This window comes from Dipodomys spectabilis, unplaced genomic scaffold, assembly GCF_019054845.1.
Source record: "Dipodomys spectabilis isolate Male_0828 unplaced genomic scaffold, ASM1905484v1 ptg000070l, whole genome shotgun sequence".
Classification (NCBI taxonomy): Eukaryota; Metazoa; Chordata; class Mammalia; order Rodentia; family Heteromyidae; genus Dipodomys; species Dipodomys spectabilis.
The window spans coordinates 1,898,705-1,970,793 of NW_024870747.1; positions in this window are offsets into that span (position 1 = coordinate 1,898,705).

The window sequence follows — 72,089 nt, forward strand, 5'->3', positions numbered from 1 at the left end:
ATGGAAAGGCTTGGAAAAAATTATATTAAGTGAAGTAAGCCAAGCCCAAATAAACATAGGTCCCATGGTTTCCCTTATTTGCAATATCTCGTATATGTATGAGTCGAGCAGAAAAGGTCAGATAATGTGCTGTTAGGAAAATGAACCCTTAGATATGTATTTAAATGTTTTTTTTTCTTTCATGCATTTGTTTCTAACTCATTTATAAGATTATTTCTTTGTTGCTTTGTATGTCCCTCCCCCACAGTATAACCCCTGATTTCACTATATTTAATGTTGGTATAATTTGTGGAGGAGATGAGAAAAACAAGTCATTTAAGGATACAGGTGGGCCAGTTGCAACTATGAGAAGTACGAGTTGTCATGTCGAAAACGAACTTTACAACTTTGGTGTGGGGAAAGGGGAGATTGGGTGGGGGAGAGGAGGGAGGCTGGGAAGGGATGTGAAGGGTAAACAAAGGAGGAGGCTGCAATGCTTGATAAGAAATGTACTCATTATATTGCTTATGTAATTGTAACCCCTCTGTACAGTATGTTCACAAAAAAATTAAAATTAAAATTAAAAAAAGAAAAAAAACACTAAGTTTAAAGCATCCTTCTAGACAAGTTAAAGAAATAATGAGAACAAGTATTTTAAGAATAATTTCAGAGAGCTTGAACTCAGGGCCTGGGTTCTGTCTCTGAGATTTATTACTCAAGACTAGTGCTGCCACTTTGAGTCACAGTGCCACAGAAAAGTCTCACCAATTTTCCTCCCAGACTGGCTTTGAACTAGGATCTAGAGGTTTCAGCTCTCTGAGTAGCTAGGATTATAGGCATGAGCCCCTTGCACCTGGCTAGAATAATTGCTTACCTGAGACAAAGGCCAGTTATTATTAAATGTCTATCATGTTTAACTTTGTAAAATAAAGTTAACTGATATGTCTTCCACTAGAAATAAGGAATTAAATGTGCAGATGGGTTACAAAGTTCTTACCAAAAACTACATATTTTCCTTTTTTTTTCTTCCAAAATTGTTTGCTTTCCAGAATCATACCTTATCTTTCCTTGCTGGTTTCTTTAGTTGATTTCATACATGCCCACAGCTCCTTCAACTATCAATTCTTATGTGAAGAACTTGCTAATATCTATTTTCAGTCCAAACGACTTGTATGCACCTCTCATCCATATATTCAACTGACATAAAAACTTGTGAAACAGTAATCATTTCTTATCATTACTGGATATTAAAGTGTAGGTAAAATTTAAGAAAATAAAGAATTCCATAAATAAACATAACATGATTTTAATAGTAATGGTAAACATAAATACAACGTTGATTATTTTCTGGATCAATTTAATAAAAACCTCAAGGAAAAGAAATTAACTTTTTTGAGGGCTGATATTATGGTTTAAAATTAGGACCTAACCTTGTCACTTAGGCTTTTTCCCTTAATAGTGGTGCTCTGTATTTGAACAACAGCTCCCCTTCCAGTTTTATTTGGGGGATCATAGAGAGAAAAGAATCTCATGGAATACAAATTATTTGTGTCCCTATCTTGGGGTTCATTTCACATAACATCCTCTTATATGGTTATATGGTACCATGTACTAGTTACTCCAAGTAAGATTAACCATGAGACCTATGGTTATTTGAGCCTGGCTTATTTCACTTAATATAATTGTTTCTGTGTCTTTCCATTTCCTAGCAAATGGAGCGATGACATTCTCTCTGATGGAGGCATAGAATTCCAGTGTGTGTGTGTGTGTGTGTGTGTGTGTGTGTGTGTGTGTGTGTGTGTGTGTGTATCACATTTTCTTGATCCATTTATCTACTCAGGGGCATATGGGTTGGTTCCATATCTTAGCTATGGTAAATAATGCTGCAATATACATAGTTGTACCAGTAGCTTAGTATGGTCTTGTTTGTGATCATTTGGGTAAATACCCAAAAATGTGGACTGCTGGATCATAGGGGAGCTCTAAGTGAGGAATTAGAAAACATTATATCAAGTGAAGTAAGCCAAAACCAAAGAAACATTGGTCCTATGTTTTCCCTTATTTGTAATAACTATTACATGTCTGGGACAAGCATAAAAGTTCAAAAGCTATGTACATACGACCAGATAAGATGATGTTAAGTGAAATGAACCCCAAGATAGGATTTATAATCTACCATGTGTTTTTTTTCTTTTTATGTTCCTCCCCCATGGTTTAACCCTTGTTTTCACTATATTTAGTATTGGTGTCCTATATCTTGTATACACCCTTTTCTAGCTTAGGGAGGGGAAGGGAAAAGACAAAATAGATAAATAGTGATACAGGCTGACCCATTGTAACAATGAGATGCACAAGACACTATGTTAAAAAAAAAAGATCTTTACAATATAGGCGGGGAAGAAGGGAAGGGAGTACAGAGGAGTGTAGTTGTGGAGGTGGGAGGGGAGGGGAGGGGAAAAACAAAGGAGGAGGTAACAATGCTTGATAGAAAATGTACTCATTAACTTGCTCATGTAACTATAACCCCTCTATACAGCATTTTTTACAATTAAAACCTCTTTTAAAAAACAGAAGGTGTGCCGGACACCTGTGGCTGACCCCTGTAATCCTAGCTACTCAGGATGCTGAGATCTGAGGATCACGGTTCAAAGACAGCCCTAGAAAGAAAGTCTGTGAGACTCTTATCTCCAATAAAACCACTAGAAAACAGATACTGGTGCTGTGGCTCAAGCGGTAGAGCACTCCCCTTGAGCTGAAGAGTGCAGGAACATCGCCCAAGAACAGAGTTCAAGCCCCACGACTGACAAAAAAAAAAAAAAAAACAGGTGTCATGTACACCAAGTATAGTAGCTCCATCTGTAATCCCAGCTGATTGGGAAACAGAAATGACAAGAATCTTGGTCTGAGGCAGGCCAAAGAAATAACTGCCAAGACAGCCATCTCAACAAATGAGCTGGCCATAGTGGTTCACATCTGTAATCCTAGCTAATTATGTGGGAGGCATAGGTAGCAAAGTCTCAGTCAATCTAAGATCTGACCAGGGCAAAAGTTCAAGACTTCAAGTAAATAAAATGGACTAGAAGTATGGCAAAAGTAATTGAGATACTTGGTGCTATACAAAGTCCTGTCTAGCAAGCAGAGAACCCCTGAATAGAACCCTAGTAATATTTCTTTCTTCCACCAAAAGCCTAAATAACTTTGTCCTATTTGAAAATCTAATTTCAAGACCACTGACAGATCAGAGATGGTGAAATTATCTTAAAAATTAGGTTTGCAAAAGAGACAAAATTCTTTAGGTTTTGGAAAAACTGAAATGGTAGGAAAATGCGTGTGATTTTTGTTAGCTCCATAATTCTTGAAAACATAAAATGTACTCAAGTATTTAATATATATCCATATGTGTGCATATATCCATGTATGTGTATATATATATATATATATATATATGTGTGTGTGTGTGTGTGTGTGTATAATCATATATATATATATATATACATACATATATATGTATGGTTCATCTCTTTTCTGTGTAGCAAATGGTACAAATGAATCTGTACAAACACTACTCAAAGGCATGAATAGACAAAGAGAATGAGCAGAGAACTCATACTCAGGAATCTATGGTTAGCCCATAACCTGAAAATCTTTTACAGCAGTTTGCATGTGTCAGTTACTGCAGTACAGGGACAATACGATGGCAATGAGATACCAGGCAGATGAAATGAGAAATGAGAGATACAATTGGTACAATATTCTTTCTGATGAGTAAGAAGAATTTCCAGTGTGTGTGTGTGTGTGTGTGTGTGTGTGTGTGTGTGTGTGTGTGTGTGTGTGTGTGTGTGTGTGTGTGTGTTATATTTACTTGATTCATTTCTCTTTTGAGAAGTATCTGGGCTGATTCAGTAAGCATGGTTGTGCTGAAAACGTTACTATATCCTGGTTTGTATTCTTTCGGGTAAATGTCCAGGAGTAGAGTTGCTGGATCATATGGAAGTGGGTAGTCAAAAGAGGAGTGAAGTGGGAAAAGGCAGAAAATTGAATAGGAGAAAAGGGGGAAAATGCAGAGAGGAATCCAGTAAATATCCTATAAAATTAAGAAGAGTGAAGGAAGAGCTGTAGGGGAGGGATGGATGAGAATGTTGAAAGGGTTGACATTGATCAAGGTATATTGTATGCATAAACTGCTTTGTTTCATGATAACTGCTTTGCTACTTAAAATAATAATTAAAAAATCATGTCCCTAAAATGTTATGCAATTAGAAGCAAAGCATGAGAATCTGCTCAGATAATCTCTAGGGTCAATAAATCTTTTTTGGTTAGGATAAGTTTTAGAACAACACTAATGATACATATCATTTGAAGAAAATTTTATAATTTCCAGCTATTTAAAATAATCATTTGTGAAGACATGCCTCAAGTGGCAGAGTGCTACTTAGTGAACAAAGCTGTCAGATAATGAATTCAAGTCTCAATCTCGAACAAAATTAAAAACAATCAGTATAATTCAGGCACTTTCCAGGGCACTAGTAGCTCATGCATTAATCCTACTTTAAATCAGAAAGCAGAGATCTGGGGATCTCAGTTCAATGTCAGCTTAGATAGGAACGTCTGTGAGACTCTCATCTCCAATTCACTGTCAAAGAAAGCTGGAAGTGGACTCATGGCTCAAGTGGTAGAATGCTAGCCTATGGCAAATAGCTCAGGGGCAGAACCCAATCCTTGAGTTCAAGCCTTAGAATAGTGCACATACATCACAAACAAAGTAAGTCACTCAATTTCTCAACTTTCCATTTCCCTAATCCTAACTCTAATTTTGGACAGAACCCTAAGAGTAATCTTGATGATAATAGTAACCCAATCCTAAAATTAATGGAAAATACTCGTGTTTAGACACATTCTAACAGATACTCATTGCCTTTGAAATGATTTGCAGTTTGCTCCAAATCCTAGATTCCCTGACTTGGACTCTGAAATCATTCCCTATTATGATTCATTAACCTCAAATCTTCATATCATGAAAACTATCTCAGTTTCCATTGATCTTCACGTTCACTGAACTCCTATATCTCCAAAAAGAAGTTGCAGGTTTATTTAAAATCTACTTTAGTACCTAACCCTAACTATTTATAAACCTTTCTAGAAACCTAACTCTAAATTTAACCCTATTCAACCTTGAATAGGAAACTTAGGAAAACTCTGTAGTTTTTGTTAAATTTCAACCTTATTATATTTGAAAACGTTAGCAGAAAACTCAGTTTTACTGTAAAGCTTACCCTTCCCTAAGCCTAAGTCTAACCTGAACTAGAACAGTAACCCTAACCCTAGAACTAATAGCCTTTGGATTCTAAAAGCCATACAAATACATTAGTTTTTATTCATCCTAACTTTGATTCAACTCATCTTTCTAAAAATAGTTTGTAGTTTTACTCAGTATCTTGCCATTTTTGTAATCCGAACCCTAACTGGAATATTGAGACTAACCCTCACACTGATCATACCCTAATCTTAATATTATTAGCACTTTCTTATTTCACATTCATCCTAATTCTAACTAGACTTGTTATTTGAAGATTTACTTTCAGTTTGGCCCTAAACTTTCCATTTCCCTAAGGCTAACTCAAACTCCAGCTGGAACTGAAACCTAACTTTCACTCTAATGATAGTCCAATTCTAATGTTTAAGAAAAAAACTCTAGTTTTTAATCATTCTAATGGATACTCCAGTTTGCACTCTGGTAATGAATTTCAATTTGCCTTAATTCCCACAAATTTTCTGACTCAACCTCTGAAGTTATCTTGTTCCCTAACATGAAGTATTATATTATTTGTCCTCAAATTCACTTATCAGGAAAAATATAGTTTCCAATGATCCTACCTTTCCCTGAATCCCTGTACCCTAAAACAATTTCAAATTTACTTGCCATCTAATCCTTTACTTAACACTAACTCTCAAGCTAAACCTGGCTGGAAAACTCTCATTAATCATTACAAGAATGATCACTGAGAAATAAATATAATGATAATGCTCTAGTTACTATTCAATCTCACATTTTTGCTCCTACTTGTTAGTGAAAACTGAATTTTTTTTTTTGGTCAGTCATGGGGCTTGAACTCTGGGCTTGGGCGCTATAACTCAGCTCTTCAGCTCAAGGCGAGCCCTCTACTGCTTGAGCCAAGCTCCACTTCCAGGTTTTTGGGTGTTTAATTGGAGATAAAGAGTTCTCATGCACTTTGCTGCCAAGGGTGGCATCCAACTGCAGTCCTCACATCTCAGTCTCCTGAAAGGATAGGATTACAGGCATTGAAAAGTATGTTTTGCTGGGTGCCAGTAGCTCATGGCTGTCATCCCAGGTACTCAGGAGGTGAGATAAGAGGATCACGGTTCAAAGCCAGACTGGGCATGAAATACCCTGAGACTCTTATCTCCAACAAACCACCAGAAAACTGGAAGGGGTGCTGTGGCTCAAGTAGTAGAGTGCTTGCCTTGAGCTGAAGAGCTCAGGGACAGCACCCAGGCCCAGCATTCAAGCTCACAATCGGAAAAATGAAAGAAAGTAAAACATCTTCGCTGCAAAGATGTGGAGGTTTGTGTGGGAGGGTGCTGTGATTGAGAGACCAGGTGCTGGCCTCACTTTACAGACATTTCTAAGAACTCAGCAAGTTTGCACCAGTTTGAAGCCACAGTAGAATGGATGGTGTCTTACCAAGAACTCAAGTGGTAGAGGCCTATGGCAGGCAGGGAGTGGGCAAATGGGTGCAGGGGTGGGATTGTTGTGTCTGTATTCTCCCTAATGAAGGATGGATTTGGATGGTGGGTGTCAACGTCTGAAGTAAAGGGTTGCAAGAAAGTTTGTGGCCTGATGAAATAGGTTTTCTCTGGGTATATGAAGATGGATGATGTCTGGCACCTCTGGTGGCTCACAACTGTTATCCTAGGTACTCAGAAAGCTGAAATGTAAAGACCACGGTTCAAAGCAGCTTGGGCAAGAAAGTCTGTGGGTCTTGATATCCAATGAGCCACCAGAAAACAGGAAATGTCACTGTGGCTCAAATTATAGAATGCTCATCTTCTGCTGAAGAGCTGAAGGACAGCGCCCTGACCCAGAGTTCAAACCCCATGACCAACCATAAACAAAGGGGTTGGCTGAGTTTTCGACATTGCAGTGTGTATGGTAGGAAATTCCATGCTGGGTTCTGAGACATTCCAGATATGAGAGGCTCAATGATGGGTCTACAGTTAATCTGAGTATGATAGTGCCATCTTCTCAGGGGTTGGATGTGATCCTAATAGAGGGAGTTCATGGTTTTGTTCTCAGGAACTGCTAAGGGCTTGGAATATCTGTGTGCGTGTGTGTGTGTGTGTGTGTGTGTGTGTGTGTGTGTGTAATTTTCCCTCGTCTTTTTCTGTCCTTTCCTGGTGGCTGGTCTGCCTCTTCTGATCTCAGATGGTGTCCCTCCTTCACACCGACCTTGCTTTTGCCAACCATTAGGGTCTACAATGAGTCCTAAATTGCCACAGGCCTGTGTTCCAACTTTTCTCTGGTGCACAAGTCTGGCTGTCCCAATATTTGGTCACCTCCAGGGGATTCTGGGTCAGTGATGCCAGCTGGCATAGGGTCTCCTCTGTCTGAAAGGGAGGGCCTCAGTCATGTGATGTCCTATCCTTTTCCTCAACTGGGCCTCTGACTTCATATCCCTCTCATCAGGCTGGCAGTGGAGTGGGGAATGGGGGATTGCTGGTGGTTCTGGCCAACTCAAGCTTGACAGCTGACTGAAGACTGCCCAAGCAAGGAGGATCTAGTGCTACATGGGATGTGAGGCCAGGGTGGCTTGGAAGTATAGGTCAGTTTCTAGGAAATGTAAATGTACTTTATCACAGGACAGTCTATCTTCTGGCCCCAACTGGGCCTCTCAGGTCCTTCTAGACAATTCCAGATGCTCAGAATACAGAGGCACAGACTTTAGATTCCAGGGCCAGGGAACTGGGGGATGAGAGACTGGTATGGCCAATACCTCATTGTTTTGGGGTATTAGTTTTGACCTGGATATGCACCCCCTTGTGTACTTTCACTTCTTAACCCAGTGTTGGCCACACACCGGCCACTAGTGGCAGTACTGTGGAAGTGGCAGGAGTGGAAGTGGAGTCTAGGATGACCAAAATCAGGATTTATGGCCTTTGGGGGTGGCAAAGGATGTCTTTTAAAAAAATCTTAGAGCTGGAACTCAGGGCCTAAGCAATGTCCCTGAGCTTCCTTTGCTCAAAGCTAACATTCTACCACTTGAACCAGAGCTCAACTTTCATCTTTTTTTAGTAGATTAGTAGAGATAAGAATCTCATGGACTCTCCTGCCTGTTCTGGTTTCAAGCTGCCATCCTAAGATCTCAGTCTTTTGAGTAGCTAGGATTGCTTGTATAAGCCACGGGCACCTGTAAAGGATGTTGTTTGTGTGTGTGTGTGTGTGTGTGTGTGTGTGTGTGTGTGTGTGTGTGTGTGTGTGTGTGTGTGTGTTTACCGGGACTTGAACTCAGAGCCTAGGTGCTATCCTATAGCTTGTTTTCACAAGGTTGGTGCTGTACCACTTGAACTACAGTAGCTCTGCTTCCCACCTTTTGGTGATTTATTGGACATAAGAGTATGCCCAGGCTAGCTTTTAATTTTGATTGATGCTCAGGTCTCAGGCTTGAGTACCTAGGATGACAGGCATGAGCCACCAGCGCCCAGCTGATAATGGCCTTCACCACAGTGGACTGGGATCTCCTGAAAACTATTTTTTTTCTGTGCCAGTACTGGGCCTTGAACTCAGGGTCTGGGCTCTGATCTCTTAACTTTTTCCCTCAAGTCTCTTACGCTGCCACTTGAGCCACAGCTCCATTTCTGGATTTTGGTATTTCATTGACCAGAAGACTGTCACTAACTTTCCTCTGCTGAGCTGGCTTTGACCAAAAATCTCTGATCACAGACTTCTTAATAACTAGGATTTACAGGGTTTGAGCCACTGGAGGCATTGGGTAGAAGTTTTTCTTAAGCAAGAATTCTTCCCTGAATTTGATCTGACTCCTCCATGCAAAGGGGGCCTGAGAGTCAGGATCTGTGAAAAATAGGCTTCCAGGCACAAAATTGGCTGGGGTCTTTGGTAAAAAGTCAAGCTAATCTTACCCTGAGCCCCATTCTGGGACCCCACCGTCTGCCCTACCTGGGACTCAAGTACAAACCTTGACCCAGCCTTCAGTGTTCTGCCAGACTTGTCTGAGGCCACAGAACATTCATTCCACCCACAGAACCTTCTCGACACCACCTCTCAGGACCTTTGTGCATGCTCTATACCTTCTGCCCGAGGCACTCTGTCCTGTTCCACATCTTAGAACTCCTGTGGAATTTTGGCACTGGTCATATCACCTCCTGGAGCAAGCCTTTCTTTCCCTTCTCTCACTTTTTTTTTAATACTGAGTTGCTAGAGATCGAACTTGTGCAGGCTGACTGTCAAATGCTCTATCTTTGTGTGTGTGTGTGTGTGTGTGTGTGTGTATGCCAGTCCTGGGGTTTGAATTCATGGCCTGGATGTTATCCCTGATTTTTTATGCTCAAGGCTAGCATTCTACTACTTGTACCACAGCTCTGTTTTTTTTGGTGCTTAATTGGAGAAAAGAGTCTCATATAGACTTTCCTGCCTACACAGGCTTGCAGTTATAATCTTCAGATCTCAACTTCCTGAGTGCTATTATTACAGGAGTGAGCCACCAGCACCTGCCCTCTACCTCTTACCTATAACCTCGGCCCTCTTCTGAATCCCAGAAGAGTATGTCTCACCAAGCTCACATATTTTTTTGCCAGTGTTATGGCTTGACTCAGGGTCTAGGCATGTTCCTGAGCTGCTTTTGCTCAAGGCTACATTCTATCACTTAAGCCACAGTGACACTTTTGGAGTTTTCTGTTTATGTGGTGCAGAGGAATCCAACCCAGGGCTTCATGCTTGCTTGGTAAGCACTCTATCACTTAGCCACATTCACAGCCCAAGGATTATTTCTAACAGGAACTATGAGGGTGGAATTTACTGGAATACTCATTTCAGCAAAGAAATCGCTGGCCATTTCATATCTTTGCCAGGATTTGGTACCAGTGTAAGACTCGGCAATGAGGAATGATGAATGAGTGATAGCCACCAGGCCCCAGAGATCTAGGCTCACGTCCTATACAGGGATAGGGAATATTGAGCCAGAACCTTCCACAACTTGTACAGCCTAGGAACAGTGATCTCCGTGGAGGCAGAGGCTGGCTGCTAAATATCCCAATGGGACACCTCAGCCAGAACATAATGAACCCATTGCATACACCAGCCAAGGCAAGCCTTCTGGGCTTCAGTTATTAAATGGCAGAGAAGGATACTTTGTTCAAGCTACTGACTAAGACTTAGTACTTTCTGAGGGCTTGTCCCAGCTTGCCCAGGTTGGGGGTCTGGTCATGGGCAACCTGATGAATACCCATCATCCATACATCATCGATAAATACACAGAGACATGGAGTTACTGCCTTCTTTTTTTCTTTGGCAGGTCTCAGGTTGAAATATGAGCCTAGGCTCTATCCCTGATCACCTCTTTCTCAAGAGTAGCGCTCTGCCCTTGAGCCACAGACCCAACCCATGGGGATATTTTCCTGTGATCTCTTAGAAATAAGAGTGTTGCGGACTTTCCTGCCCTGGCTGAATTCAAATTGGCAATCTCTACATCTCAGCCCCCTGAGGAGCTAGGATTACATACAGGAGCCACTGACACCTGGCTTTGTTTTCTTCTTGTTGTTCTTTTTTTAATTGTGACAATCTGAAATCTTCAGTGTCATTCCAATGGTTTGCATTCAAAGTAAACTTCGCAGGCCTGGAGTTCAAATCCCAGGACTGCCACACACAAATGGAGGGAGATCCTGACAAACTCATTCCTATTTACGTGAATGCTAATGGAATGTTATAAAAGTAATTAAATTTGCAGTTAATTCATGATTCTATTTAAGAAAGCCAGACAACAATCATTGGATTTATATCTTCCATTCTAGCAACACGTTGTGATTTCCCTAATGGAAGGATATTGATTAATTTTAATTAATGATTTTATAAGTATTCAACCATGATACTTCATTAAATGCAGATATAACTTAATAACTAAATATTGGTAACTATATATATAAAATTTAATAATATCGTCACTTCTCTCTCTCTACTTATATATATATATATATATATACATATATATATATATATATATATACAGCAATCTACACACACACACACACACACACATATATATATATATACAGATAGATAGATAGATAGATAGATAGATAGATGGATAGATAGATAGATAGATAGATATAGATATAGATTGAGCACTAGTGTGGCTTGATAATAGCCACACTATAGATAGATAGATAGATAGATAGATAGATAGATAGATAGATAGATAGACAGATAGATAGATATAGATATAGATTGAGCACTAGTGTGGCTTGATAATAGGTCATCAGAATTTTCTGGCAGCTCAGTTTGCCAGAGGTTGGTGTGCTAAGGCTTTGACCCCATCTATGGATTGGACATTGTAGGCCATGAGTTGAAATCCCGGCATTGCCAAAAATTTATTCATGTAATAAGAAGCCACTTTTGACACATTTTTTTCCCTGACAAAATGTCCTGGGTCTCAGTATGATGTATAATTCATATGTAAATATATTCTGAATGATAGGATGTAATAAATGAAATTGAAAAAGGTAATAAACGTCATACTCACTAAACTCCTGTGTGTATTTTTCCAGTGCTGGGGCTTCAATTCAGGCCCTGGGAACTGGTCTGAATTTCTTGTCTTCAAGGATGGTGAGCTTCTCCTTCACCCACAGTGCCACAGAGATCCCCAGATGCTGAGTTCAAATCCCAGGTCTGCCAGAAAAATGGTGCAAATTCCAAGCCAGGGCCTTATTTTATTATTATATTTTTTGCCAAGCACGAGGCTTGAACTCAGGTCTTGGTATCTCTGCCACAGCTGGCCCTGGGATTCTAGGACCCAAGTTCAAATCTCGGGGTTGGCAAGAAATAAAATAAAAAGGAAAAGGATAAAATGGAGAAATTCAAGAAGGTGGTTTTACATTTTTTCCCTTTGCATTATGACCATCCTGCATGTAAATGACAAAGCCCAGAAAGTGTTCATGACATTGCATGCTGATGTTTGGCTGGCAATTAGGGAAGCCATAACCAAAACCAAAACTTATGACTGGAGGTCGAATCACAGGGCTGCCACTAAGTATTGGCGGGAGATTCTAAGAAACCCATTTTCATGTACATCCATACGAATGGAATTTTATAAAAGCAACAAATTAGTAGTTAGTGTATACACATCAATTTTATTGCATTGACAAATTTTCAATTAATACTTTATTACGTATTCAACCATGATACTTAAAAGTGGAAGGAATAATTTGAATGTCAATAATGGGTTGTAATATAATATATGTAATTTCATAATATACAGACACCTTTCTCTGGTTTTTTGCATATATATAGGTATATATATATGTATATACATATACATATATGCGAATATACACATTTATCTATTCATAAAATTGTCAATCCTGGGGCTCAGTGGTATAATGATGGCTAGTACATACAAAGCCCTGGATTCGATTCCTCACTACCACATGCACATAAAAATCTACAAGTTGTGCTCTCGCTCAAGCAGTTGAGCATTAGCTTTGAGCATAAAAGCTAAGGGACTGTGTCTAGACTCTTACTCAAGGTCCAGAATGGGCATGAAAAAAGATTGAATGTTGTGACTGCAACTCTATAAGGATAGGACTTCAAATACCTCATCACAGAGCAAGCCAGGAATCTGGTGCTGACAGCTGCCATCTAACCTGACTTAGTCAGAGGTATACAACTGCAACTCAGCCCCACAGAACCAGATGCTGCTGGCTTGCTCACCCCTGTCATCCAAGATACTCAGGGGCTGAGATCTGACACTGGTGGGTTTAAAATCCAGCCCTGGCAGGATGTTTGTGAAACATTTTCCTGCAATCGCTGTAGCTGACTCCCACACCCAAAAAAAATACCCCTCTGAATCATTAGATGTGAACTTTGTGCAGTTTGTAATGTGTTTCTGAAAGAATGGTGATACTGATGAAAGCACCCTAATACTAATGACAGCTTGTGGGGTACATCTACATGATGAGTCCTTCCTGGGGTGCTGGGGCCCTCATGGGGTGCTGTGTGCTGAGTCCTGCACAGGATGCTATGTGCTGAGTTCTTCACAGGTGCAGTAGGCTGAGTCCTGCATTTGATGCTGGGTGCTGAGTCTTTCACAAGAGGCTGTGTGCTGAGTCCTGTAAAGAGGGTTATTTGGAGCTGGGCACCAGTGGTTCACGCCTGTAATCCTAACTACTCTGGAGGCTGAGATTTGAGGATAGTGGCTCAAAGTCAGCCCAGGCAGGAAAGTCGCTGAAACTCTGATCTCCAATTAACCACCAGACAACTGGAAGTGTCACTGTAGCTCAAGTGGTAGAGCACTAGCCTTGAGCTGAAGAGCTGAAGGACAGAGTGCAGGCCCAGATTTCAAACCCCATGACCGACAAAAAAAAAAGTTTTATGTATTTTGTCCTTCAAAGGGTGCATTCTTTCATCTTGTCCTTGTAAGAACTCCACAACTGACATGAATATGCAGAAAAGAATATTGAGGCTTAGATCTGTCCCGATGGCAGGGACAAAATTATGTATTACTGAAGACTAGTGAGTTGTCTACAGGAGATAAATGATTTGTCTTGTTTTTCTAAGTCATGAACGTTGAACTGGGGGCCTAGGCACTGACCCATACCTCTTGGGCTCATGGCTAGCACTCCTCCACACGGAGCCAAAGACCCCCTTGCAGCAGAGTGCCACAGCTTAGGGTTCTATAACTGAGGTCTGTCATCCTATCTTCTCAAGTAGCTGAGATCTGGGTTCCAAATTCTCCCTGACACAAAAGGTACCATGAGACTATTATCTCCAAATCACCACTAAGAAACCTGAAGTGGAAGCTGGGTGCTTGTGGCTCATGCCAGTCACTCTAGCTACTCAGGAAGATGAGATCTGAGGATTATGGTTCAAAGCTAGCCTCGGCAGGGAAGTCCTTGAGACAGCTCCAATGAACCACCAGAAAACCGGAAGTTGCTCTATGGCTCAAGTGGTAGAACACAAGATTTGAGCTGAAGAGCTCAGGGACATCACCCAGGCCCAGATTTCCACTCCTACCCTGATAACAACAACAAAAAAGACAGAAACAAACTAACAAACTTGAAGTAGAGGACTGGGAATGTGCCTTAGAGGTAGAGTGCTTTGCATATATGAAACGCTGGGCTTGATTTCTCAGAAGCACATCACTAGGAAAAAGCCTGAAGGGGCTCTGTGATTCAAGTGAAAGAGGGCAAACCTTGTACAAGAGAAACTAGGTACAGTGCTCATGTCTTGAGTTCAAGCTCCAGGACTAGTGTATGCACACGCACATGAACATACACACATTCACACACAGAGGGCAAGCAGAAGTGAAGCTTTACAAAGTGGTAAAGCACTAGACTTTGGCTCTGAGCTCATAGTCAGCACCCAGGCCCTATGTTCGACCCCAAAACCTAGTCACCCAGAGCCCAACTAGGAGAGGTAAAAGGTTTCAAAATCTGATGAGCTTCACCAGTACTAGATGACAGGAAGCTTTGTGATGTTCAACATTTGCTTGGATTTCCCAAGCTCCTGGAAACCTAGGAGTGGCATTATAGGCCCATCATTGCCGGTACTGAAATGTTTCATTATGCTCAGTGCCCTAGTTGTCTGCCTGAAGGACTCCTGAATTATATTGAGCACTGTATTTGGACACCAGAATATAGTCTCATAAAGGCAGGATTAGAGCACAGAAGTTGGCCTGCAATGGGAGGTGGCAAAAATGAAGGTCTCCTCTTAAAACAGAGCACTGGGAAGAGAGATAGCTAAGGGTAAAAAGAGGCCTTTTTCTCCTGACTTTCAGAGCCCGCGCGCACATCCTCACTAATTGGCCCAGATGGAGTTATTTGGTACACAGCTGTACAGGAGTGAGGGCTTTTGTGTGCCTGTCCAGACAATGAGAGAGTCTTCCTCCAGCAGGCCTGTGATGAAGAGAAACCCTTAGGTTACAATGCGAACAGTGAAGGGAGCCCTGGAATATGCAATATCATAAAAGCAGTCTCTGTGTTATGAACTCATTGTATTGAATACAATTTTTCTTGCTTGGTGCCATTCATCATAGCTACTCAGGAGTTTCACCTAGAGGAATACATCCATACATACTCAAAGAAATTGAGATACAGGTTTTTCTTTTGAGGGGGCAGGTCCTGGGGTTGACCTATGAGCCTAGGCCTGGTCCAACAGCTCCTTTTGCTCAAGGGTACTGCATTAAGCTTGAGTCATAGCCCCACTTTTGTATTTTTCTGTGATCTCTTACAAATAACATTGTCAAAGACTTTCTTCCACTGGCTGGTTTCAAACTCCAATTCTCTACATCTCAGCCTCCTGAGAGCAGGGATTACAGTCAGCAGGCATTTTCACCTTTGTTCTTTTCTTCTTTGTTTTATATTCTGGACTGACTTCTTAATAGGGTCATTCCTATGGTTGGGACTTTTAAGTAAACTACACAATCTTCTTTATAGCTGCTTTCTCTGAGAGTATTTTCTCTCTTCATCTTACCCTCTGGTCACAGGGTTGAAGCCAAAAGTGAGAAATGAGTATTTCAGGATTTAGGAGCAAATATCAACAGGACATGTCAGTTCTGTCACTTAGCATTGAGCTGCAGTGAATTTACTGTTTCAGGATATGAGGACTGAAAGCTGGAGTGATCCTCATACAGTCTGCATTGCTCCAATTGCCTATAAAATGATCTAATAATTATGAGTGTTTTGTATCTCCAACCTTAAGTATCTGGGACACACTAGAAGCATGTTCCTGTTTCCGTTTTTCTCTAGTACCTCTTGAGATTTAGACTAAAGATTTGGGTGGAGCGGCTTCTAGGTGAATCCCTGAGGAAATCCACTTGAAGCCTCCTCAGGAGATCTCCTTTCAAAGCCAGCCCTAGCAGGTAAGTTTTATTGTCTCCAATAAACCACCAGAAAACCAGAAGTGGAGCAGTGGCCTAGAGCGTAGAGCTCCAGCTTTGGGAGAGAAAGCCGAGCAGGAGATACAGGCCAGACCAGGAAGGAAAGCCTAGGAGGTGCTTATGTCCATTGAACAACCAAATGGCTGGAAGTGGAGCTGTGTCAGTGGTAGAAACTCAGCCTTGTGAAAAACAGCTGAGGAATGCATCACATCCTCAGTTTAAGCCATGCGATGGCCACAAAAGAAAATTGAAAAAGAGAAGGCCAAGTTTATGTATCAGTGTCCTACTTACTTATTCTGCATATTACTTCTCTAAGTGCAAAGAGGCTGTATGCAAAACTTCTGCTTTTATTTACTAATTTATGTTTTAGATATGCTCATTGTACATACTGCATCATTCTCTTCATTTCAGCCCCATTGCTTTTCTCTTCCAAGGTTCTAGGCCTGTTTCCTTATATGATGCACACTGAAGGTATTAGCAGCCTTTATTTGCATTTTATTATGAGGCCAATGCAGAAGCAGTCACAAATCTGGCAGAGGAGGAGAAGATCAGAGTTCGTAGAAATAAGCGGTATTCAGAAAATTATACTTGGGGATGCAAAATGGTAGCATATATATATAAAAGATGAGGGGGCTGGGAATGTGGATTAGTGGGAGAGTGCTTGCCTAGCATGCAAGAGGCCCTGGGTTCCATTCCTCAGTAACACATACACAGAAAAATCTAGAATTGGTGCTGTAGCTCAAGTAGCAGAATGCTAGAGACAGTGCACAGGCCTTGAGTTCAGTATAAGAAATGTCAAAGAGATAACTATGTATGTAGTTAGATAGGTAGGTAGGTAGGTAGGCAAGTAGGTACGTTTGTACATAGATAGTGTATTTCAGTGTTGATTTTCCAGAGAATGTTCTCGTAATTAGCAAATAGGAAAAGTACTTTGATTATTAACCCTCAATTTTTTTCCAGTTGTGTGTCTTGTATCAACCCTGGGCACTGTCCCTGAGCAATTCAGTCAAGTCTAACTCTCTACCACTTGAGCCACAGCTCCACATGGGATTGTTTAGTGGTTCATTGGAGATAAGAGTCTAACAGGCTTTTCTTGCCTAAGCTGTCTTTGAACTGTGGTCTTCAAATCTCAGCCTCATGAGAAGGTAGTTTTCCAGGTGTGAGCCACCAGCAGCTGGCCTATTGCTTTTGACAGTCCTGGGGAATGTTTTTCTCAAGGCTAGAACTCTACCATTTGAGCCACAACACTGTGTCTGGCTTTTTCTTAGTATGTGGCGCTGAGGATTCAAACCCTGGTACTCATGCATGTTGAGAGAGCTCTTTACCACTAAGACACATTTCTAGCCTCCCCCTTACAATTTTAACCCATAACTTGCCTGTCCTCAAGAAAAGGCTTCTCATGAGGGAGAAGAGGAGGGAAGGCCACTCCTCCCCCCCGCCCCCCAGTACCAGAGATCTCCATTTTTGATACTGACAAAGCTCAGCGGAAATGCTAGCTCCAACTCAGGCCTTGGAAGAAAACTAGAGTCATTTAGCAGGTCACAAGAACCTAAACTGACCTGCCAGATTCAGCTCCACCCAGGGAAAAGTCACCTAGCTCTGGCGCCAGCCCCAGGAATGTATTTCTTCACTGGGTAATCAGAGCCAGAGGCTGCTCCTCCCTTTGGCAGCCTTGACAATCAATTGAAATTCAGTAAACATAAACCCTGAGAGTGGCTCCAGGCTAGCCTCTGTGAGTTTCTAACAAACTAGCCCCCGGGAAAAGCTACTGTTTGCTGAAAGGCCTCAACTCTACCCAGAACCTAGCCTCATCACAGCATCTCCAAACTTGAGGAAAAAGCCATTTCCCTCTTTTGTGATATTCAAAGCAGATCTCCCTCCCATTGAACTGAGCTGGGAAGAGGATCACAAAATCCTGGATAAAGCAGAGCATTTTTCTGCCTGTTCAAAAAACTGACTTAAGAAACCAACCAAGCCACAGAAAAATCAAACACCACAAGCAGACCAGAGACTCCAAGAGGCTGGTTATGGACACAGGGAGATACAGGATTTTTCCCACCCCTCCTAAAAAAAATCAAAGAACTTTTTTTGGTAACTTTTATAAAAAAATTTTTTTAAAACTTTTTTTTAATTTTTAATTTTTACCTTTTTTGCAAAAAATTGTTTTCTAGTAAATTTTTTCCTCTTATAATTTTTATTTTAGGGGTATATGTGTGTGTGCATTTTTCTTTCTTTTTTCTTTTTTTTTTTTAAATTGTTTTTGTTTTTTTGTTTAGCTCTACTGAACATCTTGTCTTTTTTTCTTTCTTTCTTATCCTTTTCACCTTTTCTTCTCTTTCGTTCTTCTTTATGTGACTTAATTGTTGTTCTGCACATCCTCAGATAAACCCGTAGTTGATTATTAGACCTTATCCCCCACTGTGTACACACTTAATCCACAAATTTATTACTCAATTCAAAACCTCTTAGACGTAAATTCCTTAATAGCAGTACTACCTCTTTACACCTATATAATATTTTAAATATTTTTATTTTGTTTTTCACATCTCCTTTATATTCATCCCCTTCTCTCTATATTTCCACGTTCTTCTCCGAATATTTTGTTTTTGTTTCTGCATAATATTTTTACTTTTTACTTTTCTATTTTTTCTGGTCTCTTTTTTTCCCTTACGCTTTCTTCTTTTTATTCTCTCTCTACTTTCATCCTATCCAACCTATTTTCTGCTTTGAGATTAGGATTTAGTTAACTCTCCCTGTGCCTTCCCACATCACTCTATTCCTATTTTTTACCCACATCTCTCCCTAAACCTAATAATTTCTGATTTACCAAATTCTTCTTTGTGGTTCGTAGCCCATTAATATATAGTTGTTTGATGTTGAATAGATGTATCTGTTGAACTAGATTGTATCTGCAGACTATTGATTGTGCAAATACAGACTTTGGTTGATGCTGGCCTTAAGTTAGTGTTCTAGATCAAAACTGGTGTTATTTTCATCCCAAATGGGCAGAGTAAGCCGGTAAAACACAAGAAAAATTGCAAATCCGAGTATCTCAACTCCCACTCATGATAATCAGGGGACAGAACAGATAAGGAATAATCCAGAGGAGAGTTCCCATAGCTCTACAAACACTGCTGTCAAACATACAAAGGACTCTGTATGAGCGTGATAAGGAGAGAGTGGAGGCAAATAAAAGGTCAATGGATGCAAACAAAAGGTCAATGCAGGAAAAGATTGAAAATCTAAAAAGGACTCTGTATGAGCGTGATAGGGAGAGAGAGGAGGCAATCCAAAAGTTTATACAGGAATATCATGAGCATGAGGAAGATACTAAGAAACTGATACAGGACTTGCATGAGCAGCTTGAGAATACTCAAAGAGAAAGGCAGGAATGGCGTGAGCAGGCTGAGAACACTCAAAGAGAACTACAGGAATCTCACGAATGGGAGAAGCTAATCAAAGAGTAATACAGGAATTGAGAGAGCAGGATGAGAATACACAAAGATCACTAAAGGCATTCATGGAATCCATTAACAAAGAACTGAAGGAAGTCAGGGACCACAAAGGGAATGCTGAATGGAATCGAACAGATTGAATGGGAGCCCAAGGAAACCATACCCAATAAAGTAAGTGATTTGAGAATAAACACTGAACACCAAATTAAGGAAGTAAAGAAGTTCATACAAGATCTAAAACAAAGCTTCAACAAAAAATTTGAAGACATCACAGCTGACAAATTAGAAGGAAAAGAAATAAAAAACAAAGTAGAAAGTCTTGACAGGAGGTTAGAACATGCACAAGATCGAATCTCGGGGATTGAAGACAGCCAAGATATTATAGAGCAAGAATGTACAACCATCGAAGACCAGTCCAAGAAATATGATAGATCTATCCAACTCTTGGAAAACACCATCAGAAGGCCTAATCTAAGGATAATGGGTGTAGAGGAGCACCTAGAAACAGAAGTTAATAGTCTAGGAAATTTGTTTAACAGGATCCTAGCAGAGAACTGCCCAAACATGCAAAAAGATAGGCCTATTCGGATACAGGAAGCTTTTAGAACTCCAAATGGACCAGACCAGAATAGGATATTCCACCGTCACATTATAATCCACAAAAGATCAATTCAGACCAAGGAAAAGATCCTTAAAGCTGTGAAGGAGAAAAGATTAATCTCCTCTAAAGGGAAACCAGTTAGAATCACCTCAGATTTCTCAGCAGAGACAATCAAAGCAAGAAGAGCCTGGACTGATGTATGCCATGCCCTAAAAACAAACAACTATCAACCAAGAATACTGTACCCAGCTAAACTCTCCTTCATAACTGAAGGCCAAATAAAAACCTTCCATACCAAAGAAAAATAGACACAATAAATCTCCACCAAACCAGCCCTACAAAGTTTCTTAAAGATGTCCTATGCATAGAAAACCAATAGGAGCACAATAAAGGCCAAGAAACTGCACCCAAACTGAGAATCCAAGAACCATGGGAAGAACTCAGTTTTCGCTGCCCCCCAAAAGGTGGATAACATGTCAAGAACTCCCGAACAACTCTCAGTCCTATCTCTCAATATTAATGGACTTAATTCTCCAATTAAGTGATATAGACTGTCTAGTTGGATTAAAAAGCAAGATCCATCTATCTGCTGCCTTCAAGAGTCACATCTTGCCCATAAAAACAAACACATTTTCAATGTTAAAGGCTCGAACAAAATCTAACAAGCAAACAGCCCCCATAAACAGTTGGGAATTGCAATTCAAATATCAGATAAAATAGACTTCAAATTAAAATTTGTGAGAAGAGATAAAGAAGGTCACTACTACTAATTAAGGGATCTCTCCTTCAAGAGGATATCACAATTCTAAATATCTATTCACCAAAAACAGAGCACCCAAATTTATTCAAGAAACACTATTTTCCCTCAAATCCCACATAGATCCAAAGACATTAATTGTTGGGGATTTTAACACACCACTCTCCCCACTAGATAGATTAACTTGGCAAAAATTCAACAGAGAAACTGCAGATCTAAACAACTGCATAGATCAACTAGATTTAACAGATATCTACCGAATATTTCACCGAGCAGCATCAGAATACACGTTTTCTCAACAGCACATGGAACATATTCTAAAATAGACCATATTTTAGGCCACAAAGCAAACCTGTCCAAATTCAGAAACTGAAGTTATATCTTGCATTCTCCATGACCACAAGGGAATAGAATTAGAACTCAACACCAAAAGCCACCAAAGAAAGTCCGGTAACACATGGAGGCTGAACAACACACTGCTGATTCACAAGTGGGTCATGGAAGAGTTTAGAAATGAAATTCAAATGTTCATGCTATTCAACAAAAATTAGCACAGAGATTATCTCTCCTCTGGGACACAGCAAAGGCATTACTCAGAGGCATGTTTATTGCTCTGAGTTCCTACATCAACAAATTGGAGAGATCTGAAACCACCAATTTAATGAGACATCTGAACCTCCTTGAAAATGAGCAGCAAGAAAAACCCCAATCAAGTAGACAAAAATAAATAATTAAAATTAATCAGAATTAAATGAATTAGAATCCAAAAAAACTATAGAAAGGATCAACAAAACAAAGAGTTGGTTCTTCGAAAAAATTAACAAAATTGACAGACTCTTATCAGAAAAAGAAGAGAACACACCCAAATAAATAAACTCAGAGATGAGAATGGAAACATCACCTCAGAAACAACCAAGATTCAAAACAATATAAGGGAATACTTCTCAAAACTTTATGCTAACAAGCTTGAGAACTTGGCAGAAATGGAACTTTTCCTAGCAAATATTGATATGCCAAAACTAAACCAAGATGAGTTAAACCATCTTTACAGACACATATCAAGCATTGAAATAGAAACCGCAATAAGAGATCTCCAACCTAAGAAAAGTCTAGGACCAGATGGTTTTACAGCAGAATTCTACAAGGCCTTCAAAGCAGAGTTCATATCAATACTCCTCCAACTCTTCAATGAAATTGAAAGAGAAAGTTCACTATTGAATACATTCTATGAAGTCATCATAACCCTCATCCAAAAACCAGCCAGGGCCTCATCAAAGAAAGAGAACTATAGACACATTTCTTTGATGAACATTGATGCAAAACCTCTCAACAAAATTTTAGCCAATCGACTTCAACAATTCATCCAAAAAATGATACACCATGATCAAACAGGAATCATTTCAGGGATGCAAAGCTGGTTCAATATATGCAAATCAATTAATATTATTCATCACATCAACAGGAGCAAGGATAGGAACCACATGGTTTTCTCCATAGATGCAGAAAAAGCATTCGACAAGATCCAACACCTTTTTATGATGAAGGTTGTGGAAAAAATAGGAATCCATGGAACATTGCTCAATACAATAAAAGCCATATATGACAAACCTACAGGCAGCATTATAATTAATGGTGAAAAACTACAGCCATTTCCTCTAACTCAGGAACAAGACAAGGATGTCCACTCTCTGCACTGTTCTTCAATCTAGTATTAGAATGCCTAGCTACAGCAGTAAGACAAGATGCAACATAAAGAGGATCCAAACAGGGAAAGAAGAAATAAAACGCTCCATCTTTACAGATGACATGATCTTGTATTTAAAGAATCCCATAGACTCCACTCCCAAATTACTCAATGTGATTCAAAACTTTGGCAAAGGAGCAGGGTATATTTTTAACCCCCCAAAATCAATGGCTTTTCTGTATGCCAACAATGAGAAAAGTGTGGCTGAAATTAGGAAAGCAACTCCATTTGTAATAGCCCCACAAAAAATAAAATACCTAGGAATTAACTTAACCAAAGAAGTGAAAGACCTCTATGATGAAAACTTTAAAAACTTGAAAAAGGAAATCAACACAGAACTTAGAAAATGGCAAAAACACCCATGCTCTTGGATTGGAAATATTAACATCGTGAAAATGGCAATATTTCCCAAGGCTATCTACAAATTCAATGCGATACCTATCAAAATTCCAATGTCATTATTCAAGGAAAAAGAAGAGGCAATCAAAAAATTCATATGGAACAATATAAGACCCCGTATAGCAAAAACGATCCTCAACAGAAAAAAACACTGCTGTAGTAATATCAATACCAAATTTCAAACTCTACTATAAAGCCATAGTAATCAAAACAGTAATCAAAACTGGCACAAGAACAGATCTCCGGACCAGTGGAATAGAACTGAAAACCCAGAAATGAACCTACAGACCTATAGCCATCTAATCTACAATAAGGTAGCTAAAAAAATAGAATGGAAGAAAGACAGCCTCTTCAGTAAATGGTGCTGGCAAAATTGGTTAACTACTTGTAGAAAACTAAAGCTAGATCCTGATATATCACCCTGCACCATAATCAACTCCAAATGGATCAAAGACCTCGGAGTCAAAGCAGACACTCTGATAACATTACAGCATGGAATAGGAGAAACCCTAGGTCTCCTTGGCACAGGCCAAAATTTTCTGAATAGAGACCCTGAAACACAACAAATCAAAGAAAGGTTGGACGAATGGGATTGCATGAAGTTGCAGAGCTTCTGCAGGGCAAAGGACATAGCTAGCAAGATCAATAGAAAGCTCACAAATTGGGAGAAGATCTTCACTAGCCATACAACAGACAAGGGTCTCATATCTAAAATACACTTGGAACTCAAAAAATTAAATCCCCCAACAACAAATCCTCAAAGAAACAACTGCCCAATAAATAAGTGGGCTAATGACTTAAAGAGAAACTTTAAGAAGGAAGAAATATGGCCAATAGACACATGAAGAAATGCTCAACGTACCTAGCAATAAAGAAATGCAAATCAAAACAACATTAAGATACCACCTCACCCCAGTTAGAATGGCAAAATCAAGAACTCTTAACAACAACAGATGCTGGAGGGGATGTGGACAGAAGGGAAACTTACTTCCTTGTTGGTGGGAGTGTAAACTTACAAACTTACAAACAAGACCACACTAAAACTACCAGCACAACTATGTTTATTGCAGCACTATTTACTATAGCTATGATATGGAACCAACTCAGATGCCCCTCAGTAGATGAATGGATCAAGAAAATGTGGTATATATACACTATGGAATTCTATGCCTCCATCAGAAGGAATGACATTGCCCCATTTGTTAGGAAATGGAAAGACTTAGAAAAAATTATATTAAGTGAAGGAAGCCAAGCCCAAAGAAACATAGGTCCCATGGTTTCCCGTATTTGCAATATCTAGTGAATGGAGGAGTCAAGCAGAAAAGGTCAGATAAGGTGATGTTAGGAAAATGAACCCTAAGATATGTATTTAATTTTCTTCTTTCATGTATTTGTTTCTAACACATTTATAAGATTATTTCTTTGTTGCTTTGTATGTCCCTCCCCCATAGTATAACCCCTGCTTTCACTGTATTTGATGTCGGTACAATTTGTGGAGGGGAAGGGGAAAAACAAGTCGTTTAAATCAGGATACAGGTGGACCCGTTGCAGCAATGAGAAGTACAATTTGTCATGTCGAAAATGAACTTTATAACTTTGGTGGGCGTGGGATTAGGTGGGGGGAGGGGGGAGGCTAGGAATGGACGGGAAGGGGAAACAAAGGTGGAGGCTACAATGCTTGATAAGAAATGTACTCATTATCTTGCCCATGTAATTGTAACCCTTCTATACAGTATTTTCACAATAAAATATAAATAAAATTAAAATAAAGACTTCCCTGTATAAATCATCTAAAGACATCCCTATAGGAAGGTGTCCAAAGATAAACAAGACAAAGCTCATTCTTGGGAGAGACTCTAAACGTGAGAAGACTGTGACAAATACCTCTATTTAATTATGTATCATGTTTCAATGCAAAATTTTTAATGATAAATGAATCAATGTCCTAAATTATTGTGTATAATTTTATAATAGGTGTGCAAAATGTAAATGGGAATGATAATATAAATAAAATAAACATTAAAAGATTGAATCAAATAAAAAAATAAATACAAAATCAATAATGAGAATCATAACATGTAATAAAGATACATATGTAAGCATATATCATATATTACACATGTATAGAAATATCTTTTCCATTGCAAAGCCTTCATTCAGTCATGGGAACTCTAGCCTGAATTTCTTTTCCTCAAAGACAGTAAATTTTTCCTTCACCCATGGTATAAAAGAGTTACCTGGAATGTGAGATCAAATCCCACCAATGGTATAAATACTGGCCCCAGTTCCAAGACAGTAACTTAATTTTTTAATGGAAGCAGTTTATTCAGTTTATTCAGTTCCATACTGAACATTAAATAAAAAGCAGTATAGAATTTTGTACATCTATTCAGACATCATTCCCTTAACCCAAAAGTGCTTCTCGGAATACTACATTGTTTCTGTTTTTGTATGTTTTTTATTGTAAAAATGTTGTACAGAGTGGTCACAGTTACATGAGCAAGGTCATGAGTATATTTCGTATTGAGCATTGTTACCTCCTCCTTTGTTTTCCCCCTATCATCCCTTACCTCCCATCTCCACAACTACTCCCCCTGCCAAGCTCAGTGACTTAATTTTTTAGTTTTGTCTTGGCACGAGGTTTGAACTCAAGTAGTAGCAAATCTGCGCTTTCCCTCACATTGCTACAAGTTCCTTAGTTCAAATCCCAGTGTAGAAAGAAAACTGGCAGAAATTCAAAACCAGAGAACTCTATTATTTTTAAATTTAGTTAAATAATCAATTAATTTTTGTCTTTTTTCTTTTTTTTTTTTTTTTGGCCAATCATGGGGCTTGAACTCATGCCGTGGCAACTCTGCCTCAGCTTTGATCACCCTAGGATGGGTGCTGCCTCGGGACCCATACCCAATCCTGGAATCCTAGGCCCAGAGGGCTTGCAGAAAGAAAAAAAAAGTGAGCTAGCATAAAAATTGGCAAGCTGCGGAAGGACGGTGTTTAATATTTTTTTTACTTTGCATGGTGCCCATCCTGGGTTTGAATGCCACGATTGCAAAATGGACCTGACCTGCGATTGCTGAAGGCTGGCGGGCTAGCAAGGAAGCCATAGGCCAACCCCTGTCAACATAGGTCCTGTATTCAAATCAGGTACTGACAACTACCAGTGGCAGGAGATCACAAGACACTCATTCCTATGCATATGAATACCAATTGAAAAAGAAGTTTGTGCATTGGTCGAGCCTAAAATTGGATGCAATAATCCTAGGACAATGATTGATCTTAATTTCATGCTTTATTAAGAATGAAAAGAATAGTATTCCTTTAATTATGGTATAATAAATACCTAACAGTTGGTAGGAATATAGTATATGTCATTCAATCATAGATAGGCGTCTATGGTGCTTTTTAACAACATATATTTATTTGTATAATACTCTCTGCCTATCTTTGTATCGCTGTTTTGGCCAATCCTGGGTCACTATCTCAGCACCTGGGAACCACCTCACAGCTTCATTGGCTAGAGGCTGTTGTGCACACACTCACCCATTCATGAATTGTACCTGCTAGGCCCTGTGTTCAGATCCTAGCACTGCTAAAAATTTAATCTTGGAGTATGAAGCCAAGTGTGACAACTGTTTTTCTTTTCTGGGAGAGTCCTGGGTGTCAGGCATAATGGAGAACACATCTACAAATCTAGATGGTATGTGATCGTATGTAAACAATGTAATACATAGTTAGGATTCATCACAGTCAATAAAATAAATGGTAAATTACAAATTTCAATCTCCACTATAAAGCATTAGTAATCAAAACAGCTTGGTATTGGCATAGAACAGACCTCAGGACCAATGGAATAGAATTGAAAACCCAGAAATGAACCTACAGACCTATAGCCATCTAATCTTCCATAAGGGAGCTAAAACAATAGAATGGAAGAAAGACAGCCTCTTCAATAAATGGTGCTGGCAAAATTGGTAAACTACTTGTAGAAAACTAAAGCTAGATCCTTATATATCACCCTGCACCATAATCAACTCCAAATGGATCAAAGACCTAGAAGTCAAAGCAGACACTCTGAAAACATTACAGGATGGAATAGGAGAAACCCTAGGTCTCCTTGGCTCAGGCCGAAATTTTCTGAATAGAGACCCTGAAACACAACAAATCAAAGAAAGGTTGGACAAATGGGATTGCATAAAGTTGCAGAGCTTCTGCATGGCAAAGGACGTAGTTAGCAAGATCAATAGAAAGCCCACGAATTGGGAGAAGAACTTTACTAGCCATACAACAGACAAGGGTCTCATATCTAAAATATACTTGGAACTCAAAAAATTAAATCCCCCAACAACAAATCCTCAAGGAAATAACTGCCCAATAAATAAGTGGGCTAAAGACTTAAAGAGAAACTTCTCTGAAGAAGAAAGAAGTATGGCCAATAGACACATGAAGAAATGCTCAACATCCCTAGCCATAAAAGAAATGCAAATCAAAACAACATTGAGATACCACCTCACTCTAGTTAGAATGGCAAAAACCAAGAACTCTAACAACAACAGATGCTGGAGGGGATGTGGACAGAAGGGAACCTTACTTCATTTTTGGTGGGAATGTAAACATGTTCAACCACTTTGGAAAGCAGCATGGAGGTTCCTCAAAAGACTTCACATAGAACTCCCCTATGACCCAGCAATCCCACTTTTGGGCATCTACCCAAATGTTTACAAACAAGACCACACTAAAGCTCCCAGCACAACTATGTTTATTGCAGCATTATTTACCAAAGCTAAGATATGGAACCAACCCAGATGCCCCTCAGTAGATGAATGGATCAAGAAAATGTGGTATATATACACAATGGAATTCTATGCCTCCATCAGAAAGAATGACATTGCCCCATTTGTTAGGAAATGGAAAGACATTGAAAAAATTATATTAAGTGAAGTAAGCCAGGCCCAAAGGAACATAGGTCCCATGGTTTCCCTTATTTGCAATATCTAGTATATGTATGAGTCAAGCAGAAATGGTCAGATAATGTGATCTTAGGAAAATGAACCCTTAGATATGTATTTTAATGTTTTTTTTCTTTCATGCATGTGTTTCTAAAGCATTTAAAAGATTATTTCTTTGTTGTTTTGTATGTCTCTCCCCCCACAGTATAACCCCTGCTTTCACTATATTTGATGTCAGTATAACTTGTGGAGGAGATGGGGAAAAACAAGTCGTTTAAGGATACAGGTGGACCTGTTGCAACAATGAGAAGTACAAGTTGTCATGTCCAAAAGGAGCGTCGGTGTGGGGGGGGGGGGGAAGGGGGGGTAGGAGGGGGGAGGCTGGGAAGTGATGTGAAGGGTAAACAAAGGAGGAGGCTGCAATGCTTGGTAAGAAATGTACGCATTATCCTGCCCATGTAATTGTAACCCCTGTGTACAGTATGTTCACAAATAAAATAAAATAATATTTAAAAAAAATAAATATACAGTAAATTAATGAAAAATATAAAAAATTACAATGAATAACCAAACCACACATAATATAGACTGAACACCTGTATGGAAGTTTAATCCTATCTTTAAAATGTATATAAGGAGTATGTTTGCCAGGTCAGGGGCTTGAATTCAGGCCTAGGGAACAGGCCTGACTTACTGGTCTTCAAGCACGGCGAGCTTCCCCTTTCCCCACAGTGGAACAGAGTTACCCAGACCCCGGGTTCAAATTCCAGGACTTGCCGACAAGAAAATGGCACACATTCCAAGCCAGGGAACTTCATTAGCATTTTTAATATTTTTTAAGTTCACTTCGCATTTATTTGATACATATTGATTTTATACCATGAGAGTTTTTCAAAAAAGGGGTTTAAACTTTTACATTTCAGCATAGCACATTGGTGTTTCTATTTTGACCATCTGCCATGAAGAGTGAGAACGAAAATAAGGTTATCATTTCTCTCTAGAATGTCGGGACAGTTGAATTTATTTCTATTTAGAGTTATTTCTACAATTATAAACTCTCTGCATTTGTGTCGTATGAGTTTTCCTCAGTGCCTACCACGACATACACTAGGGGAGTCCTCATAGCACAAAAGGTTTGGTTTCTGAATAAAACCTCATTTCTGTGAGGACAGTAGGTACTTCTAAACATTTTTGGAATAAACTGGATTGTAAAATCAAAAACGAAAACAATGGGACTGTGATGTATCTCAGTAGTGGAGTACTTGCCTAAAGAGCATAAGACCCTGGCAGAAAAGTTTCCTAAAGCTCAGAATGTTAGAATTTTATGATCTGCATGAACAAACTTCTTTTTTTAATTATTTTTTGGTCCTGGGGCTAGAACTCAGGGGTTATCCCTTTGCTCTTCAGCTCAAGGCGAGTGATCTACTACTTCATTCACAGAGCCACCTCGGTTTTCTAGTGGTTTATTGGAGATAAGAGTCACTCGGACTGACTTTGAACCACCAACCTCAGATCACAGCTTCCTGAGTAGCTAGGATTATAGGCATGAGTCACCGGTGCCAGGCACATGAACAAATTTCTTAAAGATTGATTCTGAAAAAAGAATCTTGGAATACACTTTTAGTATAAATAATTTATAATGCCATGTTTAAGGCACTAATTCAGAAGTATTTATTCATTGGCTGGTTTCTGATTTTATTTAAAGATATATATATATACATATGCATTATTAATATATATACATATATATTTTTTAAAACATAGCTTGGAAGAGCACCTAAGAGCTTATGTGCTCATGAAAACTTATACAACTGCACAAGCTTCATTTTTTTTCAGTTTGGTTGGTACCTTAAATTAGGTGGGATTTGTGTATTGTCATTTTGTTTTCTGTTTTTGGAGGATTTCTCTCCCTTTTATCCCCCTAACTCCTCTCCTCACATTTGAAGTCAGCTTTCTCTTTCTTGGCTTCGTTGTTCATAGCTGATTTTCTACCACTTCAGCTATGCCTGTAGCCTGGCATTTGCCAGTTAATTGGAGATGATATCTCTCAGGCTTTTCTGCATTCATTGGCTTTGAAATTTCATCTTCCAGTTCTCAGCCTCCTGAGTAGTTACAGATGTGAGCCACTGTGGTGCCTAGGGATAAATTAGACTTTGGTTGGTGTATTCTTTTTGTTTTTCTAAGCATGTGATCATCTACTATAGTATTTCTCTGAGTGTCCTAGGTCTGAAGTAAGATATAATACATTTGCAAATCTGTATAATTTTCATAAGATGTAGTGAATTTAATATGTGTTATAAGTGTAATAATAGTCAGTAAATATAATTAATAAATAATACAAAAATCAATATGCAGTAAACATAAGTATGTAGATATTAATCATTTCAAATGTGGATGAAAATTAATTTACAGGGCTGGGAATTGAATTCAGGCCTAGGGAACAGTCTTGGATTGCTTGTATTCAAAGGGTGAGTTTCCCCATTCCCCATAGTGCATTAGAGTTTCCCAGACTCCAAGTTCAAATCCCAGGCCTGGCAGAAAAAAAATGAGCACGCATTCCAAGTCAGGGAGCCCCATTAGTATTTTTTAATATTTTTAAAATTTATTTTATTTTATTTCTATATATTTTAATATTTTATTATTTTATTTATTTATTTAGTCTTGAAGTTAGGTCGTGGCAACTCTGCCTCAGCTTCCATCACCCTAGCCTGGGTTGTTGCAGCCTCTGGACACACAGCCCATCCTGGGATCCTAGGCCTCAGGGGCTGACAGGAAAAAAAAGTGAAAATGGCATGGAAAAATAGCCATGAATTGTGAACAGTTAGAGGTTTCTCGGTTTTCCTTCCTTTCATGGTGACCATCCCGGGTACAAATGACAAAACTGCAACCTGTAGGTCACCTGGCATTGCTGTCAGCTGGCTGTCAGCGAAGCCATAGGCTTCTGCACACCTAGGCCCTGAGTTTGAATCCCAGTCATGACATTTACAAAGGGCTGGAGAGCCTAAGAAACTATTGCCTGTACATAGGAACACCAGAGAAATGTGGTCAATGTCATGGTTGGATGAGTAGTTTGTCAATTAGTCTAGCAAAAATTAAATCCAGTATTCACAAGATGTGGATTGATTTTAATTTATAGTTTATTATGCATTAAAAATACATTGTGTGTGTGTGTGTGTGTGTGTGTGTGTGTGTGTGTGTGTGTTTTGTCAGTAGCGGGGACTGAACTCTGGGCCTGGGCATTGTCCCTCAGCCTTTCAGTTCAGAGTTATGGCGGTACCATGTGAGACACTGTGCCATTCCCTGCTTTTTTTAACCATGTGTTGCTGAGGAATCGAATCCGGTACTCTTGCATGCAAGATATGCACTCTCCCAATGAGCCACCTTCCCATCCCCTAAAAGAATACTATTGATTAAATGGAGTCCTCACTAAATACCTGAGAATCACTAGGAAGGTAGTATATGTCATTGAATACTAGACAGACATCACTCGCAGTATCTACATATATATTTATTTGTATACCACCATTTGCATAGAAAGATACTGCTATTTTGGCCAAACCTGTATCTCCATCCTAGGTCCTGGGATCCACCTGGCACCTGAATGTGCTAGAGGCTGCCGTGGTGACACTCACCCATTCGTGAATTCGGCCTCTAGGCCCTCATTTCAGGTCCCAGCATTGCTAAATGTCTTCCTGGAGTAAGATTGCAAGTGTGATACCTGTTTTCCTTTTCTCTGCAAGTGCTGGGTGTCAGGTATGATGTTTATAATATGTCTGCAAAGCTACATGCTACGGAATAGATTTGAATGAATGTAATAAATGTTATAGGTACACTCACAGTCCATAAAATAAATGGTAAACAAATAAATATATAATTAAATATAATGAATCATTCCAACAAACAAGATATAGACTGAATGTATGGATGTAATTATAAATGATATAATAGAAATGTGTATAAATGTTATGTTCTCCAAGGCTGGGGATTGAATTCAGGCTTAGGGAACAGGCCTGAATTCCTTGTCTTCAAGGGAGGAGAGCTTCCCTTTTCTCCCATCCCCTGCCCCAAGTGCGTCAGAATTACCCAGATCCCAAGGTGACATCCCTGGCCTGGTAGACAACAAAATGGCACAAAATCCATGACAGGGAGCTTCAATAGTGTTGTTAATTAATTTATTTATTTATTAATTTTTGCCAAGCATGGGGTTTGAACTCAGTTTGTGGCAACTTCTCCTCAGTTTCCATCACCCTAGCCTGGGATGGTGCAGCCTCTGGACCCACAGCCCATCCTGTGGTCCTAGGCCTCAGGGGCTCACAGGAAAAGAAAATGAAAACAGCACCAAAAAAAAAAAAGCCACAAACTGCAGATGGTCAGCAGTTTCTGTTTTCCTTCCTTGCACGTTGACCATACTGGATGTAAATCATATGGCTGCAACCTGTAGGTCATCTAGCATTTCTGAAGGCTGGCTCTATCAGCGAAGCCATAGGCCAACGTGGACACTAGGCCCTGAGTTTGAATCCCAGTCATGCCACTTACAAGGGACTGAAGTGCCTACGAAACTATTGCTTGTCCATAGGAACACCAGAGGAATGTGATTAATGTCATGGTTGGAAGAGTAGTCCGTCAATCATTCTTGCATAAAATTAGACCCAATAATCACTGGACAGGGATTGAATTTAATTCATAGTTTATTATGCATTAAAAGAATACTATTGATTTAATGGACTGTCAAATTCTCTATCTTGGTGTGTGTGTGTGTGTGTGTGTGTGTGTGTGCGTGCGTGCGTGCGTGCGTGCGTGCGTGTGTGTGTGTGTGTGTGTGTGCGTGTGCCAGTCCCGGGGTTTGAATTCAGGGCCTGGACGCTAACCCTGATCTTTTGTGCTCAAGACTAGCACTCTATTACTTCAACCACAGCTCTACTTCTGGCGTTTTGGGAGTTTAATTGGAGAAAAGTGTCTCATATAGACTTTCCTGCTTGCATTTGGCATCCTCAGATCTCAGCTTCCTTTGGAGCTAAGATTACAGGGGTGAGCCAACAGCACCTGCCCTCTACCTGTTACCCATAACCTTGGCCCTCTTCTAAGTCTCAGTAGAAAATGTCTCACCATGCTCACTTTATTTCTTTTTTTTTTTGGCCAGTCTTGTGGCTTGAACACAGGGTCTGGGCATGTTCCTGAGCTTCTTTTGCTCAAGGTTAGCACTTTTATTGCTTAAACCACAGTGTCATTTCTGGATTTTTCTGTTTCTGTGGTAGGGAGGAATCGAACACAGGGCTTCATGTGTGCTAAGTAAGCACTCTACCAGTAAACTACATTCGAAGCCCAAGGCTTACTTCTAATGGGAGTTATGACGGTGGGATTTATTGGATTACCCCTTTTGGCACAGAAATTGCTGGCTATTTTCTATCTTTCCCAGGAATTGAGACCAGCCTGAGACTCGGCAATGAGGAATGATGAATGAGTTATGGCACCAGCCCCCAGAGGCCTAGGCTCACATCCTACAGAAGGATAGCGGGTATGGAGTCACAACCTTCAACAACTCCTACAGTCTAAGAATTGTGGTTTCCCTTGACAAGTGCCAGGACATAATTTACCCGTTGTACACACCAGTTGCACACACCAGCCCACGCAAAGCTTTCCTGGCTTCAGTTCTTAAACTGCAGTGAAGGATGCTTGTTCAAGATGCCTGCTCAGACTTAGTACTCTCTGAGGGCTTGTTCCAGCTTGCCCAGTTTGGGGGGCTGGGCATGGGCAACCTGCTCAATGCCCATCATCCAGGCCCTGTCCCTGAGCCCTTTTGATCAAGGGTAGTGCTCTGCACCTTGAGCCATGGGCCACTCAGGTTTTTTTGTTATTATTTTGTCTTGATTTCCTGTGATCTCTTAAGAAGTATGAATGTCGAGGTCTTTCCTACCCAGGCTGAATTCAAATTTGCATCTCAGCCTCCTGAGGATCTAGGATTACAGGCAAGAGCCACTGACACCTCCTTTTCTTCTTGTTGTTCTTTTTTTTTTTTTTTGTGACAACCTGAAATCTTCACGGTGTCATTCCAATGGTTTGCAGTCCCAGGCCTTGAATTCCAATGCTAGGACGGCCACCCATAAATGGAGGGAGATCCTGACTAACTCATTCCTATTCAGGTGAATGCTAATGGAACATTATTAAAATAATAATTAAATTTTCAGTTAATTCATGACTCTATTTTAGAATGCCACACAAAAATTATTCAATTTATATCTTCCATTCTAGCACCATGGTATGATTAAGGATATTGACTGATTTTTTATTAATGATTTTATAAGTATTAGATGATGATACTTCATTAAATGGAAGCATAATTTAGTGACTAATAATTTGTAAAAATATATAATTTAATAATATCCTCACATTCCGTCTGTCAGTATATATATATATATATATATATATATATATATATATATATATATATATATATATATATATACACATATATGGTACTACTGTGGATTGATCACAGGTCTTCAGAATGTCCTGGCAGCTCAGTTTTCTGGAGGCTGGTGGGCTAAGACTGTGACCCCATTTATGGATTGGGCATTGTAGGCCGTGAGTTGAAATCCCAGCATGGCCAATAATGTATTCATGGAGTAAGAAGCCAATTTTGACACATTTTTTTCCTTCTCTGTGAAAGTCCTGGGTCTCAGTATATGTGATATGATGTAATAAAATAAATGTTTTTTGTGTAATAATACTAAATAAATAAGGGTAATAAATGTCATATGGAATAAACCCATGTATGTAAATAGATCTCATATATGAGTATTATTTTTTCCAGTACTGGGACTTCAATTCAGGCACTTGGAACTTTTCTGAACTTCTTGTCTTCAAGGACAGTGATCTTCCCCTTAACCCACAGTGCCACAGAGTTACCCAGACCCTGATTTTAAATGCCAGGCCTGCCAGTGAAATGGTGCAAATTCCAAGCCAATGCCTTATTATTATTATTATTGTTGTTGTTATTGTTATCATTATTATTATTATTTGGTTTTAGGCAAAGCACCGGGCTTGAACTCAAGTCTTGGCATCTCTGCCAAAGCCAATCCTGGGAGCCTTGGTCCTGAGTTCAAATCTCAGGGCTGGCAAAAAAATAAAAAGTAAAAGTATAAAACTGAGAAGTTCAATCCAGTGGTTTTACTTTTCTTTTACCTTTGTATTGTATCATCCTGGGTCTAAATAACAATGCCCAGACAATATACATGACCTTACATTGCTGATGTTTGGCGGGCTATTAGGGAAGCCAAGCAGAAATCAGCAACTTAGGCATGAAGTTTGAATCCCGGGACTCCCACTAATAAATGGCTGGCATTAGATTCTAAGAAACACTTTCCAGTGCTGGGAAGGTGGCTCAGTGGTAGAGCACTTGTCTTGCATGCTAGAGGCCCTGGTTTCAATTCCTTAGCACCACATAAGCAAAAAGAAAAAAGCTGGAAATGGCACTGTGGCTCAAGTGGTAAAGCACTAGCCTTTAGCTGAAGAGCTGAGATACAGCGACCAGGCCCAGAGTTCAGGCCCCAGGACCGGACCCCCCCCCAAAAAATTTAAAAAATAAATATTAAAATTAAAATTTAAAAAAGAAACGCTTTCCAATAGACATCTGTACTAATAGAATGTTGTAAATGTAACAATTACATTAGTAGTTAGTGTACGATTATATTAAAAATTATACACAACAATTATACAACATTGACTAATTTTCAATTAATACTTTATTATGTATTCAATCATGATACTTAAAAAAAGGAAGGAATAATTTAATTGGCAATATTAGGTAGAAATATATATGCAATTTCATAATTTACAGACATCTCTCGTTAAATACATCTACATCTATCTATCTATCTATCTATCTATCTATCTATCTATCTATCTATCTATCTATCTATCTATCTATCTATCTTTCTATCTACCAGTCTACACATTTATCTGTTTATACACTTGTCACTACTGGGGCTCAGTGGTAAGAGTGCTCGCCTAGTAAGTACGACACCCTTGGTTCGATTCCTCACTACTATATGCATAGACAAATCCAGAAGTTGTGCTGTAGTTCAAATACTCGAGCACTAGCTTTGAGCATAAAGGCTTAGAGACTGTGTCTAGACCCTTACTCAAGACCCAGGACTGGCCCCAAAACAAAACAAAACAAAACAAAAAAAAAGAAAAGATAGAATTTTCTGACTGCAACCATATAAGGATAGGGCTGCAAATACCTCATCACAGAGCAAGCTGGGAGTCTAGTGCTGACATTTGCCATCTAACCTTAATTAGCCAGAGGTAAACCGCTGCAACCCAGTTCCATGGACTAGATGCTGCTGGCTTGCTCATCCTGTCATCCAATATACTCGGGGGCTGAAATCTGACACTGGTGGGTTTAAAACCCAGCCCTGGCAGGAAGTCTGTGAAACTCTGAGCTGTGGCTTAAAGTGGTAGAGTTCTAGCCTGATCAAAAGACCTTAGGACAGTACCCCCAACATTTCAGTGCAATCTCCGTGGCTGACTCCCTTCCCCCCAAAAAAAACCTCACTCCTCTAAAATCTAAATTTGGACTGTTTGTGGTTTGTTTCTGAAAGAATGGTGATACTGATGAAAACACCCTAATTCTAATGATATTATGTGGGTTACAGCTATGTGATAAGTCTTTCATGAGTTGTTGTGTGCTGAGTCCTTCATGGGGTACATTTTTTCATTTTTTTCATCTGGTTCTTGTAAGAGCTCTATAAGTAAGATGATTGAGCAGATGAGAAATTTGTGGCTCAGATATGTCCTCATGTCAGGGCCAAAATTATGTATGTACCTCACTATAGTGAGTTGTCTCCTGCAGACAATTGTTTTGGTTTATGTTTCTTGATCATGAACCTTGAATTCAGGGCCTAGCCACTGACACTTACCAGTGGGGATCATTGGTAGCGCCCTACCACGTGGAGCCAAGGACCCCCTTGCAACAGAGTGTTACAGTCTAGACGTGCAGTAGCTGAGGTCTGTCATCCTGCCTACTCAGGAAGCTGAGATCTGACGATCTGGGTTCAAAACTATCCCAGAAAAAAGGTCCTATGAGACTATTATCTCCTATTCACCACTTAGAAACTTGAAGTGGAAATTAGTTGCTGCTGACTCGTGTCTGTCATCCTAGGTACTCAGGACGCTGAGAGCTGAGGATCATGGTCCAAAGCCAGCCTGGGCAAGAAATTCCTTGAGACGCTTCTCTCCAGTGACCCACCCAAAACATCAAGGGGTGCTGTTTTTCAAGTGGTAGAGTGATTGGCTTCAGCTAAAGAGCTCAAGGACAGCTCCCAGGCCTAGACTTAAATTCCTCCAACTTCCAACAAAAGAAACAAAGAATCCTGAAGTAGAGTGCTGGGAATGTGTCTTAGGAGTAGAGTGCATTGCATGTATGAATCCCTGGGTTTGATTTCTTAGTACTACATCTCTAGAAAAAAGCCTGACATGGCTGTGTGCCTCAAGTGGTAGAGTGCCATGCTTGTACAGGGGAAACTCAGGTGCAGTGTTCAGGTCCTGAGTTGAAGCTCCAGGATAAGTATATGAACACACATACACACACCAATATCAGAAGTGAAGCGCTGACACCAAATGATAAAGAACTGAGCTTCTGCTCTGAGCTCATGGTCAGTACCCAGGTCCTGTGTTCAACTCTGAAACACGGCCACCCAGGGCCCAACTAAGATAGGTCAAAGTTTCAAAATCTGATAAGTTTCACAAGCCCTAGATGACAGGAAGCATAGTGATAATACACATGTGCTATGATTTAGCAAGTTTCTAGAAACCCAAGGAGGCATCATTGCCAATAATGAATCATTTCATTAGGTTCAGCTCGCTAGTTGTCTGCCAGAAGGACCCTTGAATTAATTGTAGCAGGTTATTTCAACACTGAAACATAGTCTAACAAAGACAGGATAAGTGCAGGGAACTTGGGCACGGGAGGTTCACAAATGAAGTCTTCCTGTCACAACAGAGCTCTCGGCAGAGAAATAGCTTGAGGTACATAGAAGCCTTTTTCTCCTGGACTTCAGAGCCCACCCACACTCCTCACTAATTGGCCTAGAAGGAGATTTTTTAATCACTCAGCTGTACAGGAGTGAAGCATGTTCCAACAATGAGGAAGATTTCTTCTAGCAGTCCCCAATGTGTAGAAAACCTCAGCCTACAATGGGAACAGTGAGAGGAGCCCCGGAAGATGCACTGTCTTGAAAACTCTCTCTGTTCTATGAAATCATTCTATTCAAAGCAAATTTCCTAGCTCTATACCTTTCATCATAGGAACTCTAGACCTTCACCAATAGAAATACATACGTACATACATGGGGAGACATTTTGTTACTGGCTTTTTTTTTGGCAGGTCTGGGTGTTTTACTAAGAGCATAGGCAATGTTCCTGAGCTCCTTTTGCTCAAGGGTAGCACTCTGCCCTTGAGTCATAGCCCCATTCATGGGAATTTTTTATTCCTGTAATCCCTCAGAAATAAGAGTGTGGTGGAATTTCCTGTCCTGGCTGAATTCAAACTGGTATTCTCTACCTCTCAGCCTCCTGAAGAGCTAGGATTACAGGTAGGATCTACTGACACTTGGCTTTCTTTTCTTCTCATTCTTTTCTTTCATCCTGACAGTCTGAAATCTTCACAGTGTCATTCCAATGGTTTGCATTTTGAAGTAAAATACCCAGGCCTGGAGTTGAAGTGCCTGGACTGCCACCTATAAATGGAGGGAGATCTTGAGAAAATCATTCCTATCCATGGGAATGCCTAATGGAATGTTATAAAAGTAACAATTAAATTTGCACTTAGTTCATGATTCCCTTATAGAATGCCACACAAAAAGTATTGGATACTGTCTTCCATTCTAGCACCATGGTATGAATCTCCAAATTAAGGAATACTGACTACTTTTACATTAACGCTTTAATAAGTATTCAACCATGATACTTCATTTCATTAGAAGGAGGCATAATTTAATAACTAATAATTCATAGTATATGTAATTTAATATCCTCACATTCTCTCTCTCATATACATAGCAAACTACACATCTATCTATCTATCTATCTATCTATCTATCTATCTATCTATCTATCTATCTATCTATCTATCTATCTATCTATCTATCTATCTATCCATCCGCCACAAATATTGCTTGATCACAGGTTCTCAGAAATGGCTGGCAGTTCAGTTTGCAAAGGCTTTTGTTTTACAACTTACCCATTCATGATTTGTGCACTGTGGGCTGTGAGTTCAAATCCCATCATGGCCAAAAGTTTATATGTGGAGTCAGGAACCAATTTTGACTCATTTTTTTCCTTCTCTGTGAAAGTCCCGGGTCTCTGTATTATGTATAATCTATATGCAAATAAATCCATGTCATAAGATGTAATAAATGAAATAAATGTTATATATGTAATAATACTAAATAAAATAAATAAAAAATAAAGGTAATAAATGTCATATGGAGTAAAGACGTGTATGTAAATAGATCTCATGTATGAATAATATTTTTTCCAGGGCTGGGGCTTGAATTCAGGCCCTGGAAACTGGTCTGAAATTCTTGTCTTCAACGATGGTGGGTTTCCCCTCCCCCACAGTGCCAGGGAGTTAATCAGACCTTGAGTTGAAATCCCAGGCCTGTCAGAAAAATGGTGAGAATTTGAAGCCAGGGTCTTAAATTTTTTTTTACCGGGAACATGCACTGTCTTGAAAGCACTCTCTGTGCTATGATATCATTCTATGCAAAGCAAATTTGTTAGCTGGGTGCTATTCTTCATAACGACTATGGATATTCACAGAAAGAAATATATGCATATATACGCAGAAACATGCAGTTACTGGTTCTTTTTGTTTTAGTGCAGATCCTGAGGCTTGAACTGAGCCTAGAAATTGTCCCTGAGCTCCATTTACACAAGGAAGCACTTTATTGTCCCTTAATCCATGATACTTCATTAAATGGAGGCATAATTTAATACCTAATAATTATTAGTAATATTTTACATGTAATTTAATAATATATAGACATCTCACATTGTATAGATATATTTTTATTTTCTATAAATATATTTATATTTAAATGTACATTTATTTGCAGCAATTTACACATCTATCTATTTATATATTGGCCACTCCTGGGGCTAGAACTCAGGTCCTGGGAACTGCCTGGCATTGAATTTGTTTGAGGCTGCTGTGCTTAAACTGACCCCTTAATGAATTGGACATTCCAGGCCCTGAGTTCAAATCCCAGGAGTGCTGAAGTCAATTGGTGGAGTAAGAAACCAGTGTTGACCTAATTTCCTTTCCGTGGAAATATTGTGCCCTAGGTACAATATGTAATATCTATGCAAATACATATGTATGATATATATTATACATGTATATAAATATTATTTTTGCCAGTTCTAGGGATGGAATTCACCCACTGGGAAATACTCCGGATTTTTTTTTTCTTCTAGGTTAGCTTTCACTTCACCCAGAGCACAATAGTGTTACCTAGTCTCTGAGTTCAAATTCTAGGTATGGCAGATAAAGTGGCCCAAACTCCTTGCCAGGACCTTAACTTTTTTGTGGGGGCAGGCACGGGGCTTGAACTCAGGTCGCCACAACTCTGACTCAGCCTTGATTACCCTAGGCTGGGGTGCAGCTTTTACACCCACAGATGATCCAGGGATCCTAGGACCCGTGTTCAACTCCCAGCTCTGGCAAAAAAAAGTAAAGCAACCAAGATGGAGGAGGAAAAACCAGGAAATTTTAGACAACAGTTTTACCCTTGTTTCCTTTGCACTGTGACCATCCTGGCTCTCAATGACTCGGCTTGAACATGTCCTTGCATGGCCGAAGGCTGGTGAGCTGTCAGTGAAGCCTGAGCCCAACAGAGATACCTAGGCCCTGAGTTTGATGCTGGGACTTCCACCTACTTATTCCTATGTATAGGAACAATAATAGAATCTTTTAATGTACCAATTGAACTACTAATTAGCTAGTCATTGTATTATAAGATTGTATGCAAAAAATATAGGTCATTGATTAACTTAATTAACACTTTATTAAGTCTCCTACTGTGATTAATTAATGGTGGCATAATTTTAGACCAAATAATTCATAGTAATAGAATATATAAAAATAAGATATAGGTCATCATTCTTTATATAGAGTTACACACTAGAATCTACATAAATGTCTATCTGTCTCTCTCTCTATAACTTTATTTATAGATTCATATACATATGTAAATACACACACACGCTGCAATCTACACATCTATCTGTTTATATATTGGCCACTCCTAGGCCTTCATCTCAGGTACTCAATTTTGCCCGACAACTTCACTTGCGTCAGCCTGGTGGGCTAACATTGACCCACTAAAGTATATAATTGACCCTCTAAAATATATAATAACTAAATAAAAAACAAAATAAAATGAATAACCACACTAACTGCAATATGCAATAAACATGTATATGTAAATATAAATCATGTATTTAAAATGTATATGAATATTATTTTCGCAAGTGCTAGGAACAGGCCTGTCTTTCTTGTCTTCCAGCATTGTGAGCTTTCCCTTCCCCCACAGTACTGCAGATTTACCCAGCCCCTGAGTTCAAATCCCAGGCCCGGCAGAAAAAATGGCTTGTATACAACACCAAGTAGGCTAATAATTGTTTAAATATTTTTAATGTATATATGTACATATTCATTTATGTATTACATATTTTTATTTTGTCAAGCACAGGGCTTGAACTCAGGGCATGGCAACTCTGCCTAAGTTTTGATCACTCTAGGCTGGGTTGCAGCCACTGGACCCACAGCCCAACTTCGGTTGTGGGCCTCAAAGGATGACAGGAAAAATAAATAAATAAAACGACACAGAAAAAAAACTAGTAACTTGCAATGGCTGCCGGTTTTACATTTGTTTTCTTTTCAAGGTGACCATTCTGGGTCTAAATGACAGGGCTGAAAAAAGTGTTGGTAACCTGGCATTGATGAAGGCTGTCGGACTTCCAGAGAAGTCATGGGCCAACACGACAACATAGGCCTTGTGTTCTGAAGTCGGGTCCTGACCCCAAACAATGGAGGGAGATCCTAAGAGTCTCGTTCCTATTCATAGGAATACCGATGGAAAGATATGAATGTCAAGGTTGAATTACTTGTTCCTGAATGATACTAGCATAAAATTAGAGAGGGATTTTAGGAGGCTGATGGATTTTAATGAATATTTTTGACACATTAAAAGAATACTATTAATTACATGGACACAATAGTTTCGGGACAGTGGTCGATATAATTAATAATTCATTAAGGATGAAAACAGTAATATTATTACATGGAGACATAATAAATACCCAAGAATTGGTATGAATGTAGCCTATATAAGTAAATAATGTATAGACATCTCTGGCACTCTATAAAGATCTATATTTATTTGTGTACTACCACCTGCATGTCCATCTGTTCTTGTTTTGTAAACCCCTGGGGCTCAATCTCAGGTGCTGGGAACTGCTTTTGGCTCCATATGCCCCAGGCTGGCGTGCTGACACTCACTCATTCATGAATTGGGCCTTGTATGCTGTAAGTTCAGATGCCAGCACTAACAAAAATTGAATCATACAGTAAGACACAGGGTGACACATGTTTTCTTTTTCTGTGAAAGTCCTGGGTGTCAGGTGTGAAGTTTCATACATAGGCAATTCTATATCCTATGTAATAAATGTAGTAAATATTCCATGTGTTATAGCAGTCAATAAAATAAATGGTAAATGAATAAAAAAATAAAATGAATAACTACACTAAGCACAATTTGGAGCCAACATACGGGGCTCAATCTCAGGGCCTGTGCACTACCTGGCAGCTGAATTGGCTAGTGGCTGCTGTGCTGGCAGTCACCCATTCATGAACTGAGACTTCTTTGCCCTGAGTGTCGATCCAAGCACTCCCAAAAATGTAATCTTGTAGTGAGAAGCCGAACATGACACATGTTTTCCTTTTCTGTGAAAGTGCTCGGTGTCAGGTAGGATATATAATTTGGATATTAATCTTTATGCTATGTAATATGATGTAATAAAGTTAAAAAACATCATAGGTAGAAGAATTGCCACTACAGTAAATGATAAACAGATTGAATTAGTAGTGAATCATTCTAGGATAAAATTAGACGCAATAAGTGTAGGATGTGCACTAAGTTTAGTATTTTATTAAGCATGAACAGAATAAAAATTACATGGAGACATAATTAAATAACTAATAATTGGGAGTAACACATGATGCATAATTTAATAATATATAGACATTGGTCTCATTCTATGAAATATCTAATTATATGTATGGATATATGTACATATATGATAAACAATTATAGGATATTGAGTAATTATTAATTAATGATTTATTAATTGTTAACTGGGACACATCATTAAATGGAGACATAATTTAATACCTAAGAATTGGTAGCAATATTATCTATAATTTAATAATATGCAGAAATCTCTTTTTCTGTATATAATATTTATATGTAGCAATCTCTATTTATATCTCATTCCCTCCAGAGGCTCGAGGGTTGAGTGCTCTCATAGTAAGCACAAAGCCCTGGGTTTGATTCCTCAGTGCCACAAAACAGAAAATTCAGAAGTTCTGCTGTCTTTCAATCAATTGAGTGCTAGCCTTGAGCACAAACGTTTAGGGACAGTGTCTAAGCTCTTACTCAAGCCACAGGTCTGATGCCAAAAAAGGTAGGATATTCTAACTGCTTAATAAAATATTAATTAAACTTAGTGCACATCCTACACTTATTGCTCATTACAGAGCAATCTAGGAGTCTGGTGCTGACAGCTGCCACCTAACCTGACTTAGCCACATGTAAACCACTGCAACCCAGCTCCACGAGTTACCCAGGTCATCCTGGCTTATGCCCGTCACCCTAACTGCTCAGGGGCTTTAAAACCCAGTCCTGGCAGGAAGTCTGAGAGACACCTCAAAATGTGGCTCCAAGTAGTAGAGCTTTGAGTTCAAGCCCATGGCTAACACCCCAGAAAAACACCCCTCTAAACCATTAGATGTGAACTTGTATGGTTTGTAAATTTTCCTCAAAGAATGGTGATACTGATGAAAGCACCCTAATTCTAATGACAGCTTGTGGAATGGAGCTATGTGCTGAGTCCTCCATAGGTTGCTCTGTTCTGAGTCCTGCACAGGGTGCTATGTGCTGAGTCTTTCACAGGATGCAGTGTGCTGAGTCCTGCATTCGGTGTTGGGTGCTGAGTCCTTCACAGGATGTTGTGTGCTGAGTGGTACAAAGAGTCCCATGTGCTATGTCCTTAACCGGGTGCATTCTTACATCTTTTCTATGTAAGAGCCCCATAACAGATAATTATACAGACAAGAATATTGAGTCTCAAATAGGTCCCCATGTCAGGGACAAAATTATGTATTACTGAAGACTCGTGAGTTGTCTACAGAAGACAATGGCTTGGTTTGGTTTTTTCTTGGTCATGAACCTTGAACTTGGGGCTGAGGCACTGACCCTTACCTCTTGGGCTCATGGCTAGCACTCCACCACGTGGAGCCATGGACCCCCTTGCAACAGAGGCCATGGCCAAGGGGTCAGTAGCTGAAGTCTGTCATCCTGCCTTCTTGGGAAGCTGAGTCCTAAAGGTCTGTGTTCCAAACTATCTCACACACAAAAGGTACCATGAGACTATTATCTCCAATTCACTACTAAGAACCTGAAGGGGTAGCTGGGTGTTTGAGGTCATGTCGGTTATCCTACCTACTCAGTAGGATGAGATCTGAGGATCATAGTTCAAAGCTAGCTTAGGCAGGAAAGTCCTTGAGAAACTTAGCTCCAATGAACCACCAGAAAACCAGAAGAAGCTCTATGACTCAAGTGGTAGAACACAAGAATTGAGCTGAAGAGGTCAGGGACAGCACCAAGGCCAAGACTTCAACTCCTTCAATCGACAACAGCAACAATAAAAAAAAAGACAGAAATAAACTAACAAAGCTGAAGTAGAGGGCTGGGAATGTGCCTTAGTGGTAGAATGCTTTTCAGATATGAAATCGTGGGCTTCATTTCTCAGGGCCACATTACTAGGACAAAGCCTGAAGTGGCTCTGAGGCTCCAGTGGGAGAGGGATATCATTATACAAGAGGTATAGTGCTCAGATCAGGAGGTCAAGCTTCAAGATTCGTGTATATGTGTGCATGCACACTCACACCCGTGCACACACACAACGTGATGTGCACACATACACACACACACATACATCACAGACCAGATGTGATGTTGTTACACAAAATGGTAAAGTACTGGGCTTCTGCACTGAGCTCATGGTCAGCACCCAGCCCTGTGTTCAATCCCAAAACCTAGCCACCCAGGACCCAACTAGGAGAAGTCAAAGGTTTCAAAACCTGATGAGCTTCACCAGTCCTACATGACAGGAAGCTTTGTGATATCCAACATGTGCTTGGATTTCCCAAGCTTCTGGAAACATAGGAGAGGCATCATAGGCCCAACATTGCCTGCAATGAATCGTGTCATTATGTTCAGTGCCCTAGTTGTCTGCCCTTCAGCAGACAACTGAATTATATTGAGCACTGTAACTGATCACCAGACTATAGTCTCACAAAGGCAGGATAAGTGCACAGAACTTGGCCTGCCATGGGAGGTGACACAAATGAAAGTCTCCTGTTAAAACAGAGCACTGGGGAGAGAGATAGCTAAGGGTATAAAGAGGAATTATTTTTTGTGACCTTAAGAGCCCGCCCACACTCAGCCTCACTAACTGGCCCTGATGGAGTTGTTTGTTACCCAGCTGTACAGGAGTGAGGGCTTTTCTGTGCCTGTCCACACAATGAGATAGTCTTCCTCCAGCAGGCCTGTGATGCAGAGAAACCCTTAAGTTACAATGTGAACAGTGAAGGGAGCCCTGGAACATGCACTATCTTGAAAGAAGTCTGTCTGTTATGAACTCATTGTACTGAATACAAATTTCCTAGGTTGGTGCGATTCATCATAGCTACTCTGGATTTTCACCTATAAGAATACAATACAAAGATAAAGACAGGCTCTTTTTGAGGGGGCAGGTCCTAGGGTGGAAGTATGAGCCTATACACGGTCCCTGAGCTCCTTTTGCTCAAGGGTAATGCAATAAGCTTGAGTAACAGCCCCACTTCTGGGTATTTCTGTGATCTCTTAGAAATAACTGTGTTATGGATTTTCCTACACTGGTTGGATTCAAACTAAGTTTCTCTACATCTCAGCCTCCTGAGAACCTAGGATTACAGACAGCAGCCACTGGCACCTTTTTTCTTCATTTTTTAATCTGGACAATCTGACTTGTTAATGGTCATTCCCAAGGTTTTAATTTATAAGTACACTACCCAATGTTATTTACAGCTGCTTTCCCTGAGAAGGATTTTCTCTCCTCATCTTCCCCTCTGGTCACAGGTTTGAGGCCAAAAGTGAGAAATGAGTGTCACAGGATTTGGGAGCAAATATCCACAGTACATGCCAGTTCTGTTACTTAGCATTGAGCTGCTGTGAATTTACTGTCTCAGGATATGAGGACCGAAAGCTGGAGAGATCCTCATACAGTCTGCATTGCTCTTTAGCCTATAAAGTGATCTAATAATTATGAGTGCTTTATGTCTCCAACCTTAAGTGTCTAGAACACACTAGTAGCCTCTTCATGTGAAGGGTTAAAGTTTTGAGGCAGTGACCGCTTGTTGCTTGTTTCTAGCAGAGCAACATATGGTGGTAATCCAAACACCTGGTTGGTTGTGTGCCTTTATAAACCCTGCAAATCTTTAGCTCGGGGTTCTCCTCCTAGGCTCCACTGTGTTGGAGTGTAGGATGAGATCCGAGCTGCCGCCCATTTAAATAAAACCTTAAAACAGCTGTAAAGTCTGACTCTCGATGGTCTTCTTGGTGGGGATCCTGCGACCTGGGTATAACATAATAGTGGGGGCTCGTCCGGGATCCCCCCCAAAGACCTCCGAGATCTCAGACTCCAAAGGTAAAACAGTGCTGTCTTTATTAATTTGTCTTGTCCTGTCATTTGTCAGTTTTACTTTCATTTTCCTTTGGGAGGATGGCCACTCCGATTTGTAAAGGGTTGTTGAAGCAGGCACCCTTTCACCACAACCCTGGAGGAACTAGGAGATGTCCAAATCCTCTTGTGGGGCAGGGGTCCTTGGAACCCTGCCATGTGGGGCAGGGGTCCTTGGAACCCCGCTGTGTGGGGCGGGGGGGGGGGGGCGGCCCTTGGAACACCACCGTGTGAATTGTGGGGCGGTGGAGGTTGGTTCAGTGTTGGGCCAGAACTGACCAAGAGGGCCTCCAAACAGAGGCCCAACTCGCCCACTGTGGCTCTGCTCCTTCTGCTGTGTGGTGTGAGTGTGGAACCCCACCATGACAGTAGTCAGTGGACCAATTTGGGAGATCTCCACTTTGTAAGCTTTTTTTTGTAACTGTCAGGCCTGCATGTGTTTTGTTTGTACTGTTTTTTGGACTGTACATCTGACAGGACTGGAAACCATAGGCACCACTCCATCAACCCCCCTAGACTTACAAAAAGAAACTGAGACACAGGGAAAGAAAAGGTACCCCCCAGTTTTTCAGGGAGATAACTTGAAAGAAGAAATGTTTCCTCCCCCATACTCTCCTTTCCAGGTTCCTTTTGCAGAACCTGAGAATGATCAAGAGGAGGAGGGAGCTATAGAACACTCGGCACCTGTCCTTAACGTTTCTGAGGAGCCAGTCACTCGAAGATGCTGTGGGATCAATCCCCCTTCTAATGCAGCTGTTTTTCCCTTATGCTCCATAGGTCCTGTGGATGTGGATGGTCAACAGCAAATCTAATATTGGCCATTTTCTACTAGTGATCTATACAATTGGCACACCCAAAATGCCCCCTTTTCTGAGAAACCTCAGGATTTAATTCGTTTGCTTGAATTTGTTCTCTTTACTCATCAGCCCACTTGGGAGGATTTTAGTCCGCTTTTACAGGTCATTTTTACCACCGAAGAGAGAGACTGTATCCAAGAGGCAATCCAGAAACATATTCCTGGCCCCAAAAGAGCACCTATTAAGGATCCTGCCCTGATCACTGTCTATTTTCCTGAGATCTGACCAACATTGACTACAATACAGTTGAAAGTAGGGAGTGACACTTCGTCTATCGTCAGGCTCTGTTGGCAGGTCTCAAGGAAGAGACTTGCCAACCTACTAATATGGCCAAAGTTTATGATGTTATACAGGGAGGAAGTGAAAGTCCCGCAGCATATCTTGAGCAGCTCAGGGAAGATTTTAGTCAATATACCCGTATGATCTTGAGACCCAGGAGTTGGCTCAGATGATTATGTTTGCCTATATAAATCAAGCTGCACCAGACATAAAGCAGAAGTTGCAGGCTCTAGACAGACTTGGTGAAAAGTCTATTAGGGATCTAGTAGCAACAGCGGAAAAGGTTTACAATAAGAGAGAGAGAGAGTACCAAAGACAGGAAAGGAAGGACAGAGAATGTGAAATTGAGTGTGAAAAGAGTGACCAGGCCAAAGAAAAGAGGCCAGACTTGTTGGACTCACCACTATCGCACGCCGAGCATACCTGGTTCACAGATGGCAGCAGTTTCATTTGAGATGGAAAAAGGTACGCTGGTGCAGCAGTCACCACAGACACTGAGATAGTGTGGGCAGAAGAACTCCTCCAGGGAATGTCTGCACAAAGAGAAGAACTAGTGGCACTAACAAAAGCCCTACAGATGGGAAAAGGGAAGAGACTAAACATTTACATGGACAGTCGGTATGCATTTGCCACTGTGTATGTCCATGGAGCCATTTACCAAGAGAGTGGGTGTTGACAGCCGAGGGAAAGGCTATTAAAAACGAACAAGAAATTTTAAGGCTCATCCGGGCCTTATGGGAACCAGCAAATATTGCCATTATCTACTGTCCTGGCCATCGAAAGGTAACTGATTCAATAACCAAAGGAAATAACTTGGCTGATCAGGCAGCTAAGGAGGTGGATCTCCAGCCCAAAGCAGAAGTAGAACCAGGGCCCCAAGCTTTGCCTCCTGCGCCTCAGTACTCCCAAGAAGACTTGGAGTGGATAAAGAAAAATTCAATGGCCTATAAACCCCCAAACAGAGAAAGAAATAAAGACTGGTGGAAAACTGGTGAGAGAAATCTTATCTTGCCACAAAGATTGGGCAAGAGGATTCTTATGAGAATCCATCGGGTCTCTCACATGGGAACCCGAAGAATGGAGGACTTGTTCCTACACTCAGAAGTAAAAATCAGGCAAGGAAATCAACTCATTGAGGACATTGTTAAAAATTTTAAAGCCTGTCAGCTTACCAATGCCCCTAATCAACTGGTTACAAAAGGAGCTCGCCTCCATGAAGATAGGCCAGGTGTGTATTGGGAAGTAGACTTCACAGAAATTAAAACTGGAAAATTAGGATATAAATATTTGCTAGTTTTTGTAGACACCTTTTCAGGATGGGTTAAAGCCTACCCAACAAAGCATGAGACTGCGCACGTCATATCTAAGAAGATCCTGGAAGAAATCCTACCCAGGTATGGCTTCCCATCCACCATCTGGTAAGACAATGAACCAGCCTTCGTCCCAAAAGTAAGTCAGGGAATAGCCGCGGCACTGGGGATGGATTGGAAATTGCACTGTGCTTATAGACCCCAGAGTTCAGGGCAGGTAGAAAGAATGAATCAGACTCTAAAAGTGACCTTAACTAAATTGGCCTTTGAGACTGGCGCAGACTGGGTATTGCTGCTTCTTTTTACCCTGTTTAGAGTAGGAAATTCACCCTATCAGCTTGGCTTTACTCCTTTTGAAATAATGTATGGACACCTTCAACCCATTATCCCTAGCCTTCAGACTGAATTGCTTGCTGATTTGGATGATATTGGATTTCTGTGTAAGCTTGTCTATTTACAGCTGGTGCATAAGAGGATGTGGCCCCAGCTTAGAGCATTATATGATTCTGCTTCTATTTCTACCCCCATTTGTTTAAACCAGGGCACTGGGTGTTTGTTCGAAGGCAAAACCTGAGATCTCTGGAGCCACGGTGGAAGGGACCTTACATGGTTCCACCCTTACATGGTGCTACTGGTGTGTAACCTTGCTGCTACTGTGGCATTGCTGCTTGGATCCACTGCTCCCATGCCAGACCGGCTGACCCCTTTGCCCTGGACAAGCATGGGGAAACATGGGAAGTCTCCAAGCATCTTACCCAACCAGTCTGCATACACCTCAAGAAAAGAAAAATGAACTGATTATTATTGGTATAGTTGTTTAATAATATGGCTAACCTGTTCAAGATCAAGAGCTGTTGGAGTTCAGTTTAAGGCTGGAGCCACATGGTTCCAGGACCATAAGTCAAGGGGGGGAATGAAGGGTTAAAGTTTTGAGGCAGTGACCACTTGTTGCTTATTTCTAGCAGAGCAAGACATCGTAGTAATACAAACACCTGGTTGGTTGTGTGACTTTATATACCCTGTAAATCTTTACCTTGGGGCGCTCCTCCTAGGTGCTACTGTGTAGGAGTGTAGGACAAGGCCTGAGATGCAGCGCGTTTAAATAAAACCTTACAACAGCTGTAAAGTCTGACTCTCGGTGGTCTTTTTGGTGGGGGTCCTGCGACTGCGGTATAACAATGTTTCCATTTTTCTTTAGTACTCCTCGAAATTTAGACTAAGGGTTTGTGTGGAGAGGCTCCTTGGTGAATCCCTGATGAAACCACTTGAAGCCTCCTCAGGAGAAAGCCATTCAAGTCAGCTGAGCAGGAGAGTCTCTGAGACTATTTTCTCCAGTAAACCACCAGAGAACCAGAAGTAAAGCAGTGGCCCAGAGGGTAGAGCTCCAGCTTTGAGAGAGAAAACTGAGCAGGAGATACAATCCAGACAGTCAGGAAAGCCTGGGAATTGCTTATGTCCAATTAACTACCAGCTGGCGGGAAGTGGAGCTGTGGTGGTGGTAGAGCCTCAGCCTTGAGCAAAGCAGCTCAGGAACACATCGGCCCCTAAGTTTAAGCCCTGGGATGTCCACAAAAAAATTCAAAAAGAGAAGGCCAAGTTTATGTATCAGTGCCCTACCTACTTATGTGTGTATGTAAATTACCTCTCATAGTGCAAACTCTGCTTTTATTTACTGGTTTATTTTTCAGATATGCTAATTGTGCATACTGCATCATTCTCTTCATTTCAGGCCCATTGCTTTTCTCTTCCAGGGTTCTAGGCCTGTGTCTTTATATGATGCACACTGAAGCTTTCAGCAGCCTTTATTTACATTTTATCATAAGGGCAATGCAGGAACAATCACAAATCAGGCAGGGGAAGAGAAGATCAGGTCTCTTGGAAGTAACCGGTATACAGAAAATTAAACTTGAGAACATAAAATGTTAGCATACTTATGTAAAAACTACCATTAAGAAAAAATGAAGGGGCTAGGAATATGGATTAACGAGAGAGTGCTTGCCTAGCATGCAAGAAGGCCTGGGTTCGATTCTTCAGGCACCCGTACACAGACAAAGCCAGAATATGTGCTGTGGCTCAAGTAGCAGAGTGCTAGAGACAGTGCCCAGGCCTTGAGTTCAACCCAACAACTGGCAAAGAGATAGCTACCTAGTCAGGAAGGTAGGTAGTTAGAAAGAAAAAAGAGAAAGAGAGAGAGAGGGAGAGAGAGAGAGAAAGAAAGAAAGAAGGAAAGAAAGAAAGAAAGAAAGAAAGAAAGAAAGAAAGAAAGAAAGAAAGAAAGAAAGAAAGAAAGAAAGAAAGAAAGAAAGGAAGAAAGAAAGAAAGAAAGAAAGAAAGAAAGAAGGAAGGAAGGAAGGAAGGAAGGAAGGAAGAAAAGAAAGAAGGAAGAAAGCTGATAGATGAATCTGTTTTTGACATCAGAAGGAAAGAAGGGACCACTTCCCAGTCACGAGTCTTTCTGCAGTGTTCCAGGACTCCAGCATCACCTTCACACAAACACAGATCAGGATGACTGTCTCTGTCCCACTTCTCAGGCAGCCAAGAGCCCCAGAGTCAAGAGGGCAGAGCCAGGTTCTAACTCAGGTGCTTGGAGACAGAAGAGAAATGGCCCTGCTCCTCCTTGGACTGTGGGTTTGCATTAATGATGTGGAGAATGTAGTAAGGAGAATGGACTGGCAGAGATAGAAGGACCTTCAAACCTGAAAAATGGAGTCAAAAACCCACACCTTAAGACCAGAGAGCAGGGTTTTCTATTCTGTTCCTCTCCTCTTCCCCACTAAACTGGCTCTCTATAGGTAACCTAAAGATAGCCTGAGGCTCCCTTCACCTGAGGGAGGAAATTTAATTAGTCATCGTTTGAAGAGACTGAGAGAAGCCTGACCCTGCTGTAACTCTAACAAATGTTTCAGGTTTCTCCCATTGCTGGCTGTGCCTGGAATGAATGAAGTGGTTTTGCAGCTCACTTCCCTGTTGAGTGTGTACATTCTGCCTCCTAATCCTGCAAGCTTAGTTCTCTGCACCTAGCCTGGCTTTTGAAACTGTTTGCTGTGCTTCAAATACAGTGTTACTCAGGGGTTCTTCCTGCTAACAGAGCTAGGGCTTGGATCCTGAGAACTTCATTTGAACCCCGATTGGGTCAATAATATTTCTTTCCTTCTTCTGTACCTCAAGAACTCCAAGAACATTTAGAGTGCAAGTAAATTCTCATCACCAAGTGAAACACAGGAATTTCTTGAGCATCTGACCTTTCAGAACAGGAAGCCAGAATGTCCTAGACTTCCCTGCCTTGGCTGGTTTCACCCTGTGATAAAGACCACAGCCTCCTGAGTTAGGGTGATGGGTGTAAGCTATTGGTTCTCTGCTAGGGTCAGAACTGTAATGATTTTGACAATACAAGTCAACTGCTTATCACAAAGGGCTTGGGGAGCATATTAAGCCTTTCAACAATGTGCCTTTCAGAACCTTGTAGGACACAAGTTTATAATGCTAGAATCTGAGAGGCTGGGATTATGGATGTGCTACACTTGAACCTTGAGGTCTGACTCCAATTCTGGTGTACATCAGCATTCATTTTCCAAACCATATTCTCATAAATAGCAAATAGGTAAATTACTTTGATTATCCCTCACTCTTTTTCCAGTGTGTGTCTCAAACTGAAGCCTGGGCGCTGTCCTTGAGCCCTTCAGCTCAAGGCAAACACTCTACCACTTGACCCACAGTGCCACATGGGGTATTTTGATGGTTCATTGGAGGTAAGAGTCTAACAGGCTTTCCTTCCCTAGGCTGTCTTCAAACTGTGATCTTAAGATCTCAGCCTCCTGAGAAACTAGGTTTCCAGAGCCACTGGAATCTGGCATATTGTTTTTACCTGGGGCTTGAAATTAGGGCCTGGGTACTGTTTTTGAGCTTCTTTTTCTCAATGCTAGCACTCTACCACTTGAACCACACCACAGCTTCTGGCTTTTTCTGAGTATGTGGCACTGAGGATTCAAACCCTGGCATTCAAGCATGCTGAGCAAGCTCTCTACCACTAAGCTACATTCCCAGCCCTTATGATTTTATCCCTCAACTTGCCTATCCACAAGAAAAGGCTTCTGAGTATAAATCATCTAAACAAATTCCTATAGGAAGCTGTCCACGATAAATAAGACAAAGCTCATACTAGGGACATACTCTAACCATGTGATGACTTGACAAATGCCTCCATTTAATTATGTATCATGTTTCAACACTTAGTAAAGTATTAATGAAAATGAGTCAATGTACTGAATTATTGTGTATAATTTTATAATATATGTACACAACATAATAAATATTATGTGTATAATAATAATAAATAAACAATTAAATGAATAAAAAAATTAAATACAAAATCAATAATAATCATACTATGAAATAAACATACATATGTACCTATATATCTTATATTACACATGTATACAAATATTTTTTTCAATTGCAGGGCCTTAACTCAGGCCCTGGGAACAGTAGCTTGAAAATCTTTCCCTCAAGGACAAGGAGATTAGCCTTCACCCAAGATGCAAAAGAGTTACTTAGACAGTGAGCTCAAATCCCAGCAATGGCAGAAATACTGGCCCCAGTTCCAAGACAGTGACTTAATATTTGTAACAGAAACAGTTACGTTTATTCAGTTCCAAACTGAACACTGAAAAAAATCAGTGTAGAATTTTGTACAGCTATTCAGACATCCATCCCTTACCCCCAAAGTGCTTCTTGAGCACTACATAATTTTTGTACGTTTTTCATTTAAAAATGTTGTACAGAGGGGTCACAGTTACATGAGCAAAGTAATGAGTACATTTCCTATTGAGCATTGTTGCCTCCTCGTTTGTTTTTCCCCTACCATCCCTTCCCTCCCATCTTCACAACTAACTTCCCTGCTGAGGTCAGTGACTTAATTATTTATTTTTGGCTTGGCATGGGGTTTGAACTCAAGTAATGGCAACTCTGAGCCTTCCATCACATTGCTACGGATTCATCAAGACTCTGAGTTCAAATCCTAGGCTAGGAAAGAAAACTGGAAGAAATTCCAAACCAAGGAGCTTTATTATTTCAATTTAGTTAGTTAGTTGGTTAATTAATGAATTAATTAGTTAATTAATTTTGCCAACCACGGGGCTTGAACTCAGGTCATGACAACTCTGACTCAGCTTCACTCGCCCTAGGATGGGGTGCAGCCTCGGGACCCAAAGCTGATCCTGGGACCCTCGGCCCAGAGGGTTTGCAGGAAGAAAAAAAAAGCACAACAGCACAAAAAGTGGGGAGCTGTAGAGGGCTCAGGGTTTTACAAGTTTTTCCTTGCATGGTGACCATCCTGGGTCTGAATGACATGGTTTCAAAGTGGACCTGGCCTGCCATTGCTGATGGCTGGCAGGCTATCAGGGAAGCCATAAGCCAACATGTCAACATAGGCTCTGGGTTCAAATCCTAATCCTTACACACTAATGGCAGGAGATTCACAAGAGATTCATTCCTATGCATAAGAATACAGATTGAAAGAGTAGTTCATGCATTTGTCTAGTCTAAAATTTGATGCAATAATCCTAGGATGTTGATTGACCTTAATTAATAGTTTATTAAGCATGAAAAGAATAATATTTTTTCAATGGAGATATAATAAATACCTAAAAGTTGGTAGGAACGTAGTAGATGTCATTCAGTCATAGATAGACAGCTCTGGAACTCTTCGACAATATATATTTATTTGTATACCACCTTCTGCCTATCCATGTATTGCTGTTTTGGCCAAACTTGGGGCTTGATCTCAGTGCATGGGAACCACCTGATAGCTTGATAGGCTAGAGACTTCTGTGCTCACACTCATCCAATCATGAATTGGGCCTGCTAGGCCCTGAGTTCAGATCCCAGCACTGCCAAAAATTTAATCGCTGACTAAGAAGCTGAGTGTGATATATGTTTTCCTTTTCTGGGAGAGTCCAGGGTGTCAGTCATGATGGAGAACACATCTACAAATCTAGATGGTATGTGATATGATGTAAACAATGTAATAAATGGTATAGGTGTCATGAAAGTCAATGAAATAAATCGTAAATAAATGAATAAAAAAGAAATAAAATGAATGATCACACTAAAAGTGATATGGACTGAACATCTGTATGGAAGTATAAATCCTATCACACCAAACACGGTATCTACTGACCATCTGTATGGAAGTATAAATCCTATCTTTAAAATGTATATACGGAGTATGTTTTCCATGCCTGAGGCTTGAATTCAGCCGACACCCATGAGAAAGCAATGGCGGGAAATCCTGAGATACAGGAAAAGTCATGGAATGCCATTGATATCATCGAATAAGTAGTTAATGCATGATGTGACTAGGAAATGATAGGCAAGACTCATGGGGTATCACTTATTTGTAAAGCAGTGTTGATTAAGCATGACAATAATCATCACAGTCATGAAATGAAGGCATCTGGAAAGATCCAAAAATCAGTAGACACATGGTAGATTGGATTCCATCACAGGTTATTATCTCTCCTACCCTATACAATTGTGTACTTATTTGCATACTACCTTCAACTTATGAATGGATGACTGCTGTGTGCCCTCCCCCCACACCCTCACCTGGGGGTCCATCTCAGGTCCTGGGAACGGCCTTACTCCTTAGTGGCTCACAGACTGGTGTGCTCACATGGACCCAATGGTCAATTGGGTCTGCTGGTCCCCCAGTTGAGACCCCAGCAGTGCCAAAAGATTCATCCTGATGTCAGAAGCCAATTGTTGCACCTGTGTTCCTTTCCTGTGCAAGTCCTGGGTCTCAGCTAGGATGGAGAATGCATGGGCCACCCTGTGGCCACGGAAATAGGTTGTTATCATGTGAGCCCTGTTATGCCTGTCATCATATACTGAAGAAAATACACAATACATCCATGAATAGCATACAAAATAGAATAACTACACTAAATGCACAATGCAGTCCACACATAGATTTGAGTATATATCCCATGTTTAAATGATGCATTCAGGACAATTGTGGCCACCCCTGGTGCTCGATCTCTGTTCCTGGGAACCGACCAGCTCCTTAGTGGCTCACAGTCTGGTGTGATCACGTGGACCCATTGGGCAGTTGGGCCTCCCAGGCCCAAAGTTCAAATCCCAGTACTGCCAAAATTCACCCTGATGTGAGAAGCCAGTCATTGCACCAGTTTTCCTGTGCTGTGCAAGTCCTGGGTCTCAGCTAGGATGGAGAATGTATACAGAACTCTATACTCATGGGAATAGTTTGTCATCCAGGTCACCACAGTTATATCTGTTATCCTATACTCAAGAAAATACACAATACATCAATGAATAAGACACAAAATAAAAGAATGACTACACCGAATGCAAGATGCTGCCCATCCATGTACGGAAATATAGATCCTCTGTTTAAATGATGAATTTATGACTATATTGGCCCCAACCAGGGCTTCATCTCAGGTCCTAGGAATGGCCTACCTCCTCAGTGCCTCACAGGCTGGTGTGTTCACCGTGACCCATTCACCAATTGAGCCTGCTAGGCCTTGAGTTCAAATCCCAACACTGCCAAAAGATTTACCTTGATTTGAGAAGCCAATCGATCCACCTGTTTTCCTGTCCAATGAAAGTACTGGGTCTCAATGAGGATGGAGAATTCTATATAGACAACTCTATAACCATTCGAATGGGTTGTTATCCATGTCAGCATAGTTATATCTATCACCATACTCAATAAAATACACAATACATCCATGAATAAGACACAAAATAAAAAGAATAACTACACTGAATGCAAGATGCATACCACACTTGTAGGTAAAGAGAGATCCTATGTTTTAAAAAGGCGGGCTTGTTATTTTGTCCAGCACTGGGGCTTCAAATCAGGCCCTGGACCAGGCCTGACATTGTAGTATTCAAGGATGGTGACATTTCCCTTCCCCCAAAGTGCAACAGAGCTACCCAGACCTCAGTTCAAATCCCAACACTGACAAAAGATTCATTCTGTTGTCAGAAGCCAGTCGTTGAACATGTTTTCCTCTCCTGTGAAAGTCCTGAGCTTCCACTAGGATGTAGAATGCATAGGCAACCCTATAACTATGGGAACAGGTTGTCATCCATGTCCGCATAGTTATACCTGTCACCATACTCAGTAAAATACAAAATAACTCCATGAATTGGACACAAATTAAGAAGTGCACCGAATGCAAGATGCTGTCCACACATGTATGTAAATATAGACCCTATGTTTAAATTATGAATTCATGACTATCTGGACCTCCCTGGGACTTGACGTCAGGTCCTGGGAATGGCCTATCTGCTTCGTTGCTCACAAGCTGGTGTCCTTACCTTGACCCTTTCCCCAATTGGGCCTGATAGGCTCTGAGTTCAAATCGCAACACTGCCAAAAGATGAATCCTGATGTGAGAAGCCCATTGATTCACCTATTTTCCTGTTCTGTGAGAGTCCTGAATCTCAGCTTGGATGGAGAATGCATAGGAAACCCTATAGCCAGGGCAATAGGTTGTCTTCCATGTAAGCACTGTTATATTTGTTACCTTACTCAGTAAAATACACAATACTTACATAAGACAGAAAATAAGGAGAAAAAGTACTCCAAAGGCAAGATGCTGTCCAAACATATATGTAAATATTGATCCTATGTTTTAATTATTAATTTATGACTATCGTGACCCACACTGGGGATCAATGTCAGATCCTGGGAATGGCCTAACTCCTTTGTTGCTCACAGGCTGGTGTGTTCACTTTGAACTATTCACCAATTGTTCCTGCTAGGCCCTGAGTTCAGATCCCAGCACTACCAACAATTGGATCATGCAGTAAGAAACCAAGTGTGAAACTTTTTTCCTTTTCTCTGAGAGTCCTGGGTGTTAGGCATGATGGAGAACACGTCTACAAATTTAGATTCCATGTGCTAGGATGTCATCAATATAATAAAGGGAATGGGTGTCATCATAGTAAAATCAATGGTAAATAAATGAATAAAACAAAAAGTACAAAGAACAACCACACCAAACGTATATGGACTGAACATCCATAGGTAAGTACAAATCCTGCATTTTCAATGTATATAAATAGTATGTTTTCCAAGGCTGGGGCTTGAATTTTGGCTTAGAGTACAGGCCTGACTTTCTTATCTTCAAGTTCGGTGAGCTTGCCTTTCTAACACAGTGCTGCAGATTTACCCAGAACTTGAGTTCAAATCCAAAGCCTGGCAGAATAAACGGGGTGAATTGCAAGCCAGGGAGCTAATTTCTTTAATTATTTTTTGCTCAGTAGGGGGTTTGAACTCAGGTTGTGGTAACTCTGCCTCAGCTTCGACACCCTATGCTGGGGTGCAACCACTGGACATAGAGTAGATCCTGAGATCCTAGACCCCCAAGCCTTGTGTGGCAAAAATGTACAGAAAAAATGCAGCGAGATGACCTTTTTATGTTTTTTTCCTTTGCATGGTGACCCTCCTGGGTCTGAATGACACTGTTGCAAAGGGTACTTCACCTTGCATTGCTGAAGGTTGTCAGACTATTGAGGAAGTCATAGGTCCACGTGGCAATGTAGGCCTTGATTTCAAATCCTAGTCCTGACACCAATCAATGGCAGGAGATACTAAGAGACTCATTCCCATCCATGGGAATAACAAGGTAATATTATCAATGTCACAGTTGAATGAGTTGATGGTGAATGATGCTCCTATAAAATTAGACAGCATCATTTCAGAAGACTGATTTTATTTAATATTTATGAAGCATTAAAATAATACTATTACTTACAGAATGTAATAATTTCAGGATATTGATTGATTTACTTAATAGTTTGTTAAGAATGAAAACAATAACATTAATTACATGGAGGCATTATAAATACCCAAGAATTGGTAGGAATGTAGTCTATATAACCGAATAATTTATAGACATCTCTGGCACTCTATAAAGATATATATTTATTAGTGTACTACCATCTGCATGTCAATCTGTTCTTATTTTGTCAACCACTGGGGCTCAATCTCAGGTACTCAGAATTGCCTGTCAGCTCAATTTGCCACAGGATGCCAGGCTGACACTCACCTATTCATGAATTGGGCCTTGTAGGCTGTGAGTTCAGATGCCAGCACTCCCAAAAAATGAATCATGTAGTAAGAAGTTGATGCTGACACGTTTTCCTTTTCTGTGAAAGTCCTGGGTGTCAGGAAGGACGTGCAATACATATGCAAACCTATATCCTATGTAATCAATGTAATCACTGTTCTATGAGACATAATAGTCAATAAAATGAGAAGTCAATACATGAATAAAACAAAAAATAAAATAACTACACTGAATGCAATATAGAATCAACATATGTATATAAATATAAATCATATATTTAAAATGTACACAAATAGGATGTTTTCTAGTGGTGGGCATCGATTTCAGGCCTAAGGGACAGACTTTGAATTTCTTGAATTCAAGGAGGCAAGCTTCCCCTTTCTACACAGTGCAACAGCAGGGATACCTAGGCCATCAGTTCAAATTCCAGTCCTGGCAGAAAAAAAAAAATAGCATCTCCATGCTATGTGATGCCCAATTCGTAGGTATTTCATTTGGCCTCCATTTAATGAATGTGATTGTTTAAATGCTTCATAAAGTATTAATTAATATCGACCAGAGTCCTATAATGTAATTGTGTATAGTTTTATCCTCAAATCATTCAAGTACTGCCTATTTAATCATGATATACATCACAATCCTTTGGTAGTCATATGAATAGGAATGAGTTTCATAGGATCTCCTGCCATTTGTTGGTGGTAGGACCAGGATTCAAACTGTGGGCTCCAGCTCCTACCACTTCAACCTGAGGATAGGGAACTCCCAGGTCTGTCCAAGAACATCAGCAAAACCAATGATTAGCCAGGCATCAGTGGCTCTCAGCAGTCCTCCTTAAAACTTACAAGGTTGTGAATGGAGGATCATGGTCAAAGTCACCCTAGACAGGAAAGCCCTTGAGACTCCTGTCGAACTAGTGCCAACAAAGCCAGAAGTAAAGCCATGTGGCTCCAGTGGTAGAGAGCTAGCTTTGATCAAAAGCAACTCACAGATTGTGCCCAGATCCTGAGTTCAACATCTGGGAACAAACAGACATAGACAACAATCTGTGCAGCCATCCGGCTAAAGCAGGTCACCCTCTTGTCCCCAACTGGCATGGACAGAGTTACCTGGGAAATGGGCTGCGTCATTTTGACTCCGCCCATTCTGCCTGCATCACATGATTCCAGCCACACCCCATTGTTTCATGGTTCTTTCTGACCAATAGGATACAAGAATGGTGGCCATGTCCACATTCCATGCCGACCAGTAGCACCATGAATCCTTCTGTATGTTGACACCACTACCAGCAGTTGAAGAAGGTAGAGGTGGCTGAGTGGTGAGCAAGATACTCGAGGCCTAGGAGGAAAGGCCTTCCTCAGGCCCATCATGTGCCTGCCTGAGCCATGGCCCCCTCCCCCCCTTCCCCATGGAGCAGCATTTCTAACCTGGTGCTGTGGGCTCAGACCCATGGTTTCCTCAGGCAATGGTGCAATGGTGTGCCACGAGCCAGCTTGCGGCCCTGACCTGGTCCTGGCTCCCCTGTCCTCTGCTCAGGGCCTGAGTGTGTGTCATGCCTCTGCCATTGCTGCTTGCCCCACCTGTAGCAGCTGCCAACAGCTTCTGCCAGCAACACATGTGAGTGGCTGCCACACATCCCTGCACCCTGCACCCCATATACCCTCCTCTCTGACCCAGACCGCGCCTCTCCTGTGCCCCACAGTCTTGCCCACGCCCTGCCACAAATGTGCCCCAGGGGTGGGGGTGGGTGTTGAGCCGAGGATCTCACCCCCATCTCCAGCGGCTAGTGTCCCAGGAAATGGGGAGATATATGGTTGGGTGAGGAGTGGGCGCCACAGATCCCCTGGCCTGGAGTAGTGGGAGCTACACTGCCGCACATCTGCACCCTTCCTCTCCCTGGTGAAAACCCGGTGGCTTTAGTCAGAGGTGGGGAGGAGCATGTCTACACCTGCCTTCTGGGGTCTTTTTCTTTTTTTCTGGGGATGGGAGGTGTTGGATGCAGAAGATAGACACCATTGCTGTGTGAGCCCTTGTGTTCTGTGTTTGGTCAATCTTTCACCTGAAGACAGAGAGACAGAGAGACACATAGAGAGAGACATAGACAGAGAGACAGAGAGAGAGAGATAATCTTTTTCCTTGTACAGCCTGACTGTGCTCAGGTGAGTGATCAGTTGGCAAATTGCAGGTGCTGCATGGATGAGTCTTCTGTCGCCGGTTTGGATGTGTGTGTGTGTGTGTGTGTGTGTGTGTGTGTGTGTGTGTGTGTGTGTGTGTGTGTGTGTATGTGTGTAGAATTGGGTTGTAACAAGGAGGCAGAATGCTTTGGTAACTTCTACCTGCTATCTTTGAGGCATGTATGGGCTTCACAGCTGAGGTCTCGGGGCCTGGAAGGGTGAGAGGCTTGGAGGGGACACAGCACTGTTAAATTACAAGAACAAGGGATCTGTGTGCAATGGAACTGGGTACTCCCTTGAGCCTGATTGGTGGCAGTGGGAGATTTGGAGGACCTGGGAGTGTGGCCTGCAGGGGATGGCTTCCCAGGGGGACAGAGAGCATGACCAACACTTAGTAAGGATACGAGTTCTGCTAGTATGGAGCGCAACAGCATAGGTCAGACTCTGGGTCTTCTCATCATGACGTCTGATGGGTGAGACAAACCCTATCTTAAATCTTGAGCTGTGATCTTCAGATCTCAGCCTCCTGAGTACCTAGGATTATAGGCATGAGCCTCTGGCACTGGGACTCTGGTTCTTTTTGGTATATTAGGGTTAGACCTAAAGACCTTAGGCTTGCCAGTCAGGTCTTCTACCATGCGAGTCAAGCATTTCTGTCTTGGGCATTTCTGAGATGGAGAATTAATATATTCTCAGGCTGGGCTAGATCATGGTCCTCCTATCTGTGACAGGCATGAGCCACCAGGCCTGTCTTCTGTAGTTGGGATGGTAGACAGGTAGCACCACGCTCAGTCATTAGTTTAGATGGATTGTCCCAAACTCAATCCACGGCAGCCTATTCTTGACCAGACGTGAAGCTCTGGGTTGGGCCTCAACCATTGGACTTCAATCTCCTCATGGTACAGTTGAGGAAACAAGGGATTAATACAGAGGGATCTCTGGAGCAGGGACAGGCACAGAGGGAGGGGCCATCTGATCCTGTTCTTGGCAATTCTGTGACCATATGATAGGAAGATTCCCAGAAAGATCTCAGATGGTGTGTGTTATTAATGGTGAAACAGGTATAGGATTATGAAACAAAACATGGCTCTCTTTCTTTATTACCCTATCCCCATGAGTAACGGGATCCTTCATTTTGTTCACTTTTGAAGCTGGGGAAACTGAGGCACAGAGAAGCCAGGTGACCTACTAATGACTCCTAGCTGACAGGAAGCTCGGCCTGACTTCTCTGCCATGCTCCTTAGGAAAATGGGTGCTATTCAGTCCATTTCTTGTGGTGGGAAGTCCACTTCTTTTCAGTCATGGGGCTTGAACTTTGGGCCTGGGACAGCACCCCGAGCTCCTCAGCTCAAAGCACGCTACCACTTGCGTCACAGCACCACTTCCAGTTTTCTGGTGGTTTTTGGAGATAAGAGTTTCACAGGTGTTCCTGCCGGGCTGGCTATAAACCACGATCTTCATATCTCAGCCTCCATTGTACTTAGGATTATAGGCCTGAGCCACCGGCACCTGGCTTAAGTATAATTCTGACCTTCTTTCTTTCTCTTTCTCTCTCAGGAACTGATTCAATGGGTGCTGGAGGAGGTGGCCCAGCATCCCCATATGGTTGGAACCAAGGTGGCCCTCTCATTCTGGAGGTAGACTGTGGGTCAGGCTCTGTCTTGCTCATTCTGTTGTACCAGCTCCATGAGGTAATTCCCTCTGTGCCCTGGCTACACTGTGACAGTAATCCATTGTCCAGCTAGCCTTACTGGACTCAGTACTGTGTTCAATGCTCTTTTCCAGCAAAAATTTCTGGTTAAAATTATGATACATAGTTACAGAATGAAAATGTAATGCCATCTTAAGAAAGTCATTTAGGGTTCTGGGAATGTGGCTTCATGGTATGGTGATTGCCTAGCATGCATGAAACCCTGGGTTCAATTCCTCAGTACCACATAAATTGAAAAGGAAACACTGGAAGTGGTCCTGTGCCTCAAATGGTGGATGGTTAGCCTTGAGGAAAAAAAAAAAAGCTGAGGAATAATTCCCAAGCGCTGAGTTTTAGCTCCAGGACTGCCAAAACAACAACAGCAACAACAACAACAGTCTAAGTGAGATTTGGAAACTCTTTTGGCAAGCCATCGCACCAAAAGGGCAGAGGCTAATTAATAGTTGTGACAGAAGAGCAGGAATAACTCCAGATGGAAAGAAAAAATGATAGTAACTAAGGTATAGCAGAAACGTTCTAGGAAACCATCTTTGGATATTGAAGAACTAGTTATCAACTAGGCTTATTCCTCATTGCCTTTAGCATTCAAAATCTCCTAGGCTAGTTCTTAATCTCTGTGTGATAAATGTATCTCCTTCTATGCTGTTCTTTCATACCTGATCTCCTTTGCTTTCTAAAGATCTGTCTTTCTATATTTCTCTGTGAACATTTTCTGATACTAAATACACCTACAAAGATGAAAGAGGATGCTAATGTAAGAGTCCCATAGCTCATGGGTCATTAATGTAACAAAATGGGAAAGGAGGACATATTTATTGCTAACTCAATCATTCTTACAAGCTTCAATGTCACATCATTTGGTTCAGATTTCCATTCTTTGTCTACATAGTGACATTAAGTGCACATAAATGCAAATATGAGCCGGGCGTTGGTGGCTCATGCCTGTAATCCTAGCTACTCAGGAGGTTGAGACCAGAGGATTGTGGTTCAAAGCCAGCCTGGTCAGGAAAGTCCATGAAACACTTACCTTCAATTAACTCCAGAAACTCGGAAGTGGTGCTGTAGCTAAATGGTAGAGTGCTCAATTTGTGCTGAAGAGCTGAGAGACAATGCCCAGGATCAATATTCAATAATCACAACCAACAAAAAATTACAAATATGGCTTTAAGTTTCCCTCAAAGGAATGATGAAGTCAATAGTAATCTTCCCAAATGATTTAGTAGTGCACCTACTTTTGCTGAGTTATTTGTTATGGCTTCTTTGCTAAACATATTCTCTTCTTTAAAAATTGTCAAATAGTAACTTTATAATAAACTTCATCTAATATTTCTTGGTTCAAAAGAGAAGTACATACAGTTGATGTCACTTAGCTTTCTTACTGTCTTAGTTCAAAGCCAACCCAGGCAAGAGGGTCTGTCAACCCTTATCTGTAATTAAACACCAAAAAAGCCAGAAGTGGAGGTTTGGCTCAAGCAGCGGAGTACTAGCTTTGGGCCAGGTGGGAAAGAAAGACAACTGTTCAGGGACAGGGTCCAGTCTCTAAGTTCAAGCCCCAGCACCAGCACAAACTAAATAAACAAGGAAACAAAACAAACCCTGGGTATTTCTTTGGGACTCTCCTTAAAATAGTGGTGGTCCGAAAATAGGCTGCTTTTGCTGATCGTACTCACTGGATCCTGCTTTTTTGGAATCCTTATTGCTATGGAAAACTCAGGACTTGACTAAAGGAATTGATAACTGATTCCTGCAACAAGAGAATCATCTCAGGAGTGAAACATCCATCCATAAGACACTTTAAAACCTCCATATCTTTGCTTCTTTGCAGTAGAACATTTTTAAAATAAAGTGATTTCCTTTTGTTCTATACTGGCCTTCAAATGACATATTGTTTCCTTTTGTAATACTCTCAACCAGAAGTTCACAGACAAGTTTTATATGAGTAAAGGACACACTCACAAAAGTCAGGGACTGAGTTTCCTTCCAGCCTAGGATCCTTTTCTTATACAGTAAAAAGGAAAGCAATAGTTAACTTGAACTTTGTCATTTCTCTATGTTCAATTCCTCTCCTAGGATCAGTTTCCACATCCAGTAACAGTTACTTCCACTTACTTCCAGTAACAATCTATGGTGCTGCTCCAGAAAAAAAGGAATGTTTTCTGGCTTCATTGAAATAGCACAAGGATACTTTTGGCCATGAGGTAACAGGTGTTTCAGAGACAACTTAGTAAAGAGAAATGAAATTTAAATTGCTTATAAATACATTATCCATGAGAACATTTTGTTCCATCTTCCTATGTGCTCTGTAAATTAAGGTGAATTTTAAATGGGAAGAAGGTTCTCAGATCATTTTTGTGAGTCTATGTGCTGTACATTAATTTCCCAAGTGTACATGAGTTAAGAGTAAGAGAAACAATAGCAATTATAGGAGAAAAAGAAGTTCTGTGTTTATGTATAAGTGTTCAATAAAATATAGAAGACTCAACAAATAAGAAAACATTGAAAAAATAAAGCCAAATCCAATATGTAGATTTATGGGAGTGATATAGAGAAAGCATTACTCCTAAGTGGAACATGAAGCATGAGGCCACTGCCTTACTAAATCACGCTTGCTAATCACGTAAATGTGCAAAAAGGAGAATGGAAGAATGATTATGTTTCCAATGCAAGTCAGATATAGGAGAGTAGACATAACTGGAAAAAAAGAATCCATCTTGAGAGAACAGGAATTATACTAGCAATGAACCTGGTGGCTAAGATCACATTTCTTTTTCTTTCCTTTTCTTATATTCTTTTTGTTGTTGCTGTTGTTGTTTGTGGCACTTGAAATATAGGACAGGTTGCTGTCCCTCTGAAACGCAGCTCAAGGCTAGGGCTCTTCCACTTGAGCCACAGTGCCACTTCCAATTTTCTAGTAATTATTGGAGAAAAGAGTCTTCAGGACTTTCCTACCCGTGCTGGCTTTAAACCCCAATCCTCAGATTTCACAACAACTTGGTTTATGATCACATTTCTAACAGTGTACACTCAGGATATGAGTTAAAAATCTGGGCTACAGGTTAGACTTTACACTCACAAAAGTGTTTGAAGTTTAAAAGTTGATACTCCTGGAAAAATAAAACCTAAAAATGTAAAGGAGTCTGGGAAGTTCAATTTGCATCCAGCTTGGACAGTATAGGCTTTGAGACACTACCTATAATTAATCAGCCAAAAGCTGGAATACCAGTCACAAGCAACATTGCTGAATAACAGCTTTAGGTTTTTGCATACATACATACGAACATACACATACACAGAGGCACTTATAGGTGCACACAAAAAGACACAAATGAAACAACTCTCAGAATATGTAGAAAAGTTAGAAAACAATAGAAAATAAGTCCTGTGTAAGATTAGAATCAAATGATAATTTTAAATATTAGAAAGCCTTCAAGTGAACTTTCCCCCAGAAGTTGAGAATATTACATAGGTAGGGACCAGAGATAGTAAGAGAGTCAAGTAATCATTATTATTATAGGATCCATGGTAGAATGAATCAGGGAACCCTGCAGGTGCATCTGAAAATGTTCATATCCTGTGTCAAATGTTAAAACCTCTTTGAAAATAGTACATAAACAGTCTGAGCATTCAGTCTAGTGGATAAGATCATAGGAGAAGTTCAGAATTGCTAGTCTGTTTCTAGATTAAATAAACAAACTATGGCAGGGCAAAGTGCTACAAGCTTGGAATTCTAGCACTCAAACAGGAGATTAGAGAGTGGAATTACATAATGATACCTTCCCTGGACCAGGTAGAATAGTTTTGTCTCAGTAAAACAAATCAAACAACAAAAAAGGAATACACAGTTGGAAGTTTGGGCTAATTTTGTCATTATGTTTTGAGAAGTCAAGTTTCCTATTGAATGCAACTCATATATATCCTCACTTGTGTTTTAAATGCTCTCATCATTACAGAACATTCCTAGATGAAAAATAGCTCATGATTCCCATCCAAAAATTTGCAAAAGTAAGTAAGCCTCATTCTGTTGGATTCCAAATTAATGTTGAAGTATTACAAAAGCTTAAACCTGGAGAAATAGCAAAGTTCATCTAATGTAGGACTTTGTAGACCTTGTTAAATTAGAATTTAGATTTAAAATATATTTTTTTTTTGTTTGTAATTTCATATTCTATAGTATACTACAAAATTCTTTTTAAGTAGAGGGATTAATTGAAAAATTCACAAATGATTCTGGCATTCTATTTGTCTAGATATTCTTTCAAGAGAGTTATAATTAGAACACAGTTAATAGATAATTCCCACAGTTCATGTATACTATGTTAACGTGAATAATCTAGACAGAGTTGCCAAAAAATGGATGACATTAATTTATACATTTAGAAAAACCAATTTTTTAAGGGTTTGGTTTAATATGGTATGAAGAGAGTAATTGTGTGACATCTTCTTTCTTCTACCTATATGTAACACAGGAAGTCATTTCCTTATTTACGTGCCTCTGTATACATGGAGAAAAATGCTAGGTTTGGGGTTTGTTTTCAATTTTGTTTTTGTTTTATTGGTTCATCCTAGAGCTTGAACTCTTGGCCTGGACAGTGTCTCTGAGCCTGTTGATGCTCAAGTCTCGTGCCCTACCACTTCAACCTCAGTGCCACTTGAGTCTTGCCTTTGTGGAGAATTTTTTTGGAGATAAGATTCTAAGAAACCTTGCTGCCTGGGTGGGCTTTGAACCATAATTTTTTTATCTTAGCATCCTGAATATCTATGATAGTTAAAAAAGTATAAATATAAATAATATTTGCAAGTGTTCTGATCTCAAGAATACTAGTGGAGGAAAAATGATGCAGCTCAATGTATTGTGGTGTTCTTTTCAGAACAAGGAGGGCGTCACATTAGCAGAGGTGTAGTATTTTTTCAAAATAGAAATAAGGTATTCAAGATGTGAATTAAGGAATTTTAAGGTGCCCCTTAAAAGTTGGAAACTGTTGGGCTAGGATGACTTTATGGCATAAATCTTGGGATTGATGGTCATAGAAATAATAGCTTACTCTGATAAACAATAGCTTACTCTTGAAGAATTAATTATTACACATGCTTCATAGTTTTATCCTCTACCAGAATGTGGCTATTTTTCTGTTGACTTCTCAGTCTGTAACACCCCATTGGAAACTACATCTATTGCAGAATTATATAACATGCAAACAGGTACTGTTTGGAATCTCTCAGAAATGTTGAGAATTTAAAAATGAGTAGTTATTAGTCATAGGAATTTTGAAGAACACATATATTCTGTCCTCTTAACAACTTACTTACTTTTAAAAGTTATGGGTTTCCATAGCATTAAACAGTTTTCTGTTTTAAAATGAGAAAATACTAAATTTATTCTTTTTTGAAAAATTCGGCAAGTATATTGTGAAAAAATTGTCTAGTTGGATAACATTCAAGTTGATGACCTTCTGATAAATAAGGGGTAATTAATTCAAATTAGATGCCAAATAGTATTGATTTTTAAAATATTACTACATAAAGAATATTATTTCCTGTGCCAATACAGTGAAATTATATTTTACGCAGCTTATTTTTCAATTTTATTATCATGTGATGTACAGTGGGGTTATAGTAATTGTAAGGTATTAAATCATAACTTTTCAAATTTGTTAACCTTCTCTCATTTTCTCACAGTTTTCCTTCACCCCTTCATCCCTCACATTTCCAATATATTGTCTTGTGAGTATTGCTATTGCATTGGTTTGCCTTTTGTCCTTTGTCTCACCATTATGCTTTTCCTCTTCCCTTTGCTAATTAAAGTAAATGTATATACAATACAAAATGATATACTGGAAGGATAAACGATAGGGGGAAAACCCAAAGAAAACAGAAATCACATAGTTCATCAAAAACAACAACCACAAATGAAAAAATCTGGTTATATATCTTGGAATTAATTTTGCTTAGCATCAGCTAATATGGTTATATATACGCATAACAAAGCCACTGGAATATAATAGCTGCATGGATACTATATCATGAAAATAGCATGTTAACTTTTTGATGGTAATGGTGGAATTAGGATTGGTGAATTCGCGGTTCTGATAAAGGATTTTCAAGAGTTTTAAAGTTATGACAGGTAAATTTTAATTGTTCAAAATTTTAACAACTTAGCCTATTACAAAAATTTAAATTGCCTGGAAGAATAGTTTTCATGCAAAGAAATCCAAGGAGACTTAGTAGAGAGGGAGCAATGTGGATGAAGATGGCTCTTTTTCACACTAAACAAACAAACCTGTAAATCCTGTAGGGTCCCTTGGAATTTTCCTTACCCAGGAAATATATTTTCACTGTTTGAAACAAGGTTGTATTGGAATTTAAATTCAAAGTACTTAAAAAAATAAGGCATCAAAATTTGTGAATTTACCTTTAATTACTAAAGAGTAATTCTCTGAAAAAGATAATTTGAGTCAAAATATTTAGGGAGAAAGTGCTCTTCATAATGAAAGAAGGTGTTGGGATTACACATTTTTGTTTGTAACACATTCCACAATGTTTTTGGATGTGAAGCAGTGAAACACAGAAAAAAATCTGATTGGATACTTCAAACCAATAATTTCACATTTCTATGTGGCTCACAAAAGTAATATCCTTATTAATATGAGATAGTGAAGACTTCTGTTATTACATATGCCAAAAAGTTCAGAAAAGAATTGAGCAAATGGAAAAGTTAATAAAAAAAGTTTTCTTAGAAGACTTAGCTAAGCATATTGTATTCAGCAGTGAAGGGAGGTCAAAACTTTTTGATATAAATTGTGTTAGTATTTTTACTCCCTAAAGTGAGTTTACAGAGCCTATTTGGCTCACTACAATGCAGAACTGATTGAATGAAGACATGAAAATAAATTCCACGTCCAAATGAGGCAACTTAAAGAGTTTTAAAAGAGAAATAATGAAGATTTAGCAGTGGTGGAGCCCATATAGTCCTTCAGCTTCACTAGACATGAAGCCAAGAAGCTGTGATTAATTGGAACTCTGGCAAGAGCTAAGAGGAGGACATAGAAGTAGGACATAGAAGCATTGTCCTTTTGTAACAGACACTGTCTTCCAAGGTATGGGTCATTTAACTCTATTCTCCTCCATACATCTTGGTGAACAAATGCAAGACCAAGAGAAAATAATCTATTGAAATAATTTTGCCTAGAATAACTTCACTGTTCCTGATATGGTATCTAAGCAGAACCTTAAAAGAGAAGATAAAAGTGCAGTATTTTTTGTCTCCTATCAGCATCTTGTTAGGAAAATATATTTTTGAGCTTAGACAATTCTGATTGAACCAACAAGTGATGGAGTACTTATTTTTGTGGGCACTTTAGACACAAGAAGTCTTTTAAGGTAAAAGAAAAAAAAATAGCCGAATATTTGTGATCACAGCTTCTAGGGCTGTATTCTGGAGACAAAGTTTTACATTAGATTTCTCCTCATTAACATAAATGTTGTTTCATGGCAACCAAATGCAAGAGGGATATTTAATGGACTCATTAAATATCAATGGCCAATTAAACAGCATGAAAGAAGAAAATGGCAAATAATATTTAATGAATTACTTTGCCAGAAGAAAGAAGGAAAAATATAATTCAAAATCAATTGACTTAAAAGTATGAAGAAAGAGTAGTGAAGAGATATTAGAGAAAATATAGAGTATTGTTTTTTTCTCCAGTGGAGTAATGGGTTCATGATCTTGTTTCTTCCACTCTAACCTCACAAGCTACCAAGTGTGTCTCAGGACTGGATTATACAGTTCAGACAGAAAACTCGTAGAAGACAGATACTATTTGCAGCAGATGTAGGTGATTTATAACCTTAGACCATCTATTTAATTCTGTTCAAAATTCTCCCCTATCCCAAACTTCCCTCTTTGAACAGTTTTGTTTGCTTTTCCCAAGACTGCCCTTCATTAATTGCTTAAAATTTTGAGAGGTCATATTCATACTCTCTGGAGATTGCTGTTTGGTTGTGATTTTTCTGTTTTTTGTTTCTTGTGTTTTTTAACTGAATTTTAAAAGGTTGTGCAATTGTGTTACAATTAAATATATCCATCTAATTGTCCAATGCTCCTAGATCGGAATCACTCCTTCCATCATTCTCAACCAACCCTTTGTCCAAGATTTATTTCCAATTTACCACTTCCTTTAGCATATGTGTACATTGAATATTCTAGCTGTACTTGCCCCTTGTTCATTTTTCATTCATTCTATGTCTTTACTATAATTCCTCTCTGGTTTCAACTTCCTGATAGTCATTGTGTTAAACTGTCTATTAATACTTTGAATGGTTTATATGCATTCCATGGACTTTCAATCCTGCATATTCTTGAACTGATGTCAGCTTATATTTCCATAATTGATTCATCTGCAGCAACAATTTGCTGGAGACTGGAGAGGTGAATCACCTAAACAAGATTTTATTCTCATCCCTTTGGAAGATTAATCTTTAGTCAAAAAGAAAGTTAAAAAAATGGCTTAGGATGTATTCCTAACTACGAATTTTTATAAATGGCTTTGTACAATGGTGTGATTCTTCTATTTTACATGGAATAATAT